Source organism: Oncorhynchus nerka, linkage group LG20 (assembly GCF_034236695.1).
Source record: "Oncorhynchus nerka isolate Pitt River linkage group LG20, Oner_Uvic_2.0, whole genome shotgun sequence".
NCBI classification, from domain to species: domain Eukaryota; kingdom Metazoa; phylum Chordata; class Actinopteri; order Salmoniformes; family Salmonidae; genus Oncorhynchus; species Oncorhynchus nerka.
In genome coordinates this window covers 80,796,642-80,858,671 of record NC_088415.1, presented here as the reverse complement: position 1 = coordinate 80,858,671, position 62,030 = coordinate 80,796,642, and the positions used below count along the sequence as shown (strand labels likewise).

The window sequence follows — 62,030 nt, the reverse complement described above, 5'->3', positions numbered from 1 at the left end:
TTTCTCCCTCTCTCTCCAGATGACATCTCGCGTCTTGTGACGGCCGGCCGCCCAACAACCTGCCCGCTTGACCCTATCCCCTCCTCTCTTCTCCAGACCATCTCCGGTGACCTTCTCCCTTACCTCACCTCGCTCATCAACTCATCCCTGACCGCTGGCTACGTCCCTCCCGTCTTCAAGAGAGCGAGAGTTGCACCCCTTCTGAAAAAACCTACACTCGATCCCTCCGATGTCAACAACTACAGACCAGTATCCCTTCTTTCTTTTCTCTCCAAAACTCTTGAACGTGCCGTCCTTGGCCAGCTCTCCCGCTATCTCTCTCAGAATGACCTTCTTGATCCAAATCAGTCAGGTTTCAAGACTAGTCATTCAACTGAGACTGCTCTTCTCTGTATCACGGAGGCGCTCCGCACTGCTAAAGCTAACTCTCTCTCCTCTGCTCTCATCCTTCTAGACCTATCGGCTGCCTTCGATACTGTGAACCATCAGATCCTCCTCTCCACCCTCTCCGAGTTGGGCATCTCCGGCGCGGCCCACGCTTGGATTGCGTCCTACCTGACAGGTCGCTCCTACCAGGTGGCGTGGCGAGAATCCGTCTCCTCACCACGTGCTCTCACCACTGGTGTCCCCCAGGGCTCTGTTCTAGGCCCTCTCCTATTCTCGCTATACACCAAGTCACTTGGCTCTGTCATAACCTCACATGGTCTCTCCTATCATTGCTATGCAGACGACACACAATTAATCTTCTCCTTTCCCCCTTCTGACGACCAGGTGGCGAATCGCATCTCTGCATGTCTGGCAGACATATCAGTGTGGATGACGGATCATCACCTCAAGCTGAACCTCGGCAAGACGGAGCTGCTCTTCCTCCCGGGAAGGACTGCCCGTTCCATGATCTCGCCATCACGGTTGACAACTCCATTGTGTCCTCGTCCCAGAGCGCTAAGAACCTTGGCGTGATCCTGGACAACACCCTGTCGTTCTCAAATAACATCAAGGCGGTGGCCCGTTCCTGTAGGTTCATGCTCTACAACATCCGCAGAGTACGACCCTGCCTCACACAGGAAGCGGCGCAGGTCCTAATCCAGGCACTTGTCATCTCCCGTCTGGATTACTGCAACTCGCTGTTGGCTGGGCTCCCTGCCTGTGCCATTAAACCCCTACAACTCATCCAGAACGCCGCAGCCCGTCTGGTGTTCAACCTTCCCAAGTTCTCTCACGTCACCCCGCTCCTCCGCTCTCTCCACTGGCTTCCAGTTGAAGCTCGCATCCGCTACAAGACCATGGTGCTTGCCTACGGAGCTGTGAGGGGAACGGCGCCTCACTACCTCCAGGCTCTGATCAGGCCCTACACCCAAACAAGGGCACTGCGTTCATCCACCTCTGGCCTGCTCGCCTCCCTACCACTGAGGAAGTACAGTTCCCGCTCAGCCCAGTCAAAACTGTTCGCTGCTCTGGCCCCCCAATGGTGGAACAAACTCCCTCACGACGCCAGGACAGCGGAGTCAATCACCACCTTCCGGAGACACCTGAAACCCCACCTCTTTAAGGAATACCTAGGATAGGATAAAGTAATCCTTCTCCCCTCCCCCCCTTAAAAGACCTAGATGCACTATTGTAAAGTGGCTGTTCCACTGGATGTCATAAGGTGAAAGCACCAATTTGTAAGTCGCTCTGGATAAGAGCGTCTGCTAAATGACTTAAATGTAAATGTAAATGTATATAAATGGTACATTGGGAAGATGTAGTATGGAGAGGGTTAACACATTGGCAAGACGTCTTGCAGATGTATATAGAATGTCAGCATTCTAAATTCTACAGTTCTACATTGTTTATACGTCGGCCAGACATCAACATTCTATTCTGATGTTTCTGTGACATTTTACCAATGTGCAAACTACATATTCCCTACACATTTTGATTTGTCGGCTGAAGTTGTGCGTTCTGACTGGGTAAGAGTTATCAGTGACTATAATGCTCATCATTAACTTATCAACTCACTGCATCAACTTGCCTAGACCGTCAGATTTGGACATGACAGAAAAGTCTAACTATGACTTGGAGTCAGTTATTACCTCGTCAAAATCATGACGTTATTAGCTCGTTAGAATGTCTTCAGTGAGGAAGAACCTCAAGTGTGTCTACCTACTGGAGGTCTATGTCCATATTCATGAAGTGTCTCAGAGTAGGAGTGCTGATCTGGGATCAGTGTTGCCTTTAAGATCATAATGAATAAGATTTCATGGACAGCGGGGACCTGATCCTATCAGCACTTCTACTATATGACGCTTTACGAATACGACTCAGGTCAAATCCAAGATGGCAGCGCAGTAGGACATGTACAGTATATCTGTCTTTGTCTTATCTCTTGTAAATAGCCGGTCTTTTTCGTATATATCTTAATCTCACTTTCTATCTAGGAACTAAATATACTTTCCTGCAACCCGCCTCACCCAATGTGGTACGGATCTGCTATTTTTATTCCTTATAACTGGAACTTCCATCAGAAGCTAGCCAGCTAATTAGCTACTAGTCTTTGTTGGCCACGGCTAGCGGTCCTCGCCTTTTTCCCCCAGCGTCAGCCAGCCTTAGCTCAGACAACACCTGCCAGTCTTGCACAGCGCGATATCAATCCAGAGCATATCGGACTGCTTCTCTCTACCATATCACCGGATTCCTGCAACCCGCCTCACCCAATGTGGTACGGATCTGTTATTTTTATTCCTTATAACTGGAACTAGCCAGCAAACTAGCTACTAATCTTTGTTAACCATGGCTAGTGGTCCTCACCTTTTTTCCCCCCGGAATCAGCCAGCCTTGAACCGGACAATCACTGGCCAGTCTGCACAGCGCAATATCAACCCAGACCATATCGGACTCCTTCTCTCTACCATATCACCAGATTCCTGCCGCTCTGCATCATTACACCGAATCATTACTCAGGATCATAGCAGCTAGCTAGCTGGCTACTGTTAGCTAACGCCTCTGTCCCAAAGCAAGCAACAGCTAGCTTTGAGCTAGCCTCGAGCTAGCACATATACCAGCTAATTCTAGGGCTACAACACCTCCTTTGCCAATTGGTCTGGACCCTTTATTGTCGACACGGAGCCCCGCCGATCCATCACGACTGGACTGCCGACGTGATCGCCCGATGTGGTCTCAACAGGATATTCTGTTACGATATCGCCGAAGAACCATCTACCAACCCCGGCCCACTAGCTTTTCTGAACTCTGTGTCTCCTGCTCACTTAGCGTAGTAGTGACTACCGAACGGCACCCTGACTCACCTATTGCTGCTCTTTTGACCCTATGATCACTCGGCTACACAGCTGATGCCCCCTGGACTGTTTCAATAACACAGTACCTCATTTTGTTTACCTGTCAGCCCCAGCCTCGAACTCAGGTCCTGTATGTATCTAACTGACCCGCTCTGCCCATTCATCGCCATTTACCCGTTGTTGACTTAGCTCTTCTGATCAACACCTGTGATTGCTTTATGACTCTCTCTAATGTCAGTATGCCTTGTCTACTGCTGTCCTGGCTAGTTTGTATTGTTTTATTTCACTGTAGAGCCCTCAGTCCTGCTCAAAATGACTAAGATAGCTCTTTCGTCCAACCCCACACACATGCGGAGACCTCACCTACGTTAATTGATGCATCCAGAGACAAAATCTCCTCCACTGTACTCACATCCTACCATACCCTTGTCTGTACATTATGCCTTGAATCTTTTCTTCCACGCCCAGAAATCTGCTCTTTTTATTCTCTGTCCCCAACGCACTAGACGACCAGTTCTTATAGCCTTTAACCATACCCTTATCCTACTCCTCCTCTGTTCCTCTGGTGATGTAGAGGTCAACCCAGGCCCTGTAGCCCCCAGTTCCACTCCTATTCCCCAGGCGCTAGCATTTGTTGACTTCTGTAACCGTAAAAGCCTTGGTTTCATGCATGTTAACAATAGAAGCCTCCACCCTAAGTTTTTTTCCCCACTGCTTTAGCACACTCCGCCAACCCTGATGTCGTAGCTGTGTCTGAATCCTGGCTTAGGAAGGCCACCAAAAATTCTGAAATGTCCATCCCCAACTACAACATTTTCCGCCAAGATAGAACTGCCAAAGGGGGTGGAGTTGCAATCTACTGCAGATACATTGGTTCACTCCAGACCTGACTCCCCTTGACCAGCACAAAAACATCCTGTGGCTTACTGCATTAGCATCGAATAGCCCCTGCGATATGCAACTTTTCAGGGATGTTAGGAACCAATATAAACAGGCAGTAAGGAAAGCAAAGGCTAGCTTTATCAAACAGACATTTGCATCCAGTAGCACAAACTCAAAAAGGTTTGGAACACTGTAAAGTCCATGGAGAATAAAAGCACGTCCTCCCAGCTGCCTTCTGCACTGAGGCTAGGAAACACTGTCACCACCGATAATTTCAATAATCATTTTTCTACGGCTGGCCATGCTTTTCACCTGGCTACCTCTACCCTGGTCAACAGCTCTGCACCTCCCACAGTAACATGCCCAAATCCTCCCCCCTTTCTCCTTCACCCAAATCCAGTTAGCTGAGGTTCTGAAAGAGCTGCAAAATCTGGACCCATACAAATCAGCTGGGCTAGACAATCTGGACCCTCTCTTTCTAAAATTATCCACCAAAATTGTTGCAACCCCTATTACTAGCCTGTTCAACCTCTCTTTCGTATCGTCTGAGATCCCCAAAGATTGGAAAGCTGCCGCGGTCATCCCCCTCTTCAAAGGGGTAGACACCCAAACTGTTACAGACTTATATCTAATCTACCCTGCCTTTCTAAGGTCTTTGAAAGCTATGCAATCTGGTTTCCGAGCTGGTCATGGGTGCACCTCAGCCACGCTCAAGGTCCTAAACGATATCATAACCGCCATCGATAAATGACAATACTGTGCAATACTGTGCAGCCGTATCTGTTGACCTGGCCAAGGCTTTCGACTCTGTCAATCACCGCATTCTTATCGGCAGTCTCAACAGCTGTCACGACTTCAGCCGAAGTCGGTTCCTCTCCTTGTTTGGGCGGCACTCGTAGGTCGGCGTCGCCGGTCTACTAGCCATCGCTGATCCACTTATCATTTTCCATTTGTTTTGTCTCTGTTTCTACACACCTGTTTTTCATTCCCCTAATTATTGTTCATGTATATAACCCTCTGTTTCCCCCATGATGTTGTGCGGGATTGTTTTACGTCATGTTCGGTAATGTTGGTGCTGTTTATTTCGACGGGTGCTTTTTTTTGCCCGTGCGTAAAAGTTGATGTTTGTGTATTTGTGTTTAGGCAAGTGTAATGTTTTGCCTTGTTTTACCTTGCACCATTCATTATTCTGAGTAAAGTTACGTTACTCCCAATTCTCTGCTCTCCTGCGCTTGACTGCATACACCAGCTACACCCACCATTATGACAACAGCCTTGGTTTCTCAAATGACTGCCTCGCCTGGTTCACCAACTACTTCTCAGATAGAGTTCCGTGTGTCAAATCGGAGGGCCTGTTGTCCGGACCTCTGGCAGTCTCTATAGGGGTGCCACAGGGTTCAATTCTTGGGCCGACTCTTTTCTCTGTATATATCAATGATGTCGCTCTTGCTGCTGATGATTCTCTGATCCACCTCTACGCAGACGACACCATTCTGTATACTTCTGGCCCTTCTTTGGACACTGTGTTATCTAACCTCCAGACGAGCTTCAAAGCCGTACAACTCTCCTTCCGTGGCCTCCAACTGCTCTTAAATGCAAGTAAAACTAAATGTATGCTCTTCAACCGATCGCTACCCGCACCTGCCCGCCCGTCCAGCATCACTACTCTGGACGGTTCTGACTTAGAATATGTGGACAACTACAAATACCTAGGTGTCTGGTTAGACTGTAAACTCTCCTTCCAGACTCACATTAAGCATCTCCAATCCAAAATGAAATCTAGAATCGGCTTCCTGTTTCACAACAAAGCATCCTTCACTCATGCTGCCAAACATACTCTCGTAAAACTGACTATCCTACCGATCCTTGACTTCGGCGATGTCATTTACAAAATAGTCTCCAACACTGCTCAGCAAATTGGATGCAGTCTATCACAGTGCCATCAGTTCTGTCACCAAAGCCCCATATACCACCCACCACTGCGACCTGTATGCTCTTGTTGGCTGGCCCTTGCTTCAAATTCATCGCCAAACCCACTGGCTCCAGGTCATCTAAGTCTTTGCTAGGTAATGCCCCGCCTTATCTCAGCTCACTGGTCACCATAGCAGCACCCACCCATAGAACGTGCTCCAGGAGGTATATTTCACTGGTCACCCCTATAGCCAATTCCTCTTTGGCAGCCTTTCCTTCCAGTTCTCTGCTGCCAATGACTGGAATGAATTGCAAAAATCACTGAAGCTGGAGACTCAGGCCCTGTCAGGGAGCAATCACAAACACACACATATACAGTCATGGCAACAGGTAAACAGAGAGGTTTCTATAAAAAACACTTCATGTTTCAGTCACTTCACCACTGTATTCATCAAAATCATTAGGCACTTCCAATATCCAGGTCATTTGTTATTTATTTTATTATATAAAGACTGAATTCACGTTAGTACACTGTACAACACAGCATACAGTCCCAGTCAGAAGTTTGGACACACCAACTCATTCAAAGGTTTTTCTTTATTTTTACTCTTTTTTACACTGTAGAATAATAGTGAATACATCAAAACTATGAAATAACACACATGGAATCAGGTAGTAACCAAAACGTTTGAGCCAATTAGTTGTGTTGTGACAAGGTAGGGGTGGTATACAGAAGATAGCCCTATTTGGTAAAAGACCAAGTCAATATTATGGAGAGAACTGCTCAAATAAGCAAAGAGAAACGACAGTCCATCATTACTTTAAGACATGAAGGTCAGTCAATCCGGAAAATGTCAAGAATTTTGGAAGTTTCTTCAAGTGCAGTCGCAAACCATCAAGCGCTATGATGAAACCTGCAGAGGATAAGTTCATTAGAGTTGCAGCCCAAAAAAATGCTTCACAGAATTGAAGTAACAGACACATCTCAACGTTAACTGTTCAGAGGAGACTACGTGAATCAGGCCTTCATGGTCGAATTGCTGCAAAGAAACAACTACTAAAGGACACCAATAATAAGAAGAGACTTGCTTGGGCCAAGAAACACGAGCAATGGACAGCAGACCATGAAAATCTGTCCTTTGGTCTGATGAGTCCAAATTTGAGATGTTTGCTCCCAACCGCATTGTCATTGTGAGACTGGATGATCTCCGCATGTGTGATTCCCACCGTGAAGCATGGAGGAGGAGGTCTGATGGAGTGGGGGTGCTTTTCTGGTGACACTGTCAGTGATTTATTTAGAATTCAAGGCACACTTAACCAACTTGGCTACCACTGCATTCTGCAGTGATACGCCATCCCATCTGATTTGTGCTTAGTGGGACTATCATTTGTTTTTCAACAGGACAATGACCCAACACACCTCCAGGCTATGTAAGGGCTATTTGACCAAGATGGAGAGTGATGGAGTGCTGCATCAATTGACCTGGCCTCCACAATCACCCGACCTCAACCCAATTGAGATGGTTTTGGAGCCAACCAGTGCTCAGTATATGTGGGAACTCCTTCAAGACTGTTGGAAAAGCATTCCAGGTGAAGCTGTTTGAGAGAATGCCAAGAGTGTGCAAAGCTGTCATCAAGGCAAAGGGTGGCTACTTTGAAGAATTTAAAATATAAAATGTATTTGGATTTGTTTAACACTTTGTTGGTTACAATATGATTACAACATGTGTTATTTCATAGTTGTGATGTCTTCACTATTATTCTACAATGGCGAAAATAGTCAAAATAAAGAAAAACCCTTGAATGAGTAGGTGTGTCCAAACTTTTGACTGGTACTGTACATTTTACATTACACACCACAACATGGAATTAAAATGCATATAAATTCAAAGCAAGAATGTATACTGTTGTCGATGCACACGTGCACATGTTGATGATTGAGTAGCAACTTCAGTGCTTGATGTATATCTGTGAAAATGGGAATATATCAAATATATTAAGTGCTTACTAATCTTTCTTAGTTATCCATTTGTTGAAAAAATAATTATTTTAAAGCATAGTTTTGTTGTTGTGGTTGTTATAATAATGATCATAAGTAGCTGTAGCAATAGAACCAGCAGAGCAGAGTAAAGGTAGCTAATATAGAATAGTTATAAACATACATATGTAACGCCCGGGGTGTAGCGGAGGAAGAAGTCAGGCGCAGCAAGCAGAGAGTTAAGGGTAGCGATACTTTTAATACACCACACCGGCGAAAACAACGCCAACCCAAAGAAATGCCCCAAACACGGGGAACTAAACAGTACAGCAAAAACCACACACACGGACAACCTTGACTTACAGGCGTGTACAAATGTACACTGAAAACAATCCTGCACAGCAGGCGGGCTGGCTGGTAAATAAAGCCCAACCAATTAACCTAACTAAACACAGGTGCAACTAATAAACAGACAAGGGGGTAAAAAAGGATCAGTGGCAGCTAGTAGGCCGGTGACGACGACCGCCGAGCGCCACCCGAACGGGAAGGGGAGCCACCTTCGGTAGGAGTCGTGACATGAGAGAATTATCACATTTCCCACTTGGAAAAAACAGGGTGAATCTATGATGTTTCCACTTTTAACCCCAAACAATCAATGTGATGACGTTAAATACACGTGGAAAACTTATTTGGATTTGCAAAAAGCCATCAACCTATGGACACAAATTTGAACTTGATTGATAATTGTTGTTGATTTCATGTTAAATTCATGGTTAGTTGACAACTCAACCAAATGTAAATCAAAACTAGACATTGAACTGAAGTCTGTGCCCAGTGGATAACCTCCTGTCAGTGACATTTAGTCTACTAAAACACAATGACAACAATACTCCTCTGGAGAACTGATCCTCGGTCACCCCATGGGTAATATTACACGTATTCCTCGACTGTAACAGTCCCTGAATGCAGTCTTTTCTCATTTAACAACACACAGTGATTAGCAGGATATACAGTGAATTCTGAAACTATTCAGACCCCTTCCCTTTTTCCACATTTTGATACTTTACAGCCTTTTTCTAAAATGGATTAAATGAAGAAAAACAAATCCTCATCAATCTACACACAATACCCCATAATGACAAAACTCGTTTTATATTAGAGTCCACCTGGGGTAAATTCAATTGTTTGGACATGACTTGGAAATACACACAGCTGTCTATATATCCCACAGTTGACAGTGAATGTCAGAGCAAAATCCAAGACATAAGGTCAAAGGAATTGTCGGTATAGCTCAGAGATAGGACCGTGTCGAGGCACAGATCTGGGGAAGGGTACCAAAAGTCCTCAAGAACACAGTGGCCTCAATCATTCCTAAATGGACAGAAGGGAAGGGCCTTGGTCATGGATGTGACCAAAAACCAAATGGTCACTTTGACAGAGCTCCAGAGTTCCTCTGTGCCTCGACACAATCCTGTCTCGGAGCTCAACGGACAATTCCTTCGACCTCATAGCTTGGTTTTTGCTCTGACATGCACTGTCAACTGTGGGACCTTATATATACAGGTATGTGCCTTTCCAAATCATGTCTAGTCAATTGAATTTACCACAGGTGGACTACAATCAAGTTGAAGAAACATCTCAAGGATGATCAATGGAAACAGAATGCATCTGAGCTCAATTTCCAGTCTCATAGCGAAGGGTCCGAATTTGATGGGGTATTGTGTGTAGATTACTAAGGTAAAAAAATTAAAATAAATCTGTTTTAGAACAGGGCTGTAACATAAGAAAATGTGGAAAAGGTCAAGGGGTCTGAGTACTTTCCAAATGCACTGTAAATGCATAGTACTTATTTCATATAATGTTTTGATACATTGGTCGACTCCCATGCATTTGCAGCTCCAGTTAATTATGTCTTCAGTACTGCTAACTTGATTACCAACTATGGGGAAAAAAGGCCTTGATTCATATGAGAATGCAAACATTGGTGAAATACTGAGACGATATATTAGCCACTAGAGTAATAGACATTCCAACAGCTAATATTGCAACTGGGATATTTCCTCATTCAATAGTGCTTGCAGCATTGAACAACCACAGAGAAAAAGTCACTTTCTTTTGGTTTCATTTCATAGAACACAGTAAATCTTTCTTTTTTTTGACATAGGAAATTGTGGCAAAGTTTTTTTTTATACCAAAATCAGGGAAGACCCAGTCAGGCCAATCATGAACACACACGTACAGTCAGGTTCTTTCAGAGACCAATCATGAACACAGGCCTACAGCCAGGAAACAGGTTTCTATAAAAGCTTCTTGTTTGAGTCCAACATTCAAACAATTTTACATTCAAAGAGCACTAGCCCAAAGCTAATCCTGTGATTTGACCACCTTCAGGTAAATTATTAATTTCATTATATCAAGACTGCATTTTATTACACTGCATAATATATATTTTATTATTGCATTGTTTATATCACACTAACAACGTTAAATATGGCTGATGGGGTGAAACTCGAAGCAGAACCCTTTTCTGACTCTGAGCAGGTGACAAAGATTAATTACAAACGCAAATGTTGCTCTGCAAGTGAGAACACCGAGTACATACCAAGTATATACCAGGTGTACACGATGCAGATTATAAAGCATTAAGAGGGAAAAAACTGTTGTGCAGCAACTCACTGCTTTCCTGAATACAAATAATGTATACAAAATGCTCTAGTAATGCTCCATTAAGAGTAAAAAACAATGACTTCTCAGCACTGTCCTATCAGTGTAATGAACACGAGGGGAGACAGAGAGCTGGTTTCAAACACAGGGCGCAGCAGGTGTTTATTGAAAAGGACCACAGGAGGAGGCAGATAGCTGGGTCCAGGGACAGGCAGAAGGTCATACACAAGGGTCCAAAGGCAGGGAAAAGGCTAGTAACATAATCCGGGAGATCAGGCAAATAGGTTGATAACAGGAAATCTGATAGGCTAAAGTACAGGTAGGGAATAGGCAAAAAGGCGTCGTTAGTGAGGCAGGCAAAAATGATCATACATGGGAGGAGTAAATCAGAGGAAAGACAGAGCTCTGAAAGACGTATGTCACAAAACAAACAATATCTTGGGTGTGATAATGATATACAGGTGTGTGAACAGGTGATTAGAATTCAGGTGATTGGGATCTGGAGAGTGAGCTGCGTTCAGGGGATCTAGGTGTTTGAGAGTGTGAGCTGGAAAGTGGGCTGGAAAGTGAGCTGTGTTCAGGGGATCTACGTGTTTGAGTGTGTGAGTCGGAAGCAGACGTTACAATCAGATTCTGATATTTTGGAGACTCAAACGTTTGAATAGATAAAAAATTCCACCACGTTTTTGAGTGAAGCTGTGACATGTATACTAGAAAATATATATGCTTTAAGTATACTTTGGAGATACAACAAATCTAATAAAGTCTTCATGATGCCTTCATACTGTCATGCAGTCTTACATAGCTGGTTCAATTATTATTATTTCCCCTTCAACAGCATATCATCAGACCTACTCCTATCGGCAACATGTATTAAAACACCATGAAAACAATCCACTTCTGGACGTGTGGTCCTCGGCCTCCCAATGGGTAAATATATACATGTTTCTCTACTTTAACTGTCAATGAACGCTGTCTGGTCTCTTTTGTCAGGAAGACTATCAATAATGTTATTCATTTTTCAAGGCTTCATTCTGTTGCAAACAGTGCATTCAGGCTGTAACACAAAAAACTGTGGAAAAGTCAAGGGCTGTGAAAACTTTCTTTTCATACCCCATTACTTTTTCCCACATTTTGTTGTGTTACAGGCTGAATTTAAAATAGATTTGATTTTATGTCAAAGTGGAATTAAAATTGTTTTCAAATTAATACAAAATGAAAAGGAGTTGCTTACTAAGACGACATTGAATGTTCCTCAGTGGCCTAGTTAGTTTTGACTTAAGTAGTCTTAAAAATCTATGGCAAGACTAGAAAATGCCTGTCGAGCAATGATCAACAATCAACTTGACAGCTTGTACAATCCAGTTGGGCAAAGTTCACAAATCATTTGAGACTTACCCAGAAAGACTCACAGCGGTATTCGCTGCCATGGGTGCTTCTACAAAGTATTGACTCAGGGGTGTTGAATACTTATGTAAATGAGATATTTCTGTATTTACTTTTCAATACATTTGCAAAAAAATCTAAAAACATGTTTTCACTTTGGCATTATGGGATGTTGTGTGTAGAAAAAAATCTATTTCATCAACTTTTGAATTCAGGCTGTAACACAACAAAATGTGGAATAAGTCAAGGGGTATGAATGCTTTCTGAAGGCACTATTGTCAAGATTGTTATGTCAATCCTTATCATTACCTTTACATTCATTATTGTTATCATCAGCAAATTCATCATCTATAAATACCATATACCGTGCAAATCTAATTATTGATTGCTTAAGAGAGTAAACATATTTTTGAACTGAGAACCTTTCTTCACATTGCAGGGCTGGGGCCAGGGCTAAAGCAGGGGCCAAGATAGTGGATGGAGAACACACCCAACGATTGTATGTGCCATCGCTGCCCTCCTGTTACCGCTGCTGGAGGCTCCCGGATGGATAACTCCAACCACTCCGCTTTCTCCCTCCCTCTGTCCCTATCTCTCTGTTTCTCTCTCTCTTTCTTTCATCATCCTGGAATTAAAGTGTGACTATGTTAATAACCTGTCAGGTCAGTTAAAAAAGATTGCTACTGGTGACACTGAAACCCGGTACTAGCCTGTGTCAGTATATTTGAGATATATATGGTTAAATTCAAAAAGATTTGTAATATTGATTTTGCGCGTGACTTAAATATGTCCTTTGGAGTGGAACTTGAGGCAGAAGATTTTTCTGACTCTGGGCAGGCGACAAAGATTCTGTACAAACGCAAACGTCGGAGAAGCATAACGGAGCCTTTACATTTTAGCTCTGAAACTGAGATCTTCATAAGTACAGAGGGTGCAGATCAGACATTGAGTGTGAAAAACAACATCATAGACTCTTCTCAGCGTTCCATCATATCAGATTCGGATATTTTAGACAGACGCAAACGTAGGAATAGCTTAGATATTCCACCAGATTTTGTAATATGCACACTGGAAAATATTCAGTATGTATACTTTGAAGTTTTATGTTTTATGCATACTTTGAAGCTACATAGTCACACTTTAAACCAGATATATCTATTAAAGCCTTCATGACGCCATCATAATGCCTTCATAATGTCCTACACTACATACATAGAAGCTTCACATATCATTTGTAAGCAAATGTCATGCTGGAAAAAGGAGGTGTGCAGATGCGGAAGCAGAGATGTGCCGACAGAAGCGAACTTTCGATGCATAATTCTGTTTAAACGAACCTAACGGATGGCGCAGAAGCTGCACAATTAGGCTTTAGAGAGGTGGAAGGTTGCTTGATCAGTAGCCGGAAGGTTGCTGATTCAATCCACGGACAGGGTATAAAAACAGAACTGTGGGAACTGTTGGTCTATGATTCCAGGTACTCCCTCCTGCCGTTGTGCCCTTGAGCATGGAACTTAAACCCCAAAACTGCTCTCCATCCAGGGGTGCTGCTCTGTAGCTTATCAACTTAGCTGATCAATGATTTGTGCAGCGCCTATGAAATGTGATGAAGCAGATAATGAGGCTAAACAACTAACAATATTCAGTTAAGTAATGTACATTTAGAAGGTTATAATAGGGTCATACTCACATTGCTCCTATAAATATATTTAGCATTTCATTATCTTATATTCTGGCTTAGCTTTTTAATGCAATAAAAACTGTGACAAACTATTCAGTGATGCTTTATTTGTCCTAATGCAATCCTCATTTTATACTATGTATTTAAACTATGGTCAAATTGTTCCCTCTTACCAAGTCAGAGCTTTGGAACAAAATGTCCTGCATCATCAGCCCAGCATTGTTAATGCTGTTTTTTTCATCATCTTGAAAATGCACTCAGTAAATGTACTGGAATGGTCATGTCTTAAAGTAAGGTTGACACTAAGGAACAAAGTTCAATGGGATTAACACCTAAACCTTAATGGGTGACTGACTGGAAAAACAACTGTCACTGGAGGATGAGGATGAGGATGAGAGATGAATACTGTAAATTAGACCAGTGTTAACAATCTGCCTGTTTAAAAACATTCCAGAACATGTAAACAGTTGCATGATACAAGCGTGCTAATCAGAGGACAAGAGAGCATCTCATTACAAACAAAACAGAATATAGTACTTATTAAAGTCAATGAACACTTGATATTTATCGGTGTCAATGCTATATGTTAAACAGCTGTAAGTATCTGAGAAAATCAGTTGCGGTGCTTTTCTCTGGCAATTGTACAATGGCAATGATGCATTATTACCAACTGGGCACAGATGTCCTTTCAATGTCTAGTTTTGATTTACATTTCTTTGAGTTGTCAACTAACAGTGAATTCAACGTGAAATCAACAACAAATGTCACCATGTCATTGGATTTAGCGTAAAAGTTGGGTGAAAAAAAAGACGAAATGCACTTATGTTGATGACTTTTACAAATCCAGTCAGTTTTCCACGTTGATTCAAAGTCATCACATGTCCCTGAATATTTATGTGGTAAAGTTCGACACTCAACACAAATACAGAAGTTAGACAATGGGGATTTACAAGAAGTCACGTGATTTTCAGGAAATTGTAGACAGAAAAGAGAAACTGATAAGATGCCAAATAAATGGTGACTGGGACAGTTTTTACTTCACTGTGCTTGTTGAGACAAAGACTTTCACATGGTACCTACTTTTCCACTTAGGTATTATTTGACCCAGTTAGATTCCTCTCATTGTGTTATTGGTTCATGTTGCATTTAGAATGAGAGCACACAAAGACCCAAATGGGAGTAAACAAACCCCAAGCTCACTTTCCTTACCATTTGTATTTTGAGTAAATTATCTCTTCAAGGTGTTGTCTTTAATTAACTTCACTGCACTCTGTTTCCTCTCAAGGTTTCTTCTCTTGCTAGTGTTGCCCGGTTTTTGAGGACTATCTAAACTTAATTTGTGTAAAAATACAACATCAGCATAAAGACAGAGAGTGTGCAAGAAAAGATAGATGGGACTTTGTGACTTAAGTAACAAACCAGTTATATTAGTCATCACGTCTACTCATCCATCTCATGTCAGGTTTAGACTCAACTGTTTCTGGCTACTGACCAACTGATTAAGTTGATTTATATTTGTGCACCATCAATGCCTGTGTTGTTGACCTTTTCCACTTTCACTGTGGAGAAAAACACATACAGGAAATACTTGTTAGTGTGTATGTGGCTCCCGTCCGCAGTACACTTTTCCAAGGAGGTGTGTGGATGTTAGTGTGTGTGTGGCTCCCGTCCGCAGAACACTTTTCCAAGGAGGTGTGTGGATGTTAGTGTGTGTGTGGCTCCAGTCCACAGAACACTTTTCCAAGGAGTGTGTGGTGAACACTTTTCCAAGGAGGTGTGTGGATGTTAGTGTGTGTGTGGCTCCAGTCCACAGAACACTTTTCCAAGGAGGTGTGTGGATGTTAGTGTGTGTGTGGCTCCCGTCCACAGAACACTTTTCCAAGGAGGTGTGTGGATGTTAGTGTGTGTGTGGCTCCCGTCCGCAGAACACTTTTCCAAGGAGGTGTGTGGATGTTAGTGTGTGTGTGGCTCCCGTCCGCAGAACACTTTTCCAAGGAGGTGTGTGGATGTTAGTGTGTGTGTGGCTCCCGTCCACAGTACACTTTTCCAAGGAGGTGTGTGTGGCTCCCGTCCGCAGAACACTTTTCCAAGGAGGTGTGTGGATGTTAGTGTGTGTGTGGCTCCCGTTTCAAAGTTGAAACTCATTTACTGCATTTCTATACAATTAAAACATGTTAAAATTCTATTTGAAGAAGAGCAAAGACATGCAAAAATGACCCCAGCAGTTATCCCCTTGGTTGCTTTAGATTCATTAACCGCAGTCGATCTGCAAACACATAACCTATTAGCTATACAATTGTAATGTTATACCCCAGAAAGGGGTGAAATATCAGAAATGATTCACTCTGAGAAAATATTTGTGCTGACACGTCAGTGACTAAACAAAAACGGATGACATTTTTAGAACTGTATTGTTTGCATTGTAATGTATGCCGAGGCCTATAAGGAAGATAGGCCATGTGGAGATGTTCATTTTAAAACATATCTTATTTTTTTAAGTTCCTAACTTGTTTGATAAGATTAGTACAGATTTTGTCAGGGGACCACATGTGCCCCGGCCCCAAGTTTGGGAACCACTGTACTAAGCTCTCGCTTGCTTCCTCTCTCTATGTTTCCTCTGCTTCCTCCTGCATGCATTGCAGCTTGCCAGCCTCACCACTGAGCGCCACATCACTGTCTGTCTCAGTAGCCTACTCTCTGAAGCAAAGTTATAATGAGAATTTAGCAGCTTGTTTTTTTCCATTTGCACAAAAAGTGTATTTCTCTCAAATTTTGTGCACAAACTTGTTTACGTCCATCTTAGTGAGCATTTCTCCTTTGCCAAGATAATCCATCCACCTGACAGGTGTGGCATATGAAGAAGCACAGGTGCACCTTGTGCTGGGGGACAATAAAAGCCCACTCTAAAATGTGCAGTTTCATCACACAACAAATTTTGAGGGAGCTTGGAATTGACATGCTGACTGTAGGAATGTCCACCAGAGTTGTTGCCAAATAACTGAATGTTAATTTCTCTACCATAAGCCGCCTGCATCATCGTTTTTTAGACAATTTGGCAGTACGTACAACCGTTTGCTTATGTCAACGTTGTGAACAAAGTGCCCCATGGTGGCAGTGGGGTTATGGTTGGGCATGCATAAGCTACGGACAACAATCATAATTGCATTTTATCGACAGCAATTTGAATGCACAGAGTTACCATGACGAGATCCTGAGGCCCATTGTCGTGCCATTCATCGACGTGCATGACAGCGTGTTTACAGTTCCTGCCAACATCCAGCAACTTTGCATAGCCATTGAAGAGGAGTGGGACAACATTCCACAGGCCACAATCAACAGCCTGATCAATTCTATGCTAATCCATGAGGCAAATGGTGGTCACACCAGATACTGACTGGTTTTCTGATCCACGCCTCTACCTTTTTTTTAAGGTATCTGTGACCAACAGATGAATGTCTGTATTCCCAGTCATGTGAAATCCATAGATTAGGGCTTAATGAATTTATTACGTTTTCGTTATATGAACTGTAACTCTTAAATTGTTGCATGTTGCATATATATTTTTGTTCAATATATAAGCAACTATTTACCAGTTGCACTCATTCTCCAAGAGTCGTTTTTTGTTTGTTTGGAGGATATCTGTAGACACGGCAGGAGTCACAGGGCGGTTTTAAAATTACCTTTTGTCTGACATCTCGCAAACACAGTGTAAGCAGAGCCGAGCTGTGGTATTTCATTTTATGTCTCAGGCCCTCGGGCTGTGCCACGAGAGGGCGGGGTTAGTCTTTTGAGAGAGTGGTGAATGTGCTACTAAAAAGGCAAATCATGTGGAGCAGGCGAACATAATGAACAAACCACTGTTCATGATTCCACTTGTTCGCGAATAGGCAGGTGCGAATAGAACAGTCATATCTAAACTATAAGCTTTATGCGCTATGATCAACGCTGGAAGCTAATTTTAGATGTTGACACGTAATTGATTTTCTTTCTTGTGTCCAAAATATATATTTTTTATTATTATTATTTTATTTCTAATTAGAAAAAAAATGTCAGAGGCCCGGACCTCGGTGTACTCATATGTAGTTTCGGCCATGTGCAGAATGAAAGCCCACAAACACCCAAATGGATGTAAACAAACCACAATCTCGCTTTCTCGACCCTCTAGGACCTAGAGTCTAGGTCATAGACTTCCTTCCAGTGGTTGGAACCAAAATTACTTTCCAATCGTTTCTTTCTGAACAGAACCAGAATTCTTTATTTCGGTTCCACTGTTCCAATCAGCAAAATACACTTCTGAACCAGTTCGAACCCCAAGAAAGTACCGTTTTTCATTGTTCCTTTTTAAACCTGTGATAAACTGTTTTTTACATTTAGCTCATTACATTACTTCACCAATCAGTGTGGATAGAGCAGGCAAGATAGTTGCTTTATATGCATGATGGACAGACAAGTGTAGCTTATGACAGAAATGTTGCTGGTAGGGAGAGAGAGAGAGAGATGGTTGAGGAGCAGACTTGAAGCGCTGGGCATCTTGTTATGAAATGCATGAACTGAATTAGGTCCAGAGAAGTACACCTTGAAGGATCAGCTTCTATTGAAGAACTTTGAACGTCCTTTAAGCTAGTAAGCTAACAAGCTTGTGTGAGCAGAGGGCACCAGAATTAAAAACATGTCTTACCCTTTTGTAGTTAATAAATCCAACGTGAATAAATAGGCCTATAGTATCCTTAACTGGCTTTGAAAAATGTTTGGATTCAACTGTTTCTGTCTGCTGACCACCTGAATATCTTGCCTCATATTTGTACACTTTCACTGTTCATGAGATATTACGTCCATTCTCAAGAGAAGCAAGTTTTATCAAAACTGTGTGTGTGTGTGTGTGTGTGTGTGTGTGTGTGTGTGTGTGAGAGAGAGAGAGAGAGAGAGAGAGAGAGAGAGAAAGAGAGAGAGAGTTGGTCATAATAAACCTGATCTGCTAAATTATTACTATAACTTAGATATAAAGTACAAGACTGGCTTCCTGTTGACAGTCTTGAACTCATACATCCAATACAAATCATAAAAGGAGTGACATCGCCACCTGTGGGTAGAGAATGAGAAAAAGCGTCTGTCCATCATTTCTATTTGTGTGTGTGGTGTTTATGAGTGCATAAATGCTTAAATTGTGTATGTGCGTGTGTTCGTGTGTGTCTATGTGTCCATGTGCCTGATTTGGTTGGGGGGCCCCCCACCTCGCAGTAAAGTTAATTTCCTGCAATGTTACAGATTTTGTCATAGGGCGTAGAGAAAATGTTGCAGTTTTAAAGCACATTTCCTGCAATTCAATACATTTTGCCATGGAGCGGAGAGAAAAAATGTGCAGTTTTACAGAAAGTTTGCTGCAGTTCTACTCATTTTATCATGGGGTGTAGTGAAAATGTGATTGTTTTAAAGGCCCAGTGCATGCAAAAATGTGATTTTTCTGTGTTTTAGGTGGAATATTACTGTAAAATTGTGAAGTTTTCCCTTTCCTACTCAGACCACTCTCAGAAATTCTTGCTTGATAAATTGCTCTTTGCTAAGAAAAAGCTATTTCTTTATTATTTTTTTATATTTCTTTATGTCAATTTTTATTGAAAACAAGGTACTTACAGTTGAAGTAGGAAGTTTACATACACCTCAGCCAAATACATTTAAACTCTGTTTTTCACAATTCCTGACATTTAATCATAGTAAAAATTCCCTGTTTTAGGTCAGTTAGGATCACCATTTTATTTTAAGAATGTGAAATGTCAGAATTATAGTAGAGATAATAATTTATTTCAGCTTTTATTTCTTTCATCACATTCCCAGTGGGTCAGAAGTTTACATACACTCAATTAGTATTTGGTAGCATTGCCTTTAAATTGTTTATCTTGGGTCTAACGTTTCAGGTAGCCTTCCACAAGCTTCCCACAAAAAGTTGGGTGAATTTTGGCCCATTCCTCCTGACAGAGCTGGTGTAACTGAGGCAGGTTTGTAGCCCTCCTTGCTCGCACACACTTTTTCAGTTCTGGCCACAAATTTTCTATGGGATTGAGGTCAGGACTTTGTCATAGCCACTCCAATACCTTGACTTTGTTGTCCTGAAGCCATAACTTTGCCACAACTTTGGAAGTATGCTTGGGGTCATTGTCCATTTGGAAGACCCATTTGCGACCAATCTTTAACTTCCTGACTGATGTTTTGAGATGTTGCTTCAATATATCCACATCATTTTCTTTCCTCATGATGTCATCTATATTGTGAACTGCACCAGTCCTTCCTGCAGCAAAGCAACATGATGCTGCCACCCCCGTGCTTCACGGTTGGGATGGTGTTCTTCGGCTTGCAAGCCTCCCCATTTTTCCTCCAAACATAATGATGGTCATTATGGCCAAACAGTTCTATTGTTGTTTCATCAGACCAAAGGATATTTTTCCAAAAAGTACCATCTTTGTCCCCTGTGCAGTTGCAAACCGTAGTCTGTTTTTTTAATAGCAGTTTTGGAGCAATGGCATCTTCCTTGCTGAGCGGCCTTTCATGTTATGTCGATATAGGACTCGTTTTACTGTGGCTACAGATACTTTTGTACCTGTTTCCTCCAACATCTTCACAAGGTCCGTTCTGGGATTGATTTAAACTTTTCGCACCAAAGTGCATTCATCTCTAGGAGACAGAACGCATCTCCTTCCTGAGCGGTATGACGGCTGCGTGGTCCCACGGTGTTTATACTTGCGTACTATTGTTTGTACAGATGAACGTGGTACCTTCAGGCGTTTGAAACTTGCTCCCAAGGATGAACCAGACTTGTGGAGGTCTACAATTTGTTTTCTGAGGTCTTGGCTGATTTCTTTTGATTTACCCATGATGTCAAGCAAAGAGACACTGCGTTTGAAGGTAGGCCTTGAAATACATCCACAGATACACCTCCAATTGACCAACCTATTTTTTAGGTTTTTTAATTTTACCTTTATTTAACTAGGCAAGTCAGTTAAGAACAAATTCTTATTTTCAATGATGGCCTAGGAACAGTGGGTTAACTGCCTGTTCAGGGACAGAACGACAGATTTGAACTTGCAACCTTTCAGTTACTAGTCCAACGCTCTAACCACTAGGCTACCCTGCCGCCCCAGCAGCTTCTAAAGCCATGACATCATTTTCTAGAATTTTCCAAGCTGTTTAAAGTCACAGTCAACTTAGTGTATGTAAACCTCTGACCACTGGAACTGTGATAAAGTGAATTATAAGTGAAATAATCTGTCTGTAAACAATTGTTGGAAGAATTACTTGTGTCATGCACAAAGTAGATGTTCTTCCGACTTGCCCAAACTATAGGTTTCTAACAAGAAATTAGTGGAGTGGTTGACAAACTCCAACCAAGTGTATGTAAACTTCCGACTTCAACTGTAATTGTTACCCAGAAATTATATTTAGATAAAAAGAGCTGCATTGGACCTCTAAAGCAAGTTTTCTGCAATTCTACTAATTATGCCATGGGGCAAAAAAAAAATGTTTTACAGCTAATTTACAGCAAAAAAGTCTCCTCTCTGATCGAGGATTCATTAGTAGGCGAACAAAGGAGTTTGCGCCCATCATCGATGACCTACTTTAACAGAGGATGCACAAGAGTATCCTGGCAGCGGTAAGTGTGTAAGTGTTTTAATATCTGCCACACTCGCTTTGAATCAGCTGTTGTTTTCTCAAAGGAGAAAGCATGCACACATTTAAAAAACATTACACTTCTTATCCTTTCATCTATAAAATGTCTTGCACAAGTATTTTCATTTTTCTTTATCACTTTACACATTTATTTTGGGATCTAAACCCCTTAAACGTAATACGCCTGAGTGGAAAAGGAGTCTCATTTCATATGAGTTAATTTCCCTCGTTTCCTCTCCTCATCTCCACTTCTGGATTATCTTTGACCTTTTTCAAAAGCAGGCGAGGAGAGGACGTAGGAGAGAGGCCATAGGAGTTGAGCAAATTCAACTGAGATTCTCCCCATGAACTCCCCATTACTCCATTATGTTACCTGCTTAGAGTTGGATGGAGTGAGAGAAGACCATTTTTTTATGAGATGTACTACTGAAAAAGGCATGAAAAAAGTAAAGCATAATTCCACCAAACGAATTCAATATTGAACTTTAACAGCCTGTTATATTCAATGAAGTGACCTTTATTATAGACCATATGGAGAATGTTCCTCGGTGCACCCTCTGTGACTTCTAGGAGGATTTGAATCGACTTAACCGCAAAATGTCTCCAAGATTTCCCATCATTGTGAAGCCCTAGTTATACTGTTGGTTTGTCAAAATAATTTCAGAAGATTATTATTTATGTCATGTGATTAGTGATTCATTTATGTCTGTCCCTCATTTTAAGGTCAACCCTGTTACGTGAACTGAACTCTCGTTTTAATATGGTGAAAATATTCCTTTCAAAAAAAATAAAAAAATAATCTAATAGCCAAATCACAGTGTGAAAGCAGGTGAGCTGGTGGTACATTGGGCTGGATGTGTCAATGTGGAGTTCATACATGCATAATCTATCTGTATAAGGTAGTTGTTGTGGAATTGTTAGGGCAGATTACTCGTTGGTTATTACGGCATTGTTGGAACATGAAGCACAAGCATTTCGCTACACTCTCATTAACATCTGCTAACCATGTGTATGTGACAAATATTTTTTTTTGTTTTTTTTGTTGATCTATGAGCAGAGTTACTGTTTTACCTCAATTAGCCACGTAATCCCTAGTTTGAAAGCCACTGTTTTCTGCTAGCTCTGCTGTGGCATTTTCCCTACATTTCCCCCCACGTGGGCCAGCCCCCTAGCAATTTGAGTTCCAGCCAATGATATCCAGCTCCCCACCAACTAGCAAGAATAAAACAACGCAGAGTGAGAGAGAGCAATGACATGGTGCATATATCTGAACATATGTGACTTGCTCTCTCATAATCAGTCACATTGACCCCCAAAACACATTTAGATTTGTATACACTGCTGGAAAAAGAAGATTCTTACCTTCAAAACAATGTATAGCTAGTTTCAATGGAGGTCTGTCACCCTTATGAGCTGTTCAGAGAAAATCACCCCAGAAGTTTGTTGTTGGTTTTTAGCATGGCGCCAATTGCATTCTGCATGTCTCACTGTATGAGACAGTGTATAAGACTTGTTATTTGGCATCACTTGTAGCTGGCTTGCTACTCATTAACAGTTGACAAGATAATGTGCTAGCTAGCTGGTGTTTGTGCTTGTGCTAGCCAGCTAAACAGCTAGTTAGCTAGCTTGTCAGATGACTTGTCAAATTAACTCCAATTACCATTTTACTCTTGTCAGGGTCGTTTTTAAACAACTCCATTGTCATTTTACACTTTTCTGTGTTGTTTTAAATAAACAATCAACTACAGAGGAGTACATTTTACTTTCAGTTGACCTCCTTTGAGTTATAAGGGTGTAATGCCTTATTTGAATATTTCTTAATGTGTCACATTATCGTGGTTTACAATGTGAAATCAATTCCCTCTTGGAAGCCTATTTGCAGGAAGATATACAGCACTTTTACATCCCTCACACCTTGCATTAAGAATACTTGTCAGAGTAGGGAAGAAAATACAGTACATGAAGACTACCTACACCATGGAACAACTATCTCACCTACGGTTGCTATAAATCCAACCACTTACAGATTGGATTAGTTTTTTTTTTAAATACACCTTCCCTTTTGTCCTCAGAACAGCCTCAACTCGTCGGGGCATGGACTCTACAAGGTGTCGAAAGTGTTCCACAGGGATGCTGGCACATGTTGACTCCAATGCTTCACACAGTTTTGTCAAGTTGGCTGTATGTCCTTTGGGGTGGTGGGCCTTTTTTGATACACACAGGAAACTGTTTAGCATGACACAAACCGGTGCCCCTGGCCTAGCACCTACTATCATACCCTGTTCAAAGGCAGGTAGTCTAGCAGTTAAGCGCATTGGGTCAGTAACCGTGAAAGGTTGCTGGTTTGAATCCCTGAGCTGCCTAGGTAAAAAAACATGTTGATATTCCCTTGAGCAAGGCACTTAACCCTAATTGCTCTGGATAAGAGCATCTGCTAAAATGCACTTAAATATTTTGTGTTGCCCATTAACCTTCTGAATGGCACACACTCACAATCCTTCCCTCAAGGCTTACAAATCCTTCTTTAACCTGTCTCCTCCTCATCTACACTGATTGAAGTGGATTTAATAAGTGACATCAATAAGGGAACATAGTTTTCACCTGGATTCACTTGGTCAGTCTGTGTCATGGAAAGAGCATAATGTTTTATAGACTCAGTGTATACACATACACATATTTCTCTTCTGTAACGGTCAGTGAATGGTGTCTTGTCTCATTTAGCATTCAGCAGGATATACTGTAATCCTGGATAAATAAGTGTTGTGTTGGGATGTGTTGTGACATGAATATCATTAATGCAATGACTGTTATCTTATCAAATCAGTTAACTATGTTGAATTGATTATGTGATTAAATTAATCGTGTAACAATTAACTCGGTAACTTGGGGCACCACAGGAAAACTTATTGAACAAGTAACTAACTCCCGAATTAAACTCTTATAAGATGTACAGTATTTTACCTCATATCAGTCTCATTCTGAATGTCGTAATATTCTATAAATCTGCACGAACCCCAGTCTACATGATGACAGCGATACACAAATTGGCTAAATTATTTCTTTACGAACTAACTAAATAATCACACAGAATGACATAAGCACACACACAGGATAGATTATACGCTTATTTGTTTGAAACCTATCACTAGTATGTGTCGCACTGCTTTGCTTTATCTTGGCCAGGTCGCAGTTGTAAATGAGAACTTGTTCTCGACTAGCCTACCTGGTTAAAAAAAGGTGAAAGAAATAAAATAAAAAACTAGATGGTTTCATTTCAAAGAGACAAACAATTACATTTAGTTGCAAGACGAGATACCTCCGCCTCACTCTCAGAGAAAAAAGTAGCAATGCAAGTTTTTCACAGTCAAATTTTAACAAAATAACTGTACAAGTTCTACATTTGTGACATCAATATTTAAAAAAATATATACTGTATAATACATTTTTTTGCAATTCGGGAAAATGAGATCTGGGCTCTGGTCAAATGTAGCGCACTGTATAGGGAATATGGTGCCATTTGGGATGATGCCTAACTGTAACCTAACACTATAGCATGACGCTAGATTGATGACTTGATGAATTTATATTTTAAACAAGATGCAAACTTTCCATTTTAGCTAAACAATGGATATAGCATTTTCGCACTAAACCAATTGTAACATCTCAAATCTATGAATTAATCATCTGAGGACAGTAATATTTTACACACACATTTATTTTACCAGGTAAGTTGACTGAGAACACATTCTCATTTACAGCAACTACCTGGGGAATAGTTACAGGGGAGAGGATGTGGGATGAATGAGCCAATTGGAAGCTGGGGATGATTTGGTGACCGTGATGGTATGAGAGCCAGATTGGGAATTTAGGATGCCCGTTTAACGTCCCAGCCAAAAGACAGCACCCTACACAGGGCAATGTCCCCAATCAGACCAAAGGAAAGAGTGCCCCCTACTGGCCCTCCAACACCACTTTCAGCAGGATCTGGTCTCCCATCTAGGAAACAACCAGAACCAACCCTGCTTAGCTTCAAAAGCAAGCCAGCAGTGGGATGCAGAGTGGTATGCTGCTGGAAAATAAAAAGGTCTCCTGAGTGGCACAGCAGTCTAAGGCACTGCATCTCAGTGCTAGAGGCATCACTACAGACCCTGGTTCGATTCCAGGCTGTATCACAACCAGCCGTGATTGGGAGTCCCATAGGGCGGTGCACAATTGGCGCAGCATTGGCAGGGTTTGGCTGGGGTAGGCTGTCATTGTAAATAAGAAGTTGTTCTTAACTGACTTGCCTAATTAAATCAAGGTAAAAAATTAAAAAAGGTACCATAAGCATTCATTTCTGATGAAAAATTGGATTCGAAAGCATTTTGGGAATAAACTCATCAGTTGATGCTTCATTCATTTCACCCTCACCTCTGTTGTATGGTATTCCTAAAATTATACTTTGTTTGGGGGATTTACATGTTGCATTGCATATTCAGCACTCAACACTAATACAGAAGTTGGTGACTATGAATTTCCTAGAATGAAATATAAAAAAGGAAACAGTGTTACTCTCTGACACGGTCTTGTCTCCTGCATACAGTACTGTCCCCTGTTCTGTTTCACCTAATGACATTGGAATTTACAAGAAGTCACATGATTTTCCTGTGGATATAAGGTTAGACAATATATCCACAGGAAAGTTAAATTAAATCAAATGTTCAAAGCACTGGTAATACATTCAGATTTCTATCACCTGAAGCATGCACAGAGAAATGTAAACAGTGCACGAGCTAGGCAAGTATGCATGCATCTCGTGCATGTAGTTTTTTATATTGTATGCATGCTTCAGGTGATAGAAATTTGAATGCATTACCAGTGCTTTGAAAAGTTGATGTAATTATACTTTACTGTGGATATATTGTCTCACATCCCTACCGCCAAAAGGATCAACCGCACAGACAACCAGTAAGGTAAGTTAAAATATAATTTTATTCAACATTCTGGCTTGTAGTAGTTGTGAGGAAACTTTCCTGATTCAAACGCTAATTTCTGCCGGACGTGGAATTCAAAGTAATTCAACATTGAGTTTCCAGGCAGTACATGACCCTAAGCATGATGGGATGTTTCTTGCTTAATTAATTCAGGAACCGCACCTGGTGGTAGCACCTGCTTTCAATACACTTTGTATCCCTCATTAACTCAACTGTTTCCTTTATGTTGGCAGTTACCTGCACATCCAATACAAGCCATAAAAGGAGAGACATCGCCACCTGTGGGTAGAGAATGAGAAAAGCGTCTTTCCACCATGAGTTTTGAACCATCCTATTTTTCCAGGTAAATTAAAAGAGATAAACCATGTATTTTTGTTTACGTTTGAGTGTGTGTGTGTGTGTGTGTGTGTGTGTGTGTGTGTGTGTGTGTGCATGTGCGTGTGCGTGCGTGCGTGTGTGTGTGTGTGTGTGTGTGTGTGTGTGTGTGTGTGTGTGTGTGTGTTTCTGAGTGCATAAATGCATATGCTTGTGTGTGTGTGTTTGTGTTGCTATACTGTATACTGTGTGTGAAAATATAAATAACTGCCATGGTGGTGTAGGCAGTGTAATCTGTACCCAGCAGGCTGGATCCCCACTGTGTGAGAGTCAGTGTATTGTTCCTGCAGCGCGTCAGATAACAACTCATTAACATACAGAATAATTTGGCTGCAAGAGACACTCTACCATCCATCTGCACTGAGATGATAAATATACACACACACATGCGTGCACACACATGCACGCACACACACACTTACCCTGTCTTTTTGTCACTCTTTCTCTCTCTCTCGCTCTCTCTCATACACTATTTTTTAGGTGGACAGTATGACTATAGTCTCCAGTTTGCAAGTAAATGTATGTTAGGCAGTCCAGTCACAGAGCTAGTTATGGAGGTCACAGTCCAGTCACAGAGCTAGTTATGGAGGTCACAGTCCAGTCACAGAGCTAGTTATGGAGGTCACAGTCCAGTCACAGAGATAGTTATGGAGGTCACAGTCCAGTCACAGAGATAGTTATGGAGGTCACAGTCCAGTCACAGAGATAGTTATGGAGGTCACAGTCCAGTCACAGAGCTAGTTATGGAGGTCACAGTCCAGTCACAGAGATAGTTATGGAGGTCACAGTCCAGTCACAGAGATAGTTATGGAGGTCACAGTCCAGTCACAGAGATAGTTATGGAGGTCACAGTCCAGTCACAGAGATAGTTATGGAGATCACAGTCCAGTCATAGCCGACTGTGGAATACTGGAGAGGTCCTAAAACACCTGGTTGTCTCGCCTTTCCTAGAAACACTGCACTTTGTTTTTGTGATGTGTGCAAGTGGAGCAAATATCACAATAATTCATACAAAAACAGAAACATATTTTTACTGCAATATTATCGTTAAGTAAAATGATTGATACATTATTTGTAGCGTTTATGCATTATATGTAGCGTTTATGCATTATTACTTTGTCTGTGGTTTACTTTTTGGTTTTGTGTCGCATCATCAATGAATAACTCTCCATGTTGGTTGTGATTGTTTGGTAATGCTTCAGACAGTCTGCGGGTGTGGAGAATCTAAATACTGTGAACCACTTTCACAATGGCAGGATATCCTGAAGGTCACTGAGCCATGCTGACCTTTGCAGGAAGTTGTCACTTGCTTAGAGGAAGTGAAGATTCCAGACTGAAGTGGGAGTGTTTTACATGCCTTGTGTGGGGTTATGGATTTACTTCACATTGCTAGGCAGTAGGATATGTTACAGGGAGAGATTGGTCCATTTGAGATTAATTCAGCTTTAAAATGTAAGAACAAGTTGTTGTCAAATATTCCTAACATATTAGTTCCATAGTCTTAATTCTATATGGGTAATGATTCCTGTGAAATAAGTAAATAACAAAAATGCATAACAAAAATGTACAAATCTGTGTTATAATTATGATTGAAAAAATTGTCTAGTTTATAACCCACAATTGTCATGGTTTACAAAACACATAAGGAGTATTTTGTATGGCAGTATTTTGAGTTTTTGTGTCTTCATTTTATTCAGCATTTGATATAAAAGTCATTGCATATAGTCATAGATATATTTATCATACAACAAACATGCTTTTTTACTAAAAACAACAATGTCCCTTTGCTTTACTGTAGTTCATAAAATAGTAACCAAAGGTACCAAGATAGGCTACTAAATGTCTGCTGAAAAAGCAGCAATCAAATAACCAAACAGGGATGTACGCCTCACTGTTTACTGACATAAAACTGCTGATGTTGTTGCTAATCCCAACAGAGAAAAGGAGGGCATATTAAGAAGGTGATATACTAAGTGTACCATACCAAATCACAACTGCATTACAATGAAAGAAACATTGAAATAGAAATGTATAATATACAAAATGATTGGGTGAGTCATCATACGATTTCATTGGACCTCAGTTACGGAAATACTATTTGTACCTCTTGACAGGAGAAATGGTCATTTATTATCCACTGGTATCTGTAGTTGCTAGTTACCTTGCTGCACATAAGTCCATCATCTACATGCTATGGCAGTGTGTCTCAGAAATCAGATTGTACTTGATATGTGTGTGTGTGTGTGTGTGTGTGTGTGTGTGTGTGTGTGTGTGTGTGTGTGTGTGTGTGTGTGTGTGTGTGTGTGTGTGTGTGTGTGTGTGTGTGTGTGTGTGTGTGTGTGCAAACGGTTCACAGTCAGTTGCCATGTTACTCTGGGGTGTTTTACTTAATGCTAATCAGTAATGTTTGACAAAAAATATACAAATAAGGTACCACATTTCTATCATTATATGTGTTTGTCATACATTTTCTAGCGAACATGTTGTTTGTCCACTGTTGAATGAATGTAATCAGGAGCACTGAGCAGAATCTAAAAAAATGTTTTTAAATGCCTGAAAACCCAGTGTAAAATATATCAAACTGCCTAATCACATCACTTGACATGAACCACTGTAAAAATATTTTGGTAGGTAATGATATATGTGCATGTTTGATAATGTGTTGTGAGTGCTAAAACCTTAAGATAACACATTTTCAAGCAAATAATTGTCTTTAATGCTTGTTTAAGTGTGTATTTTATTGTGAGGATTTGACATCAAGCCATTGCTATCAGTGAAACAGCTATGCTGTTGTCATGTTGTTGTCGTAAACTTGACTACTCAGAAGAGTTAGAATGCCCTCATTGACAACTGGTGAAGTTGGATCCTAACCCAAGGTGAGAACATCCCATTGCCATTTCCTGGTGTAAACCTCCATTGCGTCGCCTCATGGTACCATGGCATGAGTGACTTCTATGATGATGACATAGGATGTATACTTCTCATGACATGATAATGTAACAGAAGCACACTGTATTTGAACATTCACAACTCAGGAAATATGAGGTGTTCCTCAACCCAGGTCATAGACAGCATTAAAAGCATGCAGAATTTACAAGTCTTTCGTTTTGTCAACCAATTGACCGAATAAGGACCATACCAAGCAAGCTGCCATTGGATTCAGTATGAGCTGATTAGAATCCTGACGAAGTGAAATTCTGTCATCAGCATGCTTCCAGAACCTAAAGCACTGCTCTTTTGATGAATCTCAGAGATGCTAGGACCCTTGTCATCCATATTTAAGCCATCCCTCTTTCAGGGAAAAAAGTCAATCCATGTGTTTTACTGTGGTCCACCATCAACTCCGTCATCATCAACTCCATCATCTTCAACTCCGTCACTATCATCGTTATAACTGTCACCACCAATATTATCATCACCATCATCGCTGACTGCCGCTGTCTTGTGGACGCATGTTGCGTCGCAGTTCCCTACCGCGCGGGGCGGGCACAGTCCTCTGGCCTGTGGGTGAGTCCCGGTCCTCGGTGAAGCTCTCGGGGCTGCCGTCCCCATCTGGCAGACTCCCACAGCTGGACCCAGGCGACAACGTGCCCTGGAGGAGCAGGTCGTCCTCCGTGGCCAGTCCCACCACGTCCTGACAGGGACCCTGGGGTCGACCCTCACGGCCCCCCACCAGTAGCCCTGTCTCGTCGCCCACGGCCACTGTGCCACCTCCGTCCTGGTCATCCAGCAGGTTGGACAGGAAGCTGATATACTTCATGGCCAGACGCAGTATCTCATTCTTGCTCAGCTTCTTGTCCGGTGGGTGGGTGGGGATGAGCTTCCGGAGCTCGGAGAACGCTCCGTTGACGTTCTGCTGCCGCCAGCGCTCCCGGCTGTTGGTGAAGATCCGCCGTACGATCTTTGGCTGGCCAGCTGGCAGAGGAGAGGAGGAGGAGAGGGGGATGGGTGGGGAGGAGAGGAGAAGGGGAGGGGAGGAGGAATAGGAGGAGAAGGGGAGTAGAGGAAGAGGAGGAGGAGGTGAAGGAGGAGGAGGATGAGAAAGGAGGAGGAGAAAGGAGGAGGAGAAGAGAAGGGGAGGAGAAGGTGATCAGGAGTAACGGGAGATATACGGGATGTAGGAAGGGAGATGCACAAATGAAAAGTAAGACTCAGTCAGTCCAAATGTTTTATCATGTCAATTTCATTGTTAAAGTCAGGCTTGCTTATTCTCTTAACTCCTCTACAGAAGTGGACACTTCAGATGTAAGTTTTCCTCCTCACGAGGTAAATTAAAAACGATAAGTGATGAGAATGTGTTAAAACCTCTCTGGGATCGCCAACAGCCAGGGAAAGTGCAGGGCGCCAAATTCAAAACAACAAAAATCTCATAATTAAAATTCCTCAAGCATACAAGTATTTTACACCATTTTAAAGATAAAATTCTCGTTAATCCAGCCACAGTGTCTGATTTTAAAAATACATAACAGCGAAAGCACCACAAACGATGATGTTAGGTCACCACCAACTCACAGAAAAACACAGCCATTTTTCCAGCCAAAGAGAGGAGTCACAAAAATCACAAATAGAGATAAAATGAATCACTAACCTTTGATGATCTTCATCAGATAACACTCATGGGACTTCAAACCAAACGCGCTAACAAAAGGAGGTATTTGGACATGAATGATGAACTTTATCGAATAAATCAAACATTTATTGTGTAACTGGGATTCCTGGGAGTGCATTCTGAGGAAGATCATCAAAGGTAAGTGAATATTTATAATGCTATTTCTGACTTCTATTGACTACACAACATGGCGGATATCTGTTTGGTTTGTTTTGGTCTCTGAGTGCTGTACTCAGATTATTGCATGGTTAGCTTTTTTGGTAAAGCTTTTTTTCAAATCTGACACAGCGGTTGCATTAAGGAGAAGTTTATCTAAAGTTCCATGTATAACACTTGTATTTTCATCAACATTTATGATGAGTAGTTCTGTAAATTGATGTGGCTCTCTGTAAAATCAGCGGATATTTTTGGAACTACTGAACATAACGCGCCAATGTATACTGAGATGTTTTATATATATATAGGAATTTTATCGAACAAAACATACATGTATTGTGTAACATGAAGTCCTATGAGTGTCATATGATGAAGATCATCAAAGGTTAGTGATTAATTTATCTCTATTTCTGCTTTTTGTGACTCCTCTCTTTGGATGGAAAAATGGCTGTGTTTTTCTGTCAATAGGCACTCACCTAACATAATCGTTTGTGGTGCTTTTGCCGTAAAGCCTATTTGAAATCGGACACTGTGGTGGGATTAACAACAAGTGTATCTTTAAAATGGTGTGAAATTCTTGTATGTTTGAGGAATTTCATTTATGAGATTTCTGTTGTTTGAATTTGGCGCCCTGCACTTTCACTGGCTGTTGTCATATCGATCCCGTTAGCGGGATCTCAGCCATATGGAATCATGTAGTAACCAAAAGTGTTGAACAAATCTAAATATATTTTATATTTGAGATTCTTCAAAGTAGCCAACCTTTGCCTTGATGACATATTTGCACATTCTTGTCTTTCTCTCAACCGGCTTCATGAGGTAGTCACCTGGAATGCATTTCAATTAACAGGTGTGCCTTGTTAAAAGGTCATTTGTGGAATTTCTATCCTTCTTAATGCATTCGAGACAATCAGTTGTGTTGTGACAAGGTAGGGGTGGTATACAGAAGATAGCCCTATTTGGTAAAAGACCAAGTCCATATTATGGCAAGTACAGCTCAAATAAGCAAAGAGAAATGACAGTCCATCATTACTTTAATGAAGGTCAGTCAATCTGGAAAATGTCAAGAACTTTGAAAGTTCCTTCAAGTGCAGTCGCACTAATGAGGAACTTCACAGGAAAAGAAGACCCAGAGTTACCTCATCTGCAGAGGATAGGTTCATTAGAGTTACCAGCCTCACAGCCCAAATTGCAGCCAAAAATAAATGCTTCACAGAATTCAAGTAACAGACACGTCTCAACATCAACTTGTTAGGAGAGACTGTGCGAATCAGGCCTTCATGGTCGATTGCTGCAAAGAAACTGCTACTAAAGGACACCAATAAGAAGAAGGGACTTGCTTGGGCCAAGAAACACGAGCAATGGACATTAGACCGGTGAAAATCTGTCCTTTGGTCTGATGAGTCCATATTTGAGATTTTTGGTTCCAACCGCTGTGTTTTTGTGAGACACAGAGTAGGTGAATGGATGATCCCCTCATGTGTGGCTCCTACCGTGAAGCATGGAGGAGGAGGTGTGATGGTGTAGTAGAGATTTTCTGGTGACACTATCAGTGATTTATTTAGAATTCAAGGCACACTTAACCAGCTTGGCTACCACAGCATTCTGCAGTGATACGTCATCCCATCTGGTTTGCGCTTAGTGGGACTATCATTTGTTTTTCAACAGGACAATGACCCAACACACTTTGAGATGGTTTGGGATGAGTTGGACTGCAGAGTGAAGGAAAAGCAGCCAACAAGTGCTCAGCAAATGTGGGAACTCCTTCAAGACTGTTGGAAAAGCATTCCAGATGAAGCTGGTTGAGAGAATGCCAAAAGTGTGCAAAGTTGTCATCAAGGCAAAGGGAGCTACTTTGAATAATCTCAAATATAACATATATTTTGATTTGTTTAACACTTTTTTGGTTACTACATGATTCCATGTGTTATTTCATAGTCTTGATGTCTTCACTATTATTCTAAAATGTAGAAAATAGTTTTAAAAAATAAAGAAAAACCCTTGAATGTGTAGGTGTGTCCAAACTTTTGACTGAGACTGTATGTTACCCATTATCATATACACTACATATACAAAAGTATGTAGACACCCCTTCAAATTAGTGGATTTGGCTATTTCAGCCACATCCGTTGCTGATAGGTGTGTAAAATTGAGCACACAGCCATGCAATCTCCATACACAAACATTCGTAGTAGAATGGCCTTAATGAAGAGCTCAGTGACTTTCAAGGTGGCACCGTCATAGGATGCCCCCTTTCCAACAAGTCAGTTCGTCAAATTTCTGCCCTGCTAGAGCTTCCCTGACCAACTGTAAGTGCTGTTATTGCGAAGTGGAAACGTCTAGGACAAACAACGGCTCAGCTGCGAAGTGGTAGACCACACAAGCTCACAAAACGGGACTGCCGAGTGCTGAAGCACGTTGCGGGTAAAAATTGTCTGTCGTCGGTTGCAACACTCACTCCCGAGTTCCAAACTGCCTCCGGAAGCAATGTCAGCACAAGAACTGTTCATCAGGAACTTCATGAAATGGGTTTCCATGGCCGAATAGCCACACACAAGCCTAAGATCACCGGAGCAGTGGAAACGCATTCTCTGGAGTGATGTATGACGCTTCACCATCTGGCAGTCCGAAGGACAAATCTGGGTTTGTCCATACACAAAATGGTTTGTTGAGATCGGTGTGAAAGAACTTGACTGGCCTGCACAGACCCTGACCTCAACCCCACCTTTGGAATGAATTAGAATGCAGACTGTGAGCCAGGTCTAATCACCCAACATCAGTGCCCGACCTCACTAATGCTCTTGTGGCTGAAAGCAAGTCCCGGCAGCAATGTTCCAACATCTAGCGCAGGGCTGCCCAAACCTCTTCTTGGAGATCTCCTGTCCTGTAGGTTTTCAGTCCAACCCTCTTCTTGGAGATCTACTGTCCTGTAGGTTTTCAGTCCAACCCCAATTAAGCATATCTGATTCAGCTAGTTAAGGTCTTGTTGAGCAGCTAATTAGTAGATTCAGATGTGTTCATTTAGGTTTGGACTGAAAACCCACAGGACGGTAGATCTCCAGGAAAAGGGTTGGGCAGCCCTGATCTAGTAGAAAGCCCTCCCAGAAGAGTGGAGGCTGTTATAGCAGCAAAGGGGGGACCATCTCCATATTAATGCCCATGATTTTGGAATGAGATGTTCGACGAACAGGTGTCCACATTCTTTTGGTCATGTAGTGTATTTTCCAAAGTAGTTTTTTAGATATTGGTACATGAAGCCGATTAACAATATCGGCGGCTCACGCCAGAAACTGTGGGATGCATTTGAGAAATAGAATATCCCATTGGTGCATGCCATTCTCTTGGAACACACCCAACCTTCCTTAATCCTCCAGTTTACTATGCAGCAAAGCCTTGGCATGGCAGCACCTAACTCCCTCCACCCTCCCTTTATTCTACAACTGCATTTGACTGTGAGTGGGGGATAGAGAAAATGAGATGCAGTATATTATGTTTCTAAGAAGCTAAAACCATAGACATCAGATGTATATTTGACCATTTCAGAAGATTAGGTTTAGTTAGGAGTTCTCTAGAAGTTGGTGGTCAGTAGACTATTTTATTAAATACCTGCCCATGTTACAGCCATGCCAGGGGATAAATGGAATGGGATGACGTTGGGATGAGGAGAAGATTGAGGAGAAGACTGCAAGCAGCAGGAGGACACAGCAGAGGTGCGTCTTACCATACTTAGAAAGATCTAAAAATGTGCCTACCCTCGTCAAACTCAACCTCGTAAGGCGCTGGGCGGTGCTTTGCCCTGTTGCTGGGGTACATGAGGTATTGTTCCGACTCTCCTCCAAGGCTAGTGACAGAGAAAATATATGAGGCACAGGGGACCATAGACACACACTATTTACACACAGGCACATATAGGCTATAACAGCTCACCAATATGAGGTATGAAGCAATACCTAAATATTTCATGAAATTGATAGCCTAATTATAGCCTCTATAATATATGCCATTAAGCAGAGGATTTTAGAAAAATGACTTTAAGTCATGCATGCATACATTTTCAGGATGGGTGGTCCCGGAAATCAAACCCACTATTCTGCCATAGCAAGCACCATGCTCTACCAACTGAGCTACAGAGGACCACAGATGGTCTCAGTGTCCCTACTCACAACCAAAACACATCATCTATGTGTGAGTATAGGCAGTAGACTAACCTGAAATCCTCCACATTCAAATGAGTCAAGGAAAAGACTGCAATTAATGAACATAGGTAACCTAGAGGTAAAGGCACTGACAGATACCCTTGTGAAGGTAGATTAAGCCAATAGCCTAGATAACAAGCAACTACATTCACTTTTGCCCGTTTCTCATTTATTTTAATTTTTAGGGAGACTATAAATACATGTGTTGATGTATGCGGTAGGCCTAATACTGTAGGCTACATATAGTTATTCTACCTTAAAAAGAAATGACGATGAATAACATAGGCTTATAGACTATATTCTTTAGAGTGAAATAAACCTATCAGGAAAACATAACATTTGTTTCAAATGCATAAAGGCTAGGCTATTTGATGTTTTATTATATTTTACCTGTTGATTGCGGAGAGAGGTTGCGCCAGGTTGTAGAGCATTGCTCGCGCTGGGAGAGGGAAAGCGTTTGGGCTCAGCTGAACCATTCGGGCGTCGTTCAGCGCGTCTCGGTGCGGCAGCGGCAACGGCACGGGTGGTCTGCGAAGCTCCGTGATCGGTACCGTGAGACTGTCCGTTCTCTGCTGTCCCGCCTTTATATCGTCTCTCCTCGAAAGCTCGATTACTGGTACTTCCCCTTTCAGGTCAAGAGCGTCGTAAGCGGTTTCCTTGGCAACGCCGTTGAGGATGATGGTCCGGTTGCGCGGGTCCCGCAGAGGCGCGTCATCTGTTTTAACCCCCTCCCCTGGGAAGTTCTCCTCTTTCGAGTCCTCCGGGTCTTTGCATCCATTCCCCCTGATGATGGAATCCTGCTTCAGTGGGCTGCACGATTTGGCACCGGGACTTCCAGGACAAAGCTCCGGCTTAATTTTTTCCATAATTTCATCACGTTGTAGTTATGTCCTGCCTTTCCATAAATCAGCTGTCGAAAACACCACACTATGGGGCAGAATTTTTTTTCGTAAATAGATGCATGCGATAGTCTAAAATAAGACGTGTTTGATTCTTCAAGTCAGATTCAGATTCTAGACTTTCCCCCGTCAGTTCATCACTCCATGATTCCATCATTATAACGCTGTTATTATGCTGTGAAGGGTCGTGTGTATAAAGCCCCACATTTTAAAGAGAGAATGTGTTGATTTCGTTTAGTCTAGAAATTAGCAAGAAAATAACCCCTAAAATGCAGGCATCTGCACATCAAATTGTTACGTGTTTTTGATTCAAAACGGGTGGTGCATGTCGTAATCAATGTCCCAAATAATCATCACCAACACGTTTCCATGTCATTTTGTAGGATATGGTCGAGTTACTTATTTTCCACATTTTGGATTAGCCCCTAAATAAATCCTAGAAGGCTCACCGAAGGGTGTTCTATTATGAAAAAATAGGCTAGTTCTACTTCTTGAAATTCTCCGAATACCTATGGACATCTTTGAGTGCACCACATTGAATATGTTTGAAAGAAGAAGAAATACATTCAACGCGAATAACGAATAGGCCTACAAAGAATATGAACAGCACAAGGTGCCTACATTATGAGAGGTCAGTCAAAAATAGTATTGAATTAACTGCTTTTGATGGTCATTCGTTCGTGTTGTTCTTTGAAGTCCGTTCCCCCTCAAACAACTGTGCTTTTACTCGTACATTATTCAAATTTCACCAACAACCTGACCAAGGCCTATGGGGCAAGCATTCAATGTTGCATTTGAAATGGAAATTGGTGTTGATGTTTTCGAACATGACTTTTTATTCAAATCCTCTAACGTTTTTATTTTGTTGTTGCAAGAAAGGCCACTTGAAAGCCAATTTGCTCTTGAAATGATCTATTATTATGGGCCTATCTAATTTAATGTATTAATTAATGTATTATTAACAAGAGAGTAAGTGAATAGGATTCTTAAAAATACCTAATCCAAAGGCCTTTATAACGACCCTATAATGTTTTTTTTTCTCTCTCCCACAGTTTAAGCAATAGCCTAAGATCCAATACAGACATTTGGAACAAAGGTTGGCATAACTGAGCTTTTGTAAGAATTTTGGATGTATTTTTCGTTCCATTTCTTGTTTTACGGTAAAGGCCTAGATGCTGTAGTATTGAAGTGTGTAGCCTACCATAACTCAGAACAACGAAGAAACCACAAGGCAATCTTTTTTAACTGTAGGCTACAACCTACCACTGTCAATGAGACAATGACAATACATATTTATATCCATACAGATTAAAATAGGCCAAAACAATCCGTTTTAATCAATAGCCACATAATTATTTAGGCCTAGGCTAATGAGCCTATAATTGTGGGGAGGGGGGGTTAAATCTGAGAAAAATAATAGGCCCTATAGCGTTTCTAATGCTTTCCAAAGTGTCCAAGGAACGAACAATAACGAAAAAGCTCTTCAAACACACTCCTAATTGGAATTCAAAATAATTCGCGTGCAAAGCAGGCATGGAAAATGAAACATAGATGAATTGTATGCGCTTACCGTTCCCGACGTGTTGTTGATGTCAGTGTGAAAGTGGAGCCATTTTGTGAGTGGGTCATCCATGTCTGAGTTTTTTTGTGCTGGTGAAGTGCAGTGTGGAACTGGAAGTGAGGTTTGAGTTATTCCTCATTGCGTCCAGGACGCCCGCTCAGTTTGTGCAGCGGAACACGACCGCAATGTGGCCAGGCGAGATAAGCGCACGGCAGCGGCCTCTTCGTTCCCGATAAGACCCTAAACCCATTATTTATTAAATGATTCATTATTATTTGGCTGTCGTAGGCTATATAGGCTTGTGGAGGGCAAAGCATAAAAAGATATGGATGCAACTCCAGTAACTACAACGATGCGAGGAATAGGTTAAAGGTTAATCGAGGTGATTACATGTTTCTGATCCAATTTTTTCCCTGGAAAACAAACAAATATGTATTTAAGGTATAATATGTTTATCTTTGTCGTGCATACGGCTTAAGGGCATATCAACATTAGGCTAAATAACCCTATCATTTATAGAGTAAGCCTGATAATAATAGCCATATAATAATTATAGCCTAATAATCATAATGATAATCATTATAGTAATATACATTTCAGTTGAATTTAGGTCTAATCTCTATTATATTCGTTAATAAACAACAATACTTTGCTGCATTTCTGAATGTACAAATGGATCCAATATCAAAGGACTTCTGATAGGCATAGTGTCATTGTTTTTATGTAGCCTATGTATGGAGTGGCCAGACCTGGGATTCATGGCAAATTTAGCGGGTCTCCCCCGGGGGAGACACGGGTGAGAGAGATAAACCCATATCAGCTCCATTCGTCGGATTAGTGAACGGAGAAATCAGCAGTAAAGCGCCATCACCATCACTGGATGACATATAAGGGGTTTCTCGTTGAGACAAAAGTTCGGCCTATGTCCTCTCTCCTCCAATACCAGGAACCGATAAGTGGTCGAGGAGTGTGTCAATTCATTAGTAGGCAAACGAAAGACAGCCCTCCCCTCTTCGATAGCCTCTTTTTGGCAAGGAAGCAGAAGCATATACTACTGTGGAAGAGTTTCGATACTGTATAGTGTTCGGGCAAAAAAACAAAATATGCACCCCTTGAGGTCCCGAGGACCGAGTTTGTAAAACGCTGGCTTAAGGGCTTCCGTAGAATAGAGGTGGATATAGGTTTATTGCTTAACTAGGCCTAGGTTAAAACACTTGGCCAATAATATATGTGTATTCTACAAAGACGTGTTGAGAGACATTTAGTATTCAGAAACCTTTATAAGTTTCAAACTGCGGAGAAAACCTAATCAGGTAAAGTTAAACAGAACACCTGGAGACACCTGAGCCACTTGCACTGATAATTCCTTCCTCTGTTTTAGCGACTTGTGAAGTTGACTGTCACGACCGAAATAATATCACGTGCTTTTAGATCACTAGTCACAAGCATCATACTGGTGAAGCAGACTGAGAACGCTGTTGCTGCAAAAAGAGAAACAAACAGCCTATTTCCCAACGAATTTCATTCGTCAATAACGTGATCACAGAATGAGACACTGCCACACAAAACAAATAAAAATAACATAAAATACCTAAATGTTGAATAACTTTTGAGAATCGTTTTTACCACATTGGTAGTAGACCTACTATGACTGAGCTTTTTCGACAAAGTTTGCAATTTGATTCCTTCATGTTATGACAAGGTAGGCTTTGTGGTGGGAAAAGGTAGACTAGTGTGTTGCACAACATGGTGTAAATGACCAAATATAAGGCCCTAATGTGCATAGAGTAAGTGCAAGTTAAGGCAACTGGCAATTCATAATAACCAGATGTCATGTTCACCTTTGACACAATAGGCTATTTATTGTGAAACGCACAATAATCATTATACAGTCTTTATTTACAGTGCCTTCAGAAAGAATTCACACCCCAGAAAGAAATTACACCTCCTTTTCACATTTTGTTGTGTTACAGCCTTAATTTAAAATGGGTTAAATTGAGATTTGGTGTCACTGGCCTACACACAATACCCCATAATGTAAACGTGGAATTATGTTTGTAGACATTTTTACAAATTCACAAAAAATGTATAGCTGAAATGTCTTGAGTCAATAAGTATTCAACCCCTTTGTTATGGCAAGCCTACATAAGCTCAGGGGTAAAAATGTGCTTAATTAACAGCACAAGTCACATAATAAGTAGCATGGACTCACCCTGTGTGCAATAGCATTTAACATTATTGTTGAATGACTACCTCATCTCTGTGCCACACACGTACAATTATCTGTTAGGTCCCTCAGTCAAGCAATGCATTTCAAACGCAAATTCAACCACAAATTCCAAGTAGGTTTTCAAATTCCTTGCAAAGAAGGGAACCAAATGATAGATGGGTAAAAAAAACAGCAGACGTTGAACATCCCTTTGAGCATGTTGAAGTTATTAATTACACTTTGGATAGTGTGTCAATACACCCAGTCAATACACCCAGTCACTACACCCAGCCACTACAAATATACAGGCGTCCTTTCTTACTCAGATGCCGGAGAGGAATGAAACCTCTCAGGGATTTCACCATGAGGCCAAGGGTGGCTTTAAAACAGTTACAGAGTTTAATGGCTGTGATAGGAGAACACTGAGGATGGATAAACAACATTGTAGTTACTCTACAATACTAACCTAACTGAGAGTGAAAAGAAGGAAGCCTGTACAGAATAAACATATTCCAAAACATGCATCATTTTTGCATTAAGGCACTAATGTAAAACTACCCCAAAATGTTGCAAAGAAATTAACTTTATGTCCGGAATACAAAGTGTTATGTTTGGGGCAAATCCAATACGACACATCACTTTATATTTTCTAGGATAGTGGTGGCTGCATCATGTTAAGGGTATGCTTGTCATAGGCAAGGACTAGGGAGTTTTCTTTAAATAAAAATAAATGGAATAGAGCTAAGCACAGGCAAAATCCTAGAGGAAACCCTGGTTCAGTCTGCTTTCCAACAGACACTGGGAGACAAATTCCCCTTTCAGCAGGACAATAACCTAAACCACAAGGCCAACAATACACTTACCAAGTTGCTTACCAAGGCAACAGTGAATGTTCCTGGGTGGCCTAGTTATAGTTTTGACTTAAATCTACTTGAAAATCTATGACAAAACATGAAAATGTCTAGCAACCAACTTGACAGAGCTTGAATAATTTTTTCAAGAATAATGTGCAAATATTGTACAATGCAGGTGTGCAAAGCTCTTAGAGACTTACTCAGAAAGATTCACAGCTGTAATCATTGCCAAAGGTGATTCTAACATATATTGACTCAGGGTTGTGAATACTTACGTAAATAAGATATTTCTGTATTTCAATTTCAATAAATTAGGAACATTTTCTAAAAACATGATTTCACTTTGTCATTATGGGGTATTGTGTGTAGATGGGTGAGAAAATAAAATCAATATAATCAATGGAATTTAGGCTGCAGCAACAACATGTGGAATAAGTCAAGAGGTATGAATACTTTCTGAAGGCACTGTCGATCATCTCACTTGCATCTTCAGGGCAACATTTTCTTTATGCTTTGTTTTATCTGTTTTGATTCACAAACATTTGCCTGAATCTTCAAAGATTAGGCCTAATAATAGAAAAGGAGATGTGTTATGTCCTTCCTTTTGTTCTCCCTGAGTTAAAAATATCTCTTTATGCCTATTTCCATTCTCAAGTTTTCGTCATGACATCATCATGGCGCAGTATCCAGTGTGTTTTTTCATTGAAATGGATAATGGAATATTCCATTGCTTAGCGATGGTTCCGACGGTGTGGCAGGACACGGATAGAGGCAGTGCTGTCACGGGTCATGAGGCGTGTCACCAGATCCAGGGTCAGTCCAGCCACTGTCTCCCCGTTCACCTCCAGAATCTCATCCCCAACACCCAGGAGCCCAGAGTACAGGCCCTCCTCAGTACCGTCCCCTACCTGCTCCACGTACACACCTGAGACAAGAGAGAGGGGTGGGGGAAGGGCCGAGAGGGAGATAGAAAGAGAGAGAGATGGGGAGGGAGGGCACAATAGGTAATGGTGCAAAACTAAGAATATGTCAATTTAAAATCATTAAATAGTATGTCATTACACACTCGGGTAAAATGCCCTCTAAAACACCCACCTAAAATCCCTGCCATTAGGTGTTTAATGAATATACAGTGCATTCGGAAAGTATTCAGACCCATTGACTTTTTCCACACATTGTTATGTTACAGCCTTATAGTAAAATGGATCAAATCATTTTTTCCCCTCATCAATCTACACACATTGCCCGATAATGACAAAGCAAAAACAGGTTTTTAGAAATTTTTGCTAATTAATATACAGTACCAGTCAAAAGTTTGGACACACCTACACATTCAAGAGTTTTTCTTTATTTGAACTATTTTCTAAATTGTAGAATTAATAGTGAAGACATTAAAATTATGAAATAACACATATGGACTCAATCATGTAGTAACCTAAAAAGTGTTAAACAAATCAAAATATATTTTATATTTGAGATTCTTCAAAGTAGCCAACCTTTGCCATGATGACTGTTTTGCACATGCTTGGCATTGTCTCAACCAGCTTCATGAGGTAGTCACCTGGAACTGTCTCTCATGAGGACTGCCACAGGGAAGGAAGACCCAGAGTTACCTCTGCTGCAGAGTATAAGTTCATTAGAGTTACCAGCCTCAGAAATTGCAGCTCAAATAAATGCTTCACAGGGTTCAAGTAACAGACACATCTCAACATCAACTGTTCAGAGGAGACTGTGTGAATCAGGCATTCAAGGTCGAAATGCTGCAAAGAAACCACTACTAAAGGACACCAATATGAAGAAGATACTTTCTTGGGCCAAGAAACATGAGCAATAGACATTAGAAATCTGTCCTTTGGTCTGATGAGTCCAAATTTGAGATTTTTGGTTCCAACCGCCGTGTCTTTGTGAGTCGCAGAGTAGGTGAATGGATGATCTCCGTATGTGTGGTTCCCACCATGAAACATGGAGGAGGAGGTGTGATGGTGTGGGGGTGCTTTGCTGGTGACACTGTCTGTGATTTATTTAGAATTCAAGGCACACTTAACCAGCATGGCTACCACAGCATTCTGCAGCAATACGTCAACCTCAGGTTGGATAGGGAGCATCGCGACACAGCTATTTTCAGGTCTCTCCAGAGATGTTAGATCGGATTAAAGTCCAGTAAAGTCCAGTACTTTGCGCCGGTCATCTTTCCCTCAATCCTGACTAGTGTCTCAGTCCCTGCCACTGAAAAACATTCCCACAGCATGATGCTGCCCCCAGCATGGTTCACCGTAGTGATGGTGCCAGGTTTCCTTCAGATGTGATGCTTGGCATTTAAGGCCAAAGAGTTCAATCTTGGTTTCATCAGACCAGAGAATCTTGTTTCTCATGGCCTGAGAGTCCTTTATGTGCCTTTTGGCAAACTGCAAGTGGGCTGTCATGTGCCTTTTACTGAGGAGTGGCTTCCATCTGGCCACTCTACCATAAAGGCCTGAGAATAGAGTTCTGCAAAGATGGTTGTCCTTCTGGAAGTTTCTCCCATCTCCACAGAGTAACTCTGGAGCTCTGTCAGAGTGATCATCGGGTTCTTGGTCACTTCCCTGACAAAGGCCCTTCTCCCCCGATTGCTCAGTTTGGCCGGGCGGCCAGCTCTAGGAAGAGTCTTGTTGGTTCCAAACTTCTTCCATTTAAAAATGATGGAGGCCACTGTGTTCTTGGGGACCTTCAATGCTGCAGACGTTTTTTGGTACCCTTCCCCAGATCTGTACCTCCACAGAATCCTGTCTTGGAGCTCTACGTACAATTCTAAGTAAAAATGACCTTTTAATGGCATCAGACCGAGGCTCTGCATCTGTCCTCGTGCTCCTAGACCTTAGTGCTGCTTTTGATACCATCGATCGCCACATTCTTTTGGAGAGATTGGAAACCCAAATTGGTCTACACGGACAAGTTCTGGCCTGGTTTAGATCTTATCTGTCGGAAAGATATCAGTTTGTCTCTGTGAATGGTTTGTCCTCTGACAAATCAACTGTAAATTTCGGTGTTCCTCAAGGTTCCGTTTTAGGTCCACTATTGTTTTCACTATATATTTTACCTCTTGGGGATGTCATTCGAAAACATAATGTTAACTTTCACTGCTATGCGGATGACACACAGCTGTACATTTCAATGAAACATGGTGAAGCCCCAAAATTGCCCTCGCTAGAAGCATGTGTTTCAGACATAAGGAAGTGGATGGCTGCAAAACGTTCTACTTTTAAACTCGGACAAAACAGATATGCTTGTTCTAGGTCCCAAGAAACAAAGAGATCTTCTGTTGAATCTGACAATTAATCTTAATGGTTGTACAGTTGTCTCAAATAAAACTGTGAAGGACCTCGGCGTTACTCTGGACCCTGATCTCTCTTTTGAAGAACATATCAAGACCATTTCAAGGACAGCTTTTTTCCATCTACGTAACATTGCAAAAATCAGAAACGTTCTGTCCAAAAATGATGCAGAAAAATGAATCCATGCTTTTGTCACTTCTAGGTTAGACTACTGCAATGCTCTACTTTCCGGCTACCCGGATAAAGCACTAAATAAACTTCAGTTGGTGCTAAATACGGCTGCTAGAATCCTGACTAGAACCAAAAAATTTGATCATATTACTCCAGTACTATCCTCTCTACACTGGCTTCCTGTCAAAGCAAGGGCTGATTTCAAGGTTTTACTGCTAACCTATAAAGCATTACATGGGCTTGCTCCTACCTATCTCTCTGATTTGGTCCTGCCGTACATACCTACACGTACGCTACGGTCACAAGACGCAGGCCTCCTAATTGTCCCTAGAATTTCTAAGCAAACAGCTGGAGGCAGGGCTTTCTCCTATAGAGCTCCATTTTTATGGAACAGTCTGCCTACCCATGTCAGAGACGCAAACTCGGTCTCAACCTTTAAGTCTTTACTGAAGACTCATCTCCTCTTGATTGAGTGTAGTCTGGCCCAGGAGTGGGAAGGTGAACGGAAAGGCTCTGGAGCAACGAACCGCCCTTGCTGTCTCTGCCTGGCCGGTTCCCCTCTTTCCACTGGGATTCTCTGCCTCTAACCCTATTACAGGGGCTGAGTCACTGGCTTACTGGGGCTCTCTCATGCCGTCCCTGGAATGGGTGCGTCACCTGAGTGGGTTGATTCACTGATGTGGTCATCCTGTCTGGGTTGGCGCCCCCCCTTGGGTTGTGCCGTGGCGGAGATCTTTGTGGGCTATACTCAGCCTGGTCTCAGGATGGTAAGTTGGTGGCTGAAGATGTCCCTCTAGTGGTGTGGGGGCTGTGCTTTGGCAAAGTGGGTGGGGTTATATCCTTCCTGTTTGGCCCTGTCCGGGGGTGTCCTCGGATGGGGCCACAGTGTCTCCTGACCCCTCCTGTCTCAGCCTCCAGTATTTATGCTGCAGTAGTTTATGTGTCGGGGGGCTAGGGTCAGTTTGTTATATCTGGAGTACTTCTCCTGTCCTATTCGGTGTCCTGTGTGAATCTAAGTGTGCGTTCTCTAATTCTCTCCTTCTCTCTTTCTTTCTCTCTCTCGGAGGACCTGAGCCCTAGGACCATGCCCCAGGACTACCTGACATGATGACTCCTTGCTGTCCCCAGTCCACCTGGCTGTGCTGCTGCTCCAGTTTCAACTGACCTGAGCCCTAGGACCATGCCCCAGGACTACCTGACATGATGACTCCTTGCTGTCCCCAGTCCATCTGGCCGTGCTGCTGCTCCAGTTTCAACTGTTCTGCCTTATTATTATTCGACCATGCTGGTCATTTATGAACATTTTAACATCTTGGCCATGTTCTGTTATAATCTCCACCCAGCACAGCCAGAAGAGGACTGGCCACCCCACATATGCTCTCTCTAATTCTCTCTTTCTTTCTCTCTCTCTGAGGACCTGAGCCCTAGGACCATGCCCCAGGACTACCTGACATGATGACTCCTTGCAGTCCCCAGTCCACCTGACTGTGCTGCTGCTCCAGTTTCAACTGTTCTGCCTTATTATTATTCGACCATGCTGGTCATTTATGAACATTTGAACATCTTGGCCATGTTCTGTTATAATCTCCACCCGGCACAGCCAGAAGAGGACTGGCCACCCCACATAGCCTGGTTCCTCTCTAGGTTTCTTCCTAGGTTTTGGCCTTTCTAGGGAGTTTTTCCTAGCCACCGTGCTTCTACACCTGCATTGCTTGCTGTTTGGGGTTTTAGGCTGCGTTTTTGTACAGCACTTTGAGATATCAGCTGATGTACGAAGGGCTATATAAATACATTTGATTTGATTTGATGTACGAAGGGCTATATAAATACATTTGATTTGATTTACGAAGGGCTATATAAATACATTTGATTTGATTTGATTTCCTTGGTTTTTGCTCTGACATGCACGGGCAACTGTGGGACCTTACAATAGAAAGGTGTGTGCCCTTCCAAATCATGTCCAATCAATTGAATTAACCACAGGTGAACTCCAATCAAGTTGTAGAAACATCTCAAGGATGATCAATGGAAACAGGATGCACCTGAGCTCAATTTTAAGTCTCATAGCAAAGGGTCTGAATACTTAGGTAAATGAGGTATTTCTGTTATTTATTTTTTAATACATTTACAAAAATGGGGTATTGTGTGTAGATTGATAAGGAACATTGTAGTATGTATGTCATTCATTTTAGAATAAGGCTATAATGTAACAAAATGTGGAAAAAGGGAAGGGGTCTGAATACTTCCGAATGCACTGTACACCCCCACATCCACAACACTAAAATGTAGGCTACAGCTAATGGAACCCAGTTATACAGTAATAGTGCTTTAATATACCTGTGACCGGTCGACCTTTGCCCCGTGAGATGACGAATCCAAAAGGGCCGTTAGGGGGTCTGGTGAGCTCCAACCAGAGGGTCCCATCAGGGAAGGCCTGGACGACCCTACCCATTGGACCCATGGGACGCACCACCCGAGGGGCTAACACATCTTCCACACTCAGGGCTCTCTGGATCATCCTGTAGAGATAGTATATAGAGACTTTTCAGTGAAATGTAGTGGGGGTAATTTACCTTCATGGGAAATTAGTGTCAGTTTGTCAGTTTCCTATTGGAAATGGGATCTTACAATAATCTAGCTATATTGTTTTTATATACGTAAGGCATTTTGCCAAGTCAAACATTGCTTAGTGTAAATGCGGTCTAGATGACATCACTTCAAGAGCTTTTGGAAAGATGCCTGGATTTGTAGTGTTGTGTCAATAAGGATTACATTATTCACGGTCCTAGTATATATGTTCCTTATGGTATCCTGAAATTTGTTGATTGGAATGACATTTCTGTTCCATGACAACAACAAAAAATACTGCTTGAACAATCGGGAAAGTACAGAGTACTACTGGCAGTGCTGGTTGATTTAGAGCCTAGACACAATGAGAAATATATTTTTCCCTTCTCTCTCTGCGCGCACGCACGCACAAACGCACACGCACATGCACACACAAACGAAGTACCTGGGTGCCAGGCTTTTAGGCACAGACACCTCTCCCAGAATGGTAGAACGCTCCACTCTCCTCTCCAGACTCTGCACAGAGGAGGCTTTCCGAAGCTGGGCCAGTGGGGACACCTGGTGACAGAGAAGGACATTTGTATTTATTAGGGACATTGCAACAGGGGTCATCATCCATGCAGGTGATGTTGTCTCCTGAATCCTGACATTCACAGACAGAGGTGGTGTCTGAATACCTAACTTTCCTTTCTAAACAGTAAGCATTTTGTGGGTTTCAAAAATAGAAAATTCATTATGCTTTAAATGCCAGGATGTCATACTCATTTTGGATTTTCATCTAGTAGAATTTGCTGCACATGGTTGAGGAAGAGAATCGTCTTTCGAGACCCACGTGTGTCTGACAACAGCTGATAATCAGAGAAGGTGAGGCTCTGTACCAAAATGAACCACTGGTGGGAATCAATGCAATAAAGGATGCAGTAAGATGAGCCTAGTACGCTGGTATTCATTGCTTACTGCATTCGTTTTTACTAAACAGTACACGTTCTAATTTGTATTTAGTTAGATTAGTAGACATTATGCAGTAGTAGTAGGCAAGACAGATTTCAGGCACGGCCAGAGTCTCTTGTATTTTGAATGTTAGCCAAGAAAATTGCATCTCAATATGAAAATGTTAAAGAATGGTGTAAAAGTAAAGTGGCATATGCATTTCTGTTCCTTGACAAATAAGTTAGTGGAAACATTTAACAGAACTGAATTGAACTGAATATAAATAAATGTAACTGAACTGAAATGAACTAGATTGAATATAACTCAACTGAGCTGAACTGAATAGCTGGTGCTTACTGTGTGCAGGGCCTGTAGTGAGGGGGTCCTCTGCAGGCGGGTGTTGGTGTGAGGGCTGTGGGTGGGGCTGGGTGAGGCGGAGCTGGCCCGCGGCGCTGAGATGCTGAGCTGTTCCATGCTGCTGGAGCGCCCTCCCTTCACCAGCCTGCCCACACTGTGCAGCCCGATGGAGGAGAAGAACCGTCGCAGAGATAGCTTGGGTCTGCTGTCCCGCTCTGCCATAGACCTCCTACACAAGTCACCAACACATACAGACAGAGCAAAACATGTCAGTTGTATGTAAAAAAAAAAAGCAGGCTGTAAGCGTGAACAGTGGTTTATGTTCGATTGAATCTGTCACCTAGGGATTACAACGCACAGTTCAATTCTTGCAAGATATATTACAGAGAAACTGTATGGTGCCAAATGTACTAATGCAATCTATCACAGAGTAGCTAACAGTGTTGCACTTATCCACCCATCAGAGAGTTCTTGAAGCTCCCTCTGACAGAACAAACTGTGGAGCTTGAAGTTATGCTTCAGTACCAGGAGGAGGCAGTCTTGCCTCCCTGTCAGATTAAGAAGAAGACACCATTTAAAGGAACCAGAGCCACATTAAACATATACAGTGGGGAGAACAATTATTTGATACACTGCCGATTTTGCAGGTTTTCCTACTTACAAAGCATGTAGAGGTCTGTAAAATTTATCATAGGTACACTTCAACTGTGAGAGACGGAATCCAAAACAAAAATCCAGAAAATCACATTGTATGATTTTTTAGTAATTAATTTGCATTTTATTGCATGACATAAGTATTTGATACATTAGAAAAGCAGAACTTGATATTTGATACAGAAACCTTTGTTTGCAATTACAGAGATCATACGTTTCCTGTAGTTCTTGACCAGGTTTGCACACACTGCAGCAGGGATTTTGGCCCACTCCTCCATACAGACCTTCTCCAGATCCTTCAGGTTTCGGGGCTGTCGCTGGGCAATACGGACTTTCAGCTCCCTCCAAAGATTTTCTTTTGGGTTCAGGCCTAGAGACTGGCTAGGCCACTCCAGGACCTTGAGATGCTTCTTACGGAGCCACTCCTTACTTGCCCTGCCTGTGTGTTTCGGGTCGTTGTCATGCTGGAAGACCCAGCCACGACCCATCTTCAATGCTCTTACTGAGGGAAGGAGGTTGTTGGCTAAGATCTCGCGATACATGGCCCCATCCATCCTCCCCTCAATACGGTGCAGTCGTCCTGTCCCCTTTGCAGAAAATCATCCCCAAAGAAGTATGTTTTCCACCTTCATGCTTCACGGTTGGGATGGTGTTCTTGGGGTTGTACTCATCCTTCTTCTTCCTCCAAACACGGCGAGTGGAATTTAGACCAAAAAGCTCTATTTTTGTCTCATCAGACCACATGACCTTCTCCCATTCCTCCTCTGGATCATCCAGATGGTCATTGGCATACTTCAGACGGGCCTGGACATGCGCTGGCTTGAGCAGGGGGACCTTGCGTGCGCTGCAGGATTTTAATCCATGATGGCGTAGTGTGTTACTAATGGTTTTCTTTGAGACTGTGGTCCCAGCTCTCTTCAGGTCATTGACCAGGTCCTGCCGTGTAGTTCTGGGCTGATCCCTCACCTTCCTCATGATCATTGATGCCCCACGAGGTGAGATCTTGCATGGAGCCCCAGACCGAGTGTGATTGACCGTCATCTTGAATTTCTTCCATTTTCTAATAATTGCGCCAACAGTTGTTGCCTTCTCACCAAGCTGCTTGCCTATTGTCCTGTAGCCCATCCCAGCCTTGTGCAGGTCTACAATTCTAGCCCTGATGTCCTTACACAGCTCTCTGGTCTTGGCCATTGTGGAGAGGTTGGAGTCTGTTTGATTGAGTGTGTGGACAGGTGTCTTTCATACAGGTAACGAGTTCAAACAGGTGCAGTTAACACAGGTAATGAGTGGAGAACAGGAGGGCTTCTTAAAGAAAAACTAACAGGTTGCCTACTGGTTGGTAGGTGATCAAATACTTTTGTCATGCAAAAAAATGCAAATGAATTACTTAAAAATCATACAATGTGATTTTCTTTTAGATTCCGTCTCTCACAAAGTGTACCTATGATAAAAATTACAGACCTCTACATGCTTTGTAAGTAGGAAAACCTGCAAAATCGGCAGTGTATCAAATACTTGTTCTCCCCACTGTATATGGGTCTGACTTGAATTTGGTGTTAGTGGTGGGATCCATACTGACCGAGCCCCCTCTTGGCCATCCTCCCACTGAGCCTCTGCCTTCAGGTGCTCCGCTCTCAATAACTCTGCCCTCAGGTCCTCTGCTCGGGACACGCCCAAGCAGCGCAGCGCAGGGCGGCACTCTGGAAGAGCCACCAGCAGATCTCGACACACGTCTCCGCTCAGCGCCAGACCTGGAAGACATTTTATGTGTGTAACTGAAAGAAGCATTCAGTGAGCACATCACATCAAGTCTACAGTTCCTTCCAACACAATACATTCTATCTACTCACCAGCTCCATCTGCAGCAGTTTCCCAGAGTTCCGCAGGGGGGAGGTCAGGGGTGATCCTTGCAGGGGAGTACCTGAGGGACGATGGTCGGATGCAGGGGACTAAGGCGGCGTTAGGGGGAGACCCTGAGGGGGCAGAGATAGGACCCTCCCCATGATGCTCTGTGGTGATGAGGTCATGCTGTGGGCTTCCCCCTGCCCCCTCATCCAGGTTGATGAGGTGATACTGAACCGAGGGCAGGAGCTTTACCACACGCTGCCCACTCGCCCTGCTCTTGCAGCCTGACTTCAGAGCTGACTTAATGGGCAGTGGCGGGGTGGGGGCGTCACTATCCTTGGGGCTGCTGTTTCCGGAGGCTCCCACCAGAGGGCGGTCCAGAGCTACAGGACTGCCTAGAGCAAAGGTGACGGCTCGCCTGCACACGTTGACCCTGTTTCTGGGGTTGGAGTTTCGACGGTGGGCCCACGAGGCACCATAGGGGCCATGTCCCGAGCCGACCCGTTTCAGCCGGCTCTCTCCCTTCCTGCTGCGCCTCCTCAACTTCCCAAAACCAGAGGACCTCTCCCCCACTCCACCCCCGGCCCCGCCCTCTTTATCCTCTCCCAGAATCAGGACCTCACCGAAGGTGACCCCAGCCGCTTTGGGGTGGATGCTGCTGGGCTGATCTGGTTGGGGGATCCCGTCTGATTGGGCTGGGGGGCCATAGCGAGAGACCTTCCTGCCTTGATTCTCCTCCGCATTGCCGGACTGAGTCTCTGGTTCGGGCACTGGAGGATCCCTAAGAATGGATCCACAAGCCTCACATTTCCTCAACACCACCACTACCTCTGTTACCTGGGTAGATTTAGCGTTCGTGAAACCAACATCCTCCAGTCTTGGAGTAAGGCCTGTAATGCTTATGCTAGACTCCGCCTTCTTTTCCAGAGTGCCCTTGGATTTCTGTCCCGTGGCCCGCCCACGCTCCCTCACCCGATCCAGGTAGCGAGACTCTGCCTCCTTCTCTGATTCATCCTCAAACCGCACCCTTGTGGGTGAGTTACCATACCGACGATTATGCCCCCCAGGGGAGAGGTCTCTGCTTTGTGGGACCAGGAGTGGACCTGATGAGGGTGGGGCTGTCAGCTCTTCCTTGGGTTTAACAGCCACAGCCTTTTGGACCAGTGCTGAATCAATCCCAGACTGCTGCCTCTTGCTGGATAGAACAGGGAAACACACTAAACACTATAAAATAATAATAATAACTTCATATTCTTACTCACAGCCTGTACATATTTTCATAGTCACAAATACAAGTACTTCTGCTGACACAAATGCATGAAAGCACATGAGTAATCCGTGTATGTGTGTGTTTGAGTGTGTGTGTTTGAGTGTGTGTGTTCTCTCATGAGTGCCAGTATTCCTAATACCATTTGCTGTGAATGCATCCCACTGATATAAGAGGGGATTTCAGGAACAAAATACCCATTACAGAAACTGAAACATCATGGTGTGTGTCATCAACATGGTTACATAAGTCATACTATATAACACTCCCTGCATCTTTGTGGAACATCCAATCAGAAACCAGAGTTATGATTCTGAAACGATCAGTCATTGGAAGTTACATAATGTCAGCTTTTTCAATCACACAGAAAGAAAAAGACAGAGAGAGAAATTAAGAACTGAAAGGAGAGAGAAGGGGTAGACACACTTATACAGAACGGAATATAAAGACAGACAGACAGACAGACAGACAGACAGACAGACAGACAGACAGACAGACAGACAGACAGACAATCAGGTAGTCAGACAGACAGACAATCAGGTAGTCAGACAGACAGACAATCAGGTAGTCAGACAGACAGACAGACAGACAATCAGGTAGTCAGACAGACAGACAGACAGACAGACAGACAGACAATCAGGTAGTCAGACTAATAGGGGGGATAGAGATCAACAGAGTTGCAGATACAGCTGACTTACGGGTTGTATCTCTGGGCAGAATGGGAGCGGCGGGTTTGAGGGCGTTCCCCTTTGGCGTGATTGAAGCGGGCTTTTAACCGAGCCCTCTCCAGCAGGAGCATGGCCTGCTCATGTCTGGGGCTCAGAGGAAGTTCCTCAGGGTTGAAGTGTGAGCTGTCAATCACACAGAGACGGAGGGTGAATTGGAGAGGGAAACATAGAAATAGGGAAGGTGATAGAAATGTCGTACCAATTCTCGACAGGAGAGGACGTAATCACCCTGCGGGATCGTTTGTAGGGAGGATTTGGGATCAGGGTGCTCTTTGAGCTAGCGATTGAAGTGGTTATATGTTTGTTTATTTATTGTAGATATGGAAAAATAGCACACCTTTTAACTTTGTAAGGTACGTCTTCTGTGAGTATTTTAAAATGGAGATGGACAGCACCATTGGGGGAATGGTGCTGTCCATCTCCATTTTAAAATACTCAATGTGTTATTCTTATACTTCTATGAGTGTATTAGCAGTTCATAAATAAACTAAAAAGGTGCATACCACCACCTACTGTGGTGGAGTGTGTATTGTCTGAACAGGTATAAAGCTGCTGACCTAGATGGAATTCTGTGATTCTTTGTTAACCCATAGCAAGTCCCACCCAGGTGACTACTTCAAAATGGTGAAAGCCCTCAATGGTGCTGCCCTTGCTGGGTCATGCCCTTGCTGGGTGCTGCCCATGCTAAAGCAGGCTTTGGGTCAAGTGCGCCCTCTATCTACCTCTATGATATTGATCCTTCACCATTGAAGAAAGAAGTTGTCCTACCCTTTTCTAAATCCTTGCCGTACACAATTGGTGGTAGCAGTGGGATCCGAACCCAAACGATTGAAATGACTGGAGGGGGGTTGAGGTTGAGGGCAACCAGACAGTAGTCCAATATTTCTGTACTATCCATGGCTTGCTGAATTAAACGTCTCTTAGCATATTGCTGATGTGATTAACGAGGTTCCTAATAATTTTTCAGGTCTACAGATTTGTTCAAAGTCCACATTTTGTGTAGCCCTGAAATCATTTGAAATCTATTTTGTCTTGAATCATTTCCCTGCACCCCACATCTAGCCTCATAATTAGCAGACCAATTGCCTCTGCGCTATTTCCCTTGGAAGTGAATATCCATGTAAACTTGCGAGATCAGGTGGTTTGCGAAGCTACCACACATCTGGTGCCTTCATTTGTACCGAGCTGATCCTGCACAGTTACATATCCAGAGAACATTATATGCCCTACGGATAGAGTTAAAGAGAATGGAGCTCTGAATGTCTTCTACGCTAAGCCTTCTTATGTAATAGCCGATTGGACTGGGGCGTGGTGGCGAGTTTAGCCTCTGTACTGTACTTCATCCCCAGTTGATCCTAGTCTTCCAGTTGATCCTATGTTCTATGTGCTTTAGTAGCCAAAATAGTATGATACGCCTGTGGATGATCCCTGTCGGCAACACACTCATCCATTCCTGTATGTACGGAGAATGGAGGAAGATTTTGTGCACGCATCCAGCTTAGTTTTGTAACGCTCGTATTTATTATTTATAAAGAACTTCACTTTATTGGTCAATTGCACACAAGGTCCAATTGAAATTTGACTTCCACTTTTAACCCAACTCCTCCAAAAGACAAACATATTTACAGTTGAAGTCGGAAGTTTACATACACTTAGGTTGGAGTCATTAAAACTTGTTTTCAACCATTCCACAATTTTTTTGTGAACAAACTATAGTCTTGGCAAGTCGGTTAGGACATCTACTTTGTGCCTGACAGAACACATTTTTCCAACAATTGTTTACAGACAGATTATTTCACATAATTTACTGTATCACAATTCCAGTGGGTCAGAAGTTTACATACACTAAATTGACTGTGTCTTTAAACAACTTGGAAAATTCCAGAAAATTATGTCATGGCTTTAGAAGCTTCTGGTAGGCTAATTGACATAATTTGAGTCAATTGGAGGTATACCTGTGAATGTATTTCAAGGCCTACCTTTGAACGCAATGCATCTTTACCTGACATATTGGGAAAATCAAAAGAAATCAGCCAAGACCTCAGAAAAAAATTGATGACCTCCACAAGTCTCAAATCAAATCAAAGTTTATTTGTCACGTGCGCCGAATACAACAGGTGTAGATCTTACAGTGAAATGCTTACTTACAGGCACTAACCAATAGTGCAAAAAAGGTATTAGGTGAACAATAGGTAGGTAAAGAAATAAAAACAACAGTAAAAAGACAGGTCTATATAGAGTAGCGAGGCTATAAAAGTAGCGAGGCTACATACAGACACCGGTTAGTCAGGCTGATTGAAGTGGTATGTACATGTAGATATAGTTAAAGTGACTATGCATATATGCTGAACAGAGAGTAGCAGTAGCGTAAAAGAGGGTTTGGCGGGTGGTGGGTGGGACACAATGCAGATAGCCCGGTTAACCAATGTGCGGAAGCAGTGGTTGGTCGGCCCAATTGAGGTAGTATGTACATAAGTGTATAGTTATAGTGACTATGCATATATGATAAACAGAGAGTAGCAGCAGCGTAAAAAGGGGGGGGCTCACAATGCAAATAGTCTGGGTAGCCATTTGATTGCCTGTTCAGGAGTCTTATAGCTTTGGGGTAAAAACTGTTGAGAAGCCTTTTTGTCCTAGACTTGGCACTCCGGTACCGCTTGCCATGCGGTAGTAGAGAGGACTGTCTATGACTGGGGTGGCTGGGGTCTTTGACAATTTTTAGGGCCTTCCTCTGACACCACCTGGTGTAGAGGTCCTGGATGGCAGGCAGCTTAGCCCCAGTGATGTACTGGGCCGTACGCACTACCCTCTGTTGTGCCTTGCGGTCAGAGGCCGAGCAATTGCCGTACCAGGCAGTGATGCACTCGATGTTGCAGCTGTAGAACCTTTTGAGGATCTCAGGACCCAGGCCAAATCTTTTTAGTTTCCTGAGGGGAAAAAGGCTTTGTCGTGCCCTCTTCACGACTGTATTGGTGTGTTTGGACCATTCTAGTTTCTTGTTGATGTGGACACCAAGGAACTTGAAGCTCTCAACCTGCTCCACTACAGCCCCGTCGATGAGAATGGGGGCGTGCTCGGTCCTCCTTTTCCTGTAGTCCACAATAATCTCCTTAGTCTTGGTTACGTTGAGGGATAGGTTGTTATTCTGGCACCACCCGGCCAGGTCTCTGACCTCCTCCCTGTCTCATCGTTGTCGGAGATCAGGCCTACCACTGTTGTGTCGTCTGCAAACTTAATGATGGTTTTGGAGTCGTGCCTGGCCAGTATAAACACCATGGGACCACACAGCCATCACACGGCTCAGGAAGGAGAAACATACTGTCTCCTAGAGATGAACATACCTTGGTGCAAAAAGTGCCAATCAATCCCAGAACAACAGCAAAGGACCTTGTGATGATGCTGGAGGAAACAGGTACAAAAATATCTCTATCCACAGTAAAACGAGTCCTATATTGATATAACCTGAAAGGCCGCTCAGCAAGGAAGAAGCCACTGCTCCAAATCCGCCATAAAAAAGCCAGACTACAGTTTCCAACTGCACATGGGGACAAAGATGGTCGTTTTTGGAGAAATGTCCTCTGGTCTGATGAAACAAAAAAGAACTGTTTGGCCATAATGACCATCATTATGTTTGGAGGAAAAAGGGGGAGGCTTGCAAGCCGAAGAACACCATCCCAACCATGAAGCACACCATCCCAACCATGAAGCACGGGGGTGGCAGCATCATGTTGTGGGGGTGCTTTGCTGCAGGAGGGACTGGTGTACTTCATAAAATAGATGGTATCATGAGGAAGGAAAATTATGTGGATATATTGAAGAAACATCTCAAGACATCAGTCAGTCAGTTAAAGCTTGGTCGCAAATTGGTCTTCCCAATGTACAATGACCCCAAGCATACTTCCAAAGTTGTGGCAAAATGGCTTAAGGACAACAAAGTCAAGGTATTGGAGTGGCCATCACAAAGCACTGACCTCAATCCCATAGAATATTTGTGGGCAGAACTGAAAAAGCAATAGGGACTTTTTACTAGGATTAAATGTCAGAAATTGTGAAAAACTGAGTTTAAATGTATTACGCTAAGGTGTATGTAAACTTCCGACTTCAACTGTACAGATACAGGTTTTGGATAGGTGCGGGGGGCTGTCACACTGGACGCCCGGGGAGCTGTTGTTGTAGGGGGTTAAGTGCCTTGTTCAAGGGCACAATGGCAGGCAATGGCATCTTGGATTTGATTTGTTGCCAGCTCACTTCCTGACAGATTTTTCCAGTAAGGAGCCGGATGCCGGATTTGAAATGGCAACCCTCTGGTTGATGGCCCGCCTCTCCAACCACTAGGCTACCTAACCTCTACTTCCAGTTTCATGGGAGAGGTGTGATCTGATGTTATATGCTATATTAGCATCTTTACATAGCTTGTGTTTCATCTGCAAAACAAACTGGACAGGATAGTTGACTGCTTTACATTCAAATAATATTTAGGGGGCAAAAACTATCCCTAAAAAAAGATGGTTCCTCACCTCAGACACTTAACACTTTTCTATGTAGACAGACACTAGTGTGATATTCCTTACCCGGGAAGTTCAAGCAGCTCCTGTTGTGGAATGGTTAAATCACACTCATTGTTCCAGGAGGCAGATGCATCTGGAGACACTGAAAACAGAACTTTACCCATTAAAAGAGCTTTCCAAACCTAGTTCCATGCAATGCAAATGGACCCTCACGCATCTGTAATGCAAATAAATATTGTTAAAGCGTGTATGCAGGTACAAACTGCCAAGGGCTTTACTCAACCATAAAGGTTTCCATAAGCCCCACATCAAACCCATGGACTGCCCCCAAGTTCATCTCTGATCCTCCTAATGCCTGTCAGATTCATGGGCCTTACATAAACGCCATAACGGCAGGAACAGAGAGGTATTAAAACATTATCATCTGATCATGCCTTGCACTCAGTGCACTGCACTGTAAAACAAAACATACTGTGGATCAACCTTTTTTAAAATTTTTTATTTTTTACTTCAACTGGTTACAAGTAAATGAGTTAGGCTTTCTCAATTGAAAAATACTATATTTGTTGAAACCAAATATATGATTCAATGCCAACTGTTTTATTTGAATATTACCTAACGTATATTTCAAGTTGCAACCTATTTATTTCAACACTTAACTTACTTTTCCCCTTTGGTTAAACCTAATAAATAACAAATACAAAACTAATATTTAATGTAAATTCAACCCATGTTTTCACCTTGTTCCAAGCTCACTTTTTAATGTGGAATTACCCAAAGGTATTCAATTGGGTTACAACCATCAAACAGACAAAGAGTTAATACAGGACTAAGATCAAATCCTATCAGGTCTGACGCTCTTCAGATGTGACAGGGCTTTTAAAACTACCACGTATTACAAAGGGAAACCCAGCCGAGATCTGCCCATTGAAACGAGCCTACCAGACAAGCTAAATGCCTTCTAAGCTCGCTTCGAGGGCAAGCAACACTGAACCATGCATGTGAGCAAGACAAGCAACATTAAACCTCAATGTGAGCAAGACAAAGGAGCTGATCATGGACTACACAAAAAGGCGGGCCGAACAGGTCCCCATTAACATGGACGGGGCTGTAGTGGAACGGGTCGAGAGTTTCAAGTTCCTCTGTGTCCACATCACCAACGAGCTATCATGGTCCAAACATACCAAGACCGTCGTGAAGAGGGCACGACAAAACCTTTTCCCCCTCAGGAGAATGAAAAGATTTGACATTGGTCCCCAGATCCTCAAAAGGTTCCACAGTTGCACTATCGAGAGCATCCTGAACAATATCATCACCACCTGGTATGGCAACTGCTCGGCATCTGACCGTAAGGCTCTACAGAGGGTAGTGCGAATGGCCCAGTACATCACTGGGGTCGAACACCCTGCCATCCAGGACCTATATACCAGGCAATGTCAGAGGATGAATTGTCAAAAAAATTGTCAAAGACTCCAGCCACCCAAGTCATAGACTGTTCTCTCTGCTACCACACAGCAAACGGTACCCTTTTTGCACTAACTCTTTTTGACTCGACGCACACACACCGGACTCACACACACACACATACTCACAACGACACTCCAACACATACACACTGCTGCTACTGTCCATTATCTATCCTGTTACCTAGTCACTTTACCCCTACCTATATGTACATATCTACCTCGATTTCCTCCTACCCCTGCATATCAACTCAGTCCTGGTACCCATGTATATAGCCAAGCTATCATTGCTCATTGTGTATTTATTCTTCGTGTTACTTTTAATTACATTTTTATAATATTTTTTTTAGTATTCTACATTGTTGGGAAGGGCCTGTAAGCATTTCACTGTTAGTCTACACCTGTCGTGTACGAAGCATGTGACAATAACTTGATTAGATGCAATCAAAATCAATTTCTTGTAAATCAAGAAATGAAGTTGGTTCAATAACTTTAAATAATGTTTCCAACCATATTCTTTTCACAAGACACCCATATTTAGTAGCCTCAATCAAGCATTGTCTACCTTTACATAGTAACCTTATATGGCTCTTTAGTATCAGATGTACTTATGCATGTATCACTACAAATGTAGACAAATACACATTTTAGTTTGAATAACAAATACTATAGAGCACATGAACTGGAATGACATTCACTCTCATGGGTGGGCAAAAAGAACAAACTGAAAGCCTCGCCCCCAATATGCCATGCCTCCAACTATTCTGATAGGCTGCTGCTGCTACATTGCTCCCCACCACTATTTAATGTGAAAGCGCATGAGGTGTCGCAAGCAATTTAGAGGCTTTTATTCAATTCAAAAAAGCACATTGAGCTGTCAAATTTGTAATTTAATTTCAGTCAAATTGAATAGAATAGGTTGAACTAGCCAAAGCACAACACACACACACACACACACACACACACACACACACACACACACACACACACACACACACACACAGCGCTAAAAAATAGCTACACAACACCAGCACATCTGTTCCTCTAAGTGCTCCTGATGGTGGGAGGTGCTGACAGAAATATAATGCATAGCTCTGTATCTGTATATCAAGGTCAATTTACAGTAATTCATCTGACACATGATCACAGTTGTAAGCACACATTGATATGCTTTATAATTCCTGGATTTAACTAATCAATTACGCCTGGTTTGCTTACAAAACAATTGTTATTTAATTGAAAAGGAAGTGCATGTAAAACTTGCAACTAAGCCCTCCTCCCCAACCCTATCATGATTGAGCAAATTATTTGTGTTCCAAAGAGTGATTTGTTTACCTCCCATCCTCTTGATGTACACTTTGTCCCACAGCACATGTTCTACCATGTTCTTAAACCATGAGAGGCCCAGAATGGGATACTTTGGCTGCATTTACACAGGCAGCCCAATTCAGATTTTTTTTCTCACTAATTGGTCTTTTGACCAACAAGATCAGATCTGAAAAACATTCTGATGTGAAAAGATCTGATATGATTTGTCAAAAGACCAATTACTTGGAAAACAAAATATTGGTCTGCCTGTGTAAACGCAGCCATGGTAAATATGATATTTTTTTTATTGAATTTACCTCTTGAAGTACCCGGACTGTTTTACAACAAGGTGTACCAAGATGTATTTTCTAAACTGGAACTTCATACCATCTCTCTTGTCTATCTGGTCAACACAGAGGTATGGGATGTCCACGCCGCCTTTCTCCTCTCCTCTCTTGGTGTTCCTTCGTCTGTTCACTGACCGCCCTCTTGCTCTCTGGTTGGCCTCCACTGTATCCCCCAGCGAAAGCGTCCCTTCCTGCGAGCACACACTTTCCCAGCTCTCCGCCCTCCACAGCCCCCCCACGGGATCCATAGGCTCCTTCGCTTCTTTCTTATCACACCTCTCCAGGTAGCAGTCCAGGCTGTCCGAACGCAGCATGTTCCAACACCCTTCCCTCTCGTCCCTGTCCTCGTCTACAGAATCCACAGAAGCCAGTCTTGACTTACTCTGGGGCCCTGAGAGGATGGCATTCGCAGAGGGTTCATCCTTCAGACGTACAAAAGACGAGAGTATGGGCATTGTAGTCTGAGTGCCCACAGTAGACTGAGTGCTCACCCTATTCAGAACCAGAGTCTCTGGGCGTGCTACCCTCCAAAATCCTTTAGGAGGTGCCCAGTGTCTGTGAGAGGAGTTAGAAGAGGTGGAGGAGGATGCAGGAGCGGGCTTTGAAGAAGGAGGGAGGTCCTCCTTGGTTGCGCTGGTGCTGTCTGACTGGATGTTCTCCAAGCTGGCCCCCTCCCCCAAACCGCGAGGCTGCCCCGGCACACTATCAGCCGGGCCTCCCCTCTCCCCCTTCTCTGCCCCCTTCCCCATGGCACCCCAGCTCTCCTTCTCCCTCTGTGGTTCAGTCGGGTCGGTGTGGAGCTGTACCCTGGCCACCACCTCTTCCTCTACCTCGTCTTCACTACTGCTGGACCTCCTCCTCTGGTCAAAGTGCCGGAAGGGCACAGGCGGTGGCACCTCCCCCCTGCTGCGGCCCTTCTGCTTGGGCAGGGCTTGGAATGAGACAGGTCCCTCTACCTGGAGCTCTGAGGCCATATTTTCCTCCCTCACCCTCTCCCTCTTTCTCTCTTTCCCTCCGGTTCTCTGTGAGAGATTATTCACCTTGGACTGCAGGGAATAGACGGCAGAGCCTGGAGGAGGGAGGGGGGGAGGGGAAAGCGAGGGAGAGGAGGGAGAGAGTGTGCTGGGCTTGGGGACAAGACTCAGGATGAGGCCCCAGTCATCAGAGGCTCTTGACTGAGGCGGAGAGCTGGCAGGAGCCAATGTTTGTGTGATATGGACCTCTTCCTCCTCCATTGGCTGGCAAGGCAAAGAGGAAAAGTCTGATTGGAACCTAATGAGGAAAAGGGATCATTGTTTGTTGCCT

At 42.7% G+C, this 62,030-nt stretch overlaps 2 protein-coding genes and 1 long non-coding RNA gene across 3 annotated transcripts; 1 reads left to right on the top strand and 2 right to left on the bottom strand.

The window, feature by feature from the left end:
* The first annotated feature begins 10,331 nt into the window (after positions 1-10,331).
* On the top strand, positions 10,332-13,277 carry LOC115103215 (uncharacterized). The gene is made up of 3 exons (XR_003859553.2): positions 10,332-10,440; positions 11,552-11,643; positions 12,539-13,277. It is a non-coding gene; the product is annotated as an uncharacterized LOC115103215 (long non-coding RNA).
* Positions 13,278-28,450: 15,173 nt separating this feature from the next.
* LOC115103214 (T-cell acute lymphocytic leukemia protein 1-like) lies at positions 28,451-38,303 on the bottom strand. The gene is made up of 4 exons (XM_029624001.2): positions 38,215-38,303; positions 36,136-36,672; positions 35,302-35,390; positions 28,451-30,699 (listed from the first exon to the last, which is right to left on the bottom strand). The coding sequence occupies exons 2-4, from the start codon at positions 36,609-36,611 to the stop codon at positions 30,206-30,208; spliced, it is 1,059 nt and encodes a 352-aa protein (XP_029479861.1). The 5' UTR covers positions 36,612-36,672; positions 38,215-38,303; the 3' UTR covers positions 28,451-30,205.
* Positions 38,304-40,036: 1,733 nt separating this feature from the next.
* On the bottom strand, positions 40,037-61,474 carry si:ch211-13f8.1 (uncharacterized). The gene is made up of 9 exons (XM_029623998.2): positions 60,766-61,474; positions 57,671-57,749; positions 53,070-53,222; positions 51,110-52,299; positions 50,839-51,010; positions 48,606-48,834; positions 47,764-47,876; positions 47,088-47,269; positions 40,037-42,193 (listed from the first exon to the last, which is right to left on the bottom strand). The coding sequence occupies exons 1-9, from the start codon at positions 61,472-61,474 to the stop codon at positions 42,000-42,002; spliced, it is 3,021 nt and encodes a 1,006-aa protein (XP_029479858.2). The 3' UTR covers positions 40,037-41,999.
* Positions 61,475-62,030: the final 556 nt, after the last annotated feature.

Coding starts and splice junctions, on each gene's coding strand:
- LOC115103214 (XM_029624001.2), bottom strand. CDS start 36,611: ATGGAAAAAATTAAGCCGGAGCTTTGTCCTGGAAGTCCCGGTGCCAAA. Junction 35,391..36,135: donor CCTCTCTCCGCAATCAACAG/GTAAAATATAAT, acceptor CTCTGTCACTAG/CCTTGGAGGAGAGTCGGAAC. Junction 30,700..35,301: donor CGAGGTTGAGTTTGACGAGG/GTAGGCACATTT, acceptor CTCCTCTGCCAG/CTGGCCAGCCAAAGATCGTA.
- si:ch211-13f8.1 (XM_029623998.2), bottom strand. CDS start 61,474: ATGGGGAAGGGGGCAGAGAAGGGGGAGAGGGGAGGCCCGGCTGATAGT. Junction 53,223..57,670: donor GAGCTGCTTGAACTTCCCGG/GTAAGGAATATC, acceptor TGTGATTGACAG/CTCACACTTCAACCCTGAGG. Junction 52,300..53,069: donor TCTGCCCAGAGATACAACCC/GTAAGTCAGCTG, acceptor TGTTCTATCCAG/CAAGAGGCAGCAGTCTGGGA.